General features: G+C 37.5%; 1 long non-coding RNA gene across 2 annotated transcripts; it reads left to right on the top strand.

Moving 5' to 3' along the window:
- Positions 1-16,689: 16,689 nt before the first annotated feature.
- LOC136792217 (uncharacterized) lies at positions 16,690-46,075 on the top strand. Of its 2 annotated transcripts, XR_010835686.1 has the most exons (4): positions 16,690-16,764; positions 17,050-17,195; positions 19,559-19,619; positions 20,345-21,852. It is a non-coding gene; the product is annotated as an uncharacterized lncRNA (long non-coding RNA). The 2 variants fall into 2 exon arrangements; XR_010835685.1 differs by lacking the exons at positions 16,690-16,764; positions 17,050-17,195 and adding an exon at positions 46,054-46,075 and having other exon boundaries at positions 19,561-19,619; positions 20,345-20,375.
- Positions 46,076-72,089: the final 26,014 nt, after the last annotated feature.

A 72,089-nucleotide genomic window follows, 5' to 3' on the forward strand; every position in this document is an offset into this window, starting at 1 on the left:
CTCACATAACCCAGGTTGACAACAATGTTTTTGTTTACCAAACAGTTATTCTGATCCCTTTTCTTTCAACAAATTTTAATGATCAATACATTATTCGTGATTATTTTTAATAATGATTAAATAAATAAAACCAGATTTATCTTATAAAATTTATACTTTAGCCTTTATATTAAAAGGAAAGTAGGAACTAATGATCCCTAAGATCTAGAGGATTAAATGCCTAATTTTAAATTGTGTTTTTCTTTTTTCAGTAAAAGTAATAACATAGCTACAAATATAGTGCCTTAGAACTGTTAATGTTTGATGATCTACTTGGTTTCTTAGTCTGTTAGTCAAAGAGTGCTTATGGCTGCAAAATATGAGCATATGGTTAGATCAACACCATCAATGGATGAAATTAAATCTAAGCCCACCATAATGATTAATTTTATTTAGGGAGTCATTTCTAATTGGAGAGACTGTAATAGAAAACCACCCCTAAATTATATGAATTGGAAATAAAAGGAAAACACCTTAAAGGAATTCTCAGAAATTATATCAAAATTATAATAATGAATTCAGAAAGGACAATCTATCACTTTCCCTCTCCTACCCACCCTATTTCTTAAAGCTCTTGAATAGTTTCCCATTCCTTTTAGAATAAAAATCAGAACTCCTAAACATAGTCAACCAACATTTCTGTGGTTTGGCTCTTACCTACATCTCCAGCTCCATCTTACATCATGCCTCTAAGTTGGTCTTTCTGGAGCAGAAAATCTTTACTTCTCTCATGCTTGGCATGTACTTCCCTACTGTAGGGCCTTTGCACTTGCTTTTTCCTCTGACTGCAGAAACTTGCCCCTTACCTTTGCTTATTAAACTAACACTCATCTTCAGATCTCAGCTCAAAAGTCTCCTCTTCGGGCTTCCCTGGTGGCACAGTGGTTGAGAGTCCGCCTGCCGATGCAGGGTATATGGGTTCGTGTCCCGGTCCAGGAAGATCTTGCATGCCGCAGAGAGGCTGGGCCCGTGAGCCATGGCCGCTGGGCAAAAAAGTTTCCTCTTCAAAGGGGCTTTCTCTAGCCTCCTTGACTAGCTGTCCTGTTGCATCTTCTCACAGAATGTATCCCTTCCCTTTGCAATTCTAATGTCTCCTCCACTAGCTGTAAGGTCCATAACATGGCTGCTTTCGCACAGTAATTTATTCCCAGTGCCTGTCACATAGCACATAGTGGGCACTTTATAAATGTTTGTTGAAAGAATTAATAATGATGCTTAGCATTTATTGATTGCTAACTTTGTGTCAGTCATCTGTGTTATCTTACTGCAAATGAAGATTTTCATTTTAGAAATTATGAAGTAAAGCAAAGGAAAAAAGAAGAAGAAAAACGAAAATAGATGAATTTAATTGTGTCCTTGAGGAAGAATTTTTGATCTTGTAAAGTTTTGCATATTTACTTCTTAGGTTGGTTGAATATGAAAGGTACCCAGGAGTCTAGAATTTGCATCAAAGCTATCTAAACTCTTAAGCTTATAAAAATGAGCAAGGAATCTAATGATGGGATTTTAGACGATATATTTGGCATTTACTGCTTATAATTGGATTAGAATTACAAGCCGATCAAATTTTCTCACACATTTCTTATTCTTACCCTTGATCCTATACTAAATCAGAAAGCCTGAGGTAGCAGGGGGGAAATACATTTTTGAAAAATGTATTGTAATCTAGGCCTTTGTCTTCTGGAAGCTAATGAGAAGTTTGCTTCAGGTTTTGATTTTGAATTTCTCATATTTATTCCACTTTGTAGTGCCTGCTGGATATTCTCCCATCCAGCACTACTTTGAATTTGGAGAGAAGAAAGTGAAGAAATTAAGAATTACAGAAGGGGCTATAGGAATGATCTGTTCAATGCTTCTCATTTTACATATGAAGAAACTGCTCCCTGGAGAGCATACCTGCTGGAACAGTGGTGAGAACCCTGGTTTCTACACTTCCTTCCCAAAGTCCATTCCGAACCATACCTGGCCACAGAAAAAGACAGGGGTTAGACCCAGTGTCAAACCTTGCTTGTATATCAAGACTAGTTTTCTCATTGACTTAGCTTCAAGATAGAATGATTTAAAAAATCATGTCTTGAAAATACATGGATTTTATATAGACACCACAAAAATAACATAAAAGCATTTCCGGGCTTCCCTGGTGGCACAGTGGTTGAGAGTCCGCCTGCCGATGCAGGGGACGCGGGTTCGTGCCCCGGCTGGGCCCGTGAGCCATGGCCGCTGAGCCTGCGCATCCGGAGCCTGTGCTCCGCAACGGGAGAGGCACAACAGTGAGAGGCCGAAAAAAAAAAAAAAACACCACAAACCCAAAAGCATTTCAACTTTCAAGTCTATTTTCCTTAAATATGATTTTTTATATCATATAGAAGTTACCACTTTTGATCCATATGATACCTATAGAGCAGAAAGAGTGCACAGAGCTTTGCCATATCTATGTTCAGTTCCTGGCGCCCTCCACTTATTAGATAACACCTTGGGCAGACTACTTACACTTAGAACCTTGGTGTCTTTATCTGAAACTTTGAAATTTTAGTACCTATTTAATAGACCACCTGAAATATTTTCTTGGTACCATAATATGCAGATAAATATGTATTTAATAATAAAATACTTTACAGATAGTCAGCCCCTGGCATATGAAAGGTGTGTGCTAAATCTTAATTTCCCTTCCTGTTTTAAAATTAGTGGAGCTGCTCAGTTTAAGTCAGCATGGGTGAAATTTTGCTTGTCATCCTACAGAGGCAGGCTATTTGAGATCTCTTAGGGAAATATTTCATGTCAGTGTTACCTGCCATGGAACATGTACTGAGAATTTTTTTTTGTACTGAGTATTTAAGTGGTTTATAAAATGACCCCTATGGTGGTCCCTGCTGTAAATGACAGGAAAATGTGCACGCTCTTGTGATTGAAAATTGTTACTCACCAGCACACCAAACTTTTGTGAATGTGTTGATGGAGAATATTTGCATACAAGGTTTAAAGTTCTGTCAGTTTAATAGATTTGACTGTCAACCAGAAAATAACAGATTTTTAGTACAAACCAGAAAGTCAAATGCAGTCTGCCTCATGAAGCAGATTAAATTCTTCAGAAGGAGGACATTGCTACATGACACTTGAAGAATATACCACTTCAGGGTGAAATCTTGTTTCAGACCTGCAGATCCTGGCTTTTTCTACTTGGAACCCTACAGCCTTGGGGAAAGGTAATAGAATTTAGTGGGATAATTAACACTATCTTCCTCTAGTTCCCAGAGCCATGAAGAAAGAGCTGAATTAGCTTCCAGGTGCCATGTTGCTGTGGAAAAAACATGGAACTAGAAACTCAAACTCTTGGGTTTTCTCCTACCACTATATGGCATTGGTCAAAATCACCTAACCTCTTTCAGTTCTCAATTTTGTCCTAGACCTGAAGTAGACTCTCCATAAAGGAATAAAATTCTGAGTCTGCCTGACTTACTAGAAAGATATTTTCCCAACAGCCATGGGGATCCAGCAATTGGGATACCATTGTCCCATAAGGGAGCCTATAATATGTTTGTATACACCTTATTCTTCTCTCATATAACACACCTTAAAGCTTTCAAGGATAGCATTCTGTACCCCCTCTCCACTCTTGACTTTTCTAGGCCAGATATCCTTATTACTCTACATACTGATGTGGTTTCAAGTTATTTTACCAACCTGGCTGTGACATCTGGATGAGCCCCCACTGCTCATGGTCCCCTCATAGGCTGGATCCCTTGACTTCAACATAATATCCTTTACAGACTGTCTCCAGGGCCGAGGACAGAGGCCAAGGTTTGTTAGCTACAGATCTGTCTCAGCGTTCTCCATCTTGTCTGCAAGAGATTTTAAGACAATGATCTGCTAGTCTGGAGGCTCTTATCAGAGAAGGAAATATATTTTGTTCAAGATAACTCATTTCTTAAAGAATCCATGGGGGGCTTCCAATTATTTCTGTTTCCTTTGCTAATTGCTCATAACTTACCCATTCAATTATCTCTACTAGCATTTTCTCCAGAGGTTGGTGTCAGACTCATTGATTTATAGGCTCAGAAATGTAACTTTTCTCCTTTCTCTTGGATATGAGTACAGCATTTACCCATGTCCATAATCTGGACTTTTACCCATTCATCTGTTTACACTAAGAGGACCAAAAATGGTCTTACCTGTTCATCATCAAAACTAGTGCTTCCAAAAGTCTGAATTTGAATTTGGGTAGGAGATCCACTCTCCAGTCCACCCCAGTCCTCACTAAGCTTTCTATTTTAGCCTAGCATTTTCACACATTTATGCAGCAGGACTGGTTCATGGAATGTTTCGAGTTTGCAGCCCATGTTAGTGTTATCCCTTTCATCTTGAGGATTATTTCCCTTGGTAATGAAGACAGAATTGCAAAAGGAGTTGCTGCCAAAGGTTTCCCTACCTTTGCTCACACTGCGTTCTCTGTCTAGAATCCTCTTCTTCACTTCTCCTGTTTAGAATCTTTCCAGCATTATCTCATATAAGAGCAGCAATAACAACTATTTATTGTGCACCTACTATGACCTGGTGTGCTGTGCAAGGGATATAAAAATGAATGTAATCTGATCCTGGGCTCAGATGCTTGGTCCCATGTGAGGGAGTGATGTGTAAAGCTGCACTTACAAAATGGTATGTATGGTGTGTTTTTGCACGTGGACTCAGGAGACAGACTACCTAGGTTCAAATCCAGGCCCCAACACCTAGTGACCATTTAGCCTGCAAAAAGTTTTTAACTGCTCTGTGCCTCAGTTTCCTCATCTGTGAACTGGGGATAAAAGTAGCATCCCCTTATCCTCCTGTTGTGAAGATTAAAGGAGTTAATGTATATAAAGTATTAGAATAGTACCCAGTACGTTTAAGATCTCAATCAGTGTTTGTTATCATTTCTATCATTCTTAAAGTATAAATGTAATAAGGAAAATATTCTCTGACCCCCTTCCTGCCCCCTGTAATCACTCCCATGTATTACATGTTCCTTCTCTTTGCTGTACCACTCTGTGTACATATTTACAGCAGCCAACGCTGAAATGATATAATGTAATGGTCTCTCTCCAAGGTACTGGTGGTAATATATGGAAATCTTTCCTCTTGTTTGTTATAAAAAGTTGTTACCTCAAGGTTACCTTTCCACCCAGTGTTCCCATTCATGGTCTTCTTGGCAGCGCCATGACCCATCTCTGGTATTCTTTGGACTTCCTTAAAATATAACAATTAAGAAGTTAATTCTTGACATGGAAGGGTCTTTAGGATCTCACGCCAATGCAAGTTTTCATTCTTTCATTCTCATTGGCCAGTGCCCCAGCTATACTGTTGTTAAATATTTTGAATTTCACCCTTGTTTTATCCCTCTGCAAATGAATACACGTCCATGGTTCTTTATCCATGATCCCTAAATTAAGAAAGAACTGAAAACCAAGTTTTCTCCTTCCTTCCCCTTTCTTCCTTTCTTTCTTCCTTCCTTTCTTTTTATTTCTTTCTCTCTTTTCTTTCTTTCTTCCTTTCTCTCTCTCTATCTCTCTCAACTTATACTACAACAAATTTGACCACAAATCTTAACCTGAACTGAGGAATGGAGTTTACAGTTTTTATTTGTTATCCCATTTAGTATTAAAGAAATATGTTTCACTACAACACTATTAATAAAGGTAACATAACCACTGCCTCAGACTATACTGAGGATTTTTTGAAATAAAAGTATATATATTATTTCGGGCTTCCCTGGTGGCGCAGTGGTTGAGAGTCCGCCTGCCGATGCAGGGGACACGGGTTCGTGCCCAGGTCCGGGAGGATCCCACATGCCGCGGAGCGGCTGGGCCCGTGAGCCATGGCCGCTGAGCCTGCGCGTCCGGAGCCTGTGCTCCACAATAGGAGTGGCCACAACAGTGAGAGGCCTGCGTACCACAAAAGAAAAAAAAAAGTATATATATTATTTCATATTTCTGAAGTCCCCCCCAAAATTCTGAATTCTAAAAAATGTCTGGCTCCAGAGGTTTCTGATAAGAGATTTATGTATTTTACAGACTGATCACTTGGATTTAAACCTTGGCCCTTCTGTATAAATTGTGTGATTTAAACAATTTAGTTAACCTTTCTCTGTATCAGAAACCCTCATCTATGGAATGGAAATAATATTAGTGTCTCTCCACAGAGTTGTTAATAGGATTCAATAGCTAATGCATTGAAACTGCTTTAAAAAGTGCCTGTCTCATGGTATGCACTTATTTATTAGTAACTATTACTTTTAAATTCGTTGTTGTTGATTTTATTTGAGGGCAAGGTGTGTGCTTTCCAGCTTCGTGCTTGTACAATACCTGCTACACAGTGGGGACTCTGTAAAAGCTTGTTGGATAACTGCATGTATGAATGACTCCATTTGCCCCAAGTAGTGAGTTGATCCCTTTCCTGTTTTTCTAGAAAAGCTGGTTAAACAAGTTAAAATGCTCATTTCATTTTTTTTACACTTTTCACACACCTCAACTCAGTCTGGCCTTTTTCTTTCTGACAGCATCTTATATATCTTTGCCCTCCTGTGCTTTCCATCCTTGGATATATGCTTTTCTTTCTATCTTTTACATATGACTTTATTCAGTCAAGCACTTTCAAAGTGAATATTGTCAAGCAATACTGCTTTCTTCACATTTTCCTTCTTCATTTTTTTTTTTTTTTGCCAGAGTTGGGGTTCCAAGCATTTCCCATCACCCTTGAGACCTCTTCCCTCTTGTGTCCCTCCTGGTACACACAAAATCCCATCTATATTTCCTTGAAACTTTCTGAAATCTACATAATAGAGTACATATTTCCTTTCTGTGGCTACTACAAACCACAGGAAACAGGGATGTTCTTCCTAGGCTACCATCATTTTAACCCCAAGAAATATTAACTTTGGTCCCTAAGGTCCACTTCTGGTTTCCAGCAAAACACATAATAACATCTCAATACATTTTTGTTTTGAAAGAATTCAGTGTTTCCTCATCGGTCAGAGTGAAGTTCAGGGACTTTGCCCGATGCATTGCTTATTCCATCATCCAAGGTAAAATTGTTGCAGGGATTGACTAGGAGGTGTCAGGTTGTTCCACTGGCAGAGAAGGGGACTTTCTGAACAAGCGGAGATCATTGGAGTTACTCAGCATTGTCATGTCTTTCTTCTGTAGTAAGAAGAAAGAACACCCCAATAGCATTAGTCTTCCTGTTCCTTTTCTCTTTCATTTTTATCCAGGCTCTTTTGATCTGCAGCTCCAGGCAGCTCTCTATGGGTACACCCTCTTTTCTGGCATACTGCATTCTACTCCCACCACTTCCTTTAAGTGTATTAATTCTGAGCAAAATATTCCTTTTCACTGTCATAGTTGTATCGTGATTCCTATCATGTCAAACATCAGAAACACTTCAAGATCATACATACTTGTTTCTTTTGTTGAGTGTCTTATTTCAATTTATTGTCCAAATATTGCTCATTGATATCTATGCATTAGAAGGTACATTTATTACTTGTGACACATTTCCTGTTACTTGAGAACTTATGTATCTCTTACCCACTGTTGACTAGGCATACATAGCTTCTTCTCTATAATTTTGAGCCTTTTTCCTTTCTTCCAAATGCCATTTTATCACCCTTATGATTTAGTTGGAAAGTGCTAAGAACATTCTTCTTGGAACACACTGTTCTTTACCAAGAGTTCTTTATTCAGGAAGTGTTTACCATGTTCCAGAAAGGCAACCCTGTTCCTTGACTCTATATACCTCTTAGGTCTTTAACTTTCCGTTGCCAGTGGCCTGTTTCTTCATTCAGTAGCGGTTATGTACTCTCATGAGCTTGACTGGAACCATGCTTCCTCTGATATCTCAGTTTCAAATATCTCATTTTCAGACTGCAATCTCCCATCCTTCCATCTCATTCACTCAGTCTTCAACCTTGTCAAGACCTACAGTCCATTAACATAACTGATTCTCATTCCTGAGGAGAAAGGAAAGGCTTCTCCTCCCTCCTTCCCAAGACAAGATTCCATAATCCATTGATATAACCATGGTCTAGCAAATGTTTCCAATTCATTTTATCTAATCCCTTTGTTGTTTTTCTTGGCAAAGCCCCAGACTGTTCCCTTCTCAAATTAAATAGTTAAAGTTCATTGGGAAAAAATCAAATATGCATCCAGAATTTTATTTCATTTAAATTCAAGATTATAAACCTCAAGCCTGCCTGACAGCTCTTCTATGTTTATCTGGCAAACTCATATTTCTACCTAACCAATGACAAAGACTCTCTCAATGAATGACCAAACTCTGGAGAAGTTCCTCTAAGCCCTTTTGTGACTAGGCCCTGACCTTGGGGTCTGTCCTTGGCCTGCTTAGTCCAGTTTTAGCAAGAATCCCGCTGAGTCTGTTTAGAAGAATCCACCACCCTTGAAATCTGATTACCCTCTATATCTAATCAAATCTCTCATCCTCCCCCACTCTTGATATCATCCTGGCCTGCCTTCAGCCAGAATCCCGTCAAGTTGGTTTAGCTAGAATCCTCCTTACCCTTGATGTTTCTCTCCTCTTAATAATTTTCCACCCACTGACTCCCACCCTGCTCCTTGGGTATAAATCTCCACCTGTCTTCATTGTACTGTGAGGACTAATTGACTTTCAACCACAATCTGTGCCCTCTCTCACAAACTCATGAGCCACCATCACCCTTGTTCATTTTGCTGCATTCACCCTGGCCTTATCTTCTTCAAACAAGAATGATCTTCCTTTGACTGGAACACTCCTCCGACACAACTGGTATGTGGCAGCTTCATTCTTCAGGTCTTGGATTATAGATGTCGTTCTCAGAGGCACTGTGATTTTCTTTAATACAATATATATTTTATTTGCTTGCTAATTCTTTTTTCCCTCTATCTCCTCCCCAGACTAGAAGCTCCATGAAGGCAAAGATAATGTGTCTTATTTATAAATATACACCCAACATCTACCAAAGTGTCTGGTATGTGACATGTTCAATAAAAATTCGTTCAATGACTGAAGCCAAAATTCTAGCTGGCAAGGTCTTTAGTGCTTCTCTGACTCACATTTTAGCTTCTGTGAAGTTCAGTAGTATGGTTCTGTAGATTGGTGGGAGATTTCTATGTTAATTATTACTTTGTATCTTCTTACACTCGAGTATGCCACTAGGCAGGTTAAGTCAAGGCAATCCCTATTCCTTGATCCTCAAAGACCTTGACTAAAATAACATCCTTTAACCATGTCTACCTACCTTACTATCTTTTAGAATTCTCACCATATAAGTCAACTTATATTTTTCTGTTTCAAAATCCACATTACAGCTATTTTCTCTGATGAAAGTGGGATGAAAAGGAGAAGAAGAAAACTTATTATGGTATGTAATTTTGTCCACACTGAATAAAAATTCAGAAATAGCTAGCCTATTTAGGCTATATGTTCTTTGGATATTAAAAAAAAATGAGATGGAATAAAGTATATATTGTAATAACCATAGGGTAGAGCCCATAGATCTCTAGATCTTATAGAAATTCAAAGGTTTTAATATGAAATATATACAAATATGTCATATTAAATAGCTTAAGTACTTTCATAGAAATGTTCCTTTTTTCTAAAGTGACTTATTTTTATATTTATTGCCATTTCAATAGTTTTGTATAAATAGAACATGTACTTGAGTGGTAATTGACAATGGTGCTATTTTCCTCACAGTCTTAAAAAACATATTCAGAGCTAAAAGTTTACTTGTAAAACATGTATAGCATCGTGACAAGAATTCAATATATTTAATAAGTAGTTAGAGAGCAGACATTTCTCTTAGGATTATAGCAACCTATGACTAGGATTATTCAGGTGCCAACATTATTAAATAATGTGAGAGGTGAAAGAAAAACCAGTGTAACATTTAACATTCATTTAAATGCTCAATTTTAGTAGAAGTACCTAAAACAGTATACAACCAAATTAAGTACTGAGCCCTTAACTTTATTAAGGCTAGAAAGGAATGCGTGAATTTCTTCCCCAGGTTTTTACTGTTTTGCTAAGGACAGTCTAGATTAATTTGAAAATGCAGTGCACTTTTTCTTAACAGAAAAAAAATTGAATCAGCTGAGAGATGAGAAGAATAAACACTGAAATAAAAATTGCAGCCAAAACTAAAGTAACTGAAGTGAAAATGTTTTTCATAATGAACTTTTATGTTTAACAAGCCCAGACACTTGGAACAGTGTAAGGTATATTAAACCCTTTTATGAAAGGATTATGTTTTGTATGATGAGTGTTTTAATATAAGTATGGTACACAGCGTAAAATACAACTACATTTAACTCAAAGTAATTATGAGAACTCAGGCAAAATTATTTTCTCCTGTACTATCACACTGATACAGGAAAAAAAAATTCTTCTGGAACCTTTCACCAACATGTCTCTGTTTCAATTATTTTTGGCAGTATATATATTGCGTCTCTGCTTCAGCTACCTTTTATATCGACAGTTGGTAGCACAAGCCTTTTAACGCACAAAGGGTAGCGGCTCTTCAGCCAATCTGTGATAAAAGGGAAAAAAATGAAATCACTATGGAAACTGCAGGAAGGATCTAAAAGCTCTCTTTATAAAGTAAACGTCTGATGTTTGTGACTGCAGGGGTAAAAAATTCATAAATCTGTGTGATGCTATCATTTCTGATTTGTTATCACTTCAAATGCCAACTCAGAAGCAGCCTGACCTTAGCTTCATTAAGTGTTATCTGGTCAGAGATAGTTACTATTCAACAAGAGGAAGACGCAGAGAGGTCAGGAGTTTAAGGGGATAGTGTGGGACAGAGCGAAGAAACTAATTTGCTTAGAATGTTTCCCTTCTTTTGTCATTTGATTGTCTTTTTCTTTTAAATCACAGTGACTTGATGGAATCAGGCACATCGAATTGTTCTGCTCTGTGTTTTATTTTGGTTCGTTTTTCATTCAGAAATGGAGCAAATCTCAGACCCAAATTCAACTTAGAAAACTATGTCTGTCTTTGCTTTCGAATTGAAAAAAAAAAAAAAAATGCTAACCCTCTGCTTCCAATCAAAAAGCGAATAAATACCAGGGAGAAGCCATTCTCACTTCAGCACTCTGGACCCTCAGGAGGAGAAAAGGAAGGAGATCGTGAGTATACAGCTCTGATGAATTTGATCTGACAACAGACAGCAACAGACACCTGTGTCAAGGAAGAAGTTTCAGAATATCTCATCAGTTCTCAGAAGTTAAATGACTTTTTAAAGAATTGTATGGATATCAAAATAGGGAACTTTTTATTTAATAATAGTTCACCTGTGGAAGAGGGACTATGAGGTCAAGAGGACACTGAAGAATTCTCAAATGTGAAATTCTGCAAATTCGAGAGTAGTCTTAATTCAGAGGAAGATGAATACTCAAGTAAGTAAACCAGTAAACTGAATATGCTAGATGCTTATCTTTTGAATGCTTGCAATTGAATACTGCTTCATTAGTTAGATTTTCAGGCAATAGAAACTGTGGCTTTTTAAAAAAGTTTATGGCAACTTTACTACAGTTGTAATGCATTGAAATGTCAAAGATTGATGTGCATGGTAATTGATTTCATATCGTCATGCTGTACTTAGACAATTATAAACATTGCTAATCTAATGTTTCAAGGTACTTATGAACAATTAGTGACTGCACTAGCATCTCAAACACACTTTTGATGATAAAAATATATTGAGATGAGTTCTATAAATCCTAAAAGGGCTGTTGTGTAAATGATGATTAGAAAAAAATTAGAGTTTTTTTTTTTTCCCCCAGTGAAATGATTAAGGTTTTGAAAATAAAAACAGGAGTATTCTAGTTGTGAGCATGCAAAAATTAAGCACAATTAGCAGGGAGAATACATTGCTTTATAATAATATACTTGTTTAAAATAAAAGAATATGACATCTACCATTCTAACTTTATTGAACTTCTACTATTACTAATGACTAACTTGGCTGTTTGTGCGGCCTTTACAGTTTTCACGGGTGCAATCTCTCATGTTAGAGGGGTGTCGTTAATGGTCAGTGATATAGAATCGAATGGAGGTATGTGTCTGGGTCGCCAAACATAAATACATGCAGACTTTCATTTGAAAATATTTAAATGCCTCATACATACGGACTTCACTGATGCTTTTTGTGCATATAATGAAAACCAATTATCTGTGGAGAAAACTTGACTGGGTGGAAGGAAATTAAATTGGTTTTTAAAGACTTCCTTAAACAGCAGTAGCTAGGGAAAGCTCCAATAACATTTTAGCTCAGGATTGTAATGACTTTGCCATATTAATAAATCATGCTTTATCCTGACTTTTATCAAAAGCCTTGGATGGGGAAGACTGCACATGACATAAGCAGGAGGGAAGAGCACTTCCAGCTGAAGCTACGCATGTATCAGCCACCCTCCCATTTCCTGTGAAGCTCTGGAAACAGCCACTGAAGTCAGGTAAGGTCCTAATTCACTCAAAGAACAGGATACAGGATAATATTAACAAAACTTCCATTAATTTCTTGCAAGAAATATTCATGTTATGGAATATTCTGTGATTTTTAAAATGCTGTACAAAATAAATGCGAGGAAATCTTTACCAACTTTTCTGCCTAATTTCCTCTGGGAGTTTCCCAACTTCTTTAAAATGCTTTTGTGTTGAATATCAGCTCTCATCAATCAGCTCCATGTAAATATTTTTTTTTTCATTGTGCTGTATGTCTGAGACCACTTAAGAGGACATTTATGGAAACATGGAAAACATATTGTTTCATTTACACATGGAACAATGCAAATACTTTCCCTTTGTTACTGTTCAAAATATTAACATTCTGTTCTCTGTATGTATGTTCTCAGAGTTGACTTCCAGCAGCTATTGTAGACTAAGGAAGACAGAATACCATTACCTCAAAATATCTGATTGCTTACTAATTAACGAGTAAAATATTTCACTGATTTTTTCTGAAACCAAATATTTATCTAATTTAAACTCTATATCAGGAAGTTGGTTAGGTAGACTCTATAAAATATGTATTACTGTGCTGCAGTGAGGGGATTGTTAGGGAAAATGTGTACTTTTCCCTCTATTAATTATCAGTTGGACATACTGTTAAATATTGCAGGCATTTGGATGTTGTAAACTTGCCTCTAATATTTTCCGTTAAATTTTCCCTGACTTTTCACAACATTGCTCCTAGAAATAGAGTTTTCACTTAGTGAATTAAATGGAAACATAAAGAGCATTTATTCAATCCTGGGTCTTAAATATTAAGAAAATTTATATATTCCATGATGTGTTTTCTAATCAGTCAGTTGCATGATCAGATTTTTAATGTTGGTTTTGAATAGAGTAATATTTCCACACCCACAGAAATTCCATCTCTCGTGTCTCTTTCTCTCCAACTCTCAAGAAAGTAAAGTTCTGTGGAATAAGTCCCCAGGGAATCTCTTTATGGCACTAAATACGCGGGGGCCTAAAGGTGGTTTCCGAAGGTGCTCATAGTTTTGTATTATTTTCTTCCTATTAGAAATACTTGTACTACTGCCATCAGTTGCCAGCTTGCAGCCGTCAGAAATCTCAATCCCACATGAGCTTTCACTCTGAACCAGAATTTACTCTCTAATCTCAAATCGGCCAGCTGAGATAAGATAAAAACTTTTAATTAGAATTTTAGTATGTAATCCAAGCCATTTATAGATTATGCACAGAGGTGATCTTCTATGTATTCAAATAACTGTGTGGAGAACTTAGACAACATTTAATTTGGTGGAGAGACTATTTTTAACTTTGCTGGAGTCTGGTTACCTGTGACGTTCCCGGAGTGTCTCTTAGAAGTTCTATCAGCGTGAGGTTTATGGTGTGAATGAGTAACTGAATGTGTTTGTAGCAAGCCCTGGGGGGGGAATTAAAAAATTGGAATAGTCTGTAATATAATGAAGATATTCTGTTTTCCTTTCACATTTCTTCCGGTAAGCCTAATTTCATGTCTCTCAGTCCAAGCCATGTGGATGAAAAGAGGAAAATACGAGCAGAGTACCAGGGGAATTAGCCTACCCCTTGCTACTGTTAATGAGTGGTGCCCCTAACCTCATGTGTTTAGTCCTCAAAAACCCAGCACATGAAACAGTTTTTTTTTTCCTTTCCTTTCCTTTCAAGAAACAGTTGGCACTTTATGTTGGACTTCTGCTTGACATGAATTATTTGGCAAATTGGGGACTGAAGTGTGAATTATAAACTTAGGGCTGTGTAATAGGCTTCAGGGGTGTTCTAGGGACAAAGCCATCCTAGTAGGGTTTTCACAAAGAATTTTATTGAGAAAAAAATGATCTTTTCCCCCCCTCATGAAACAACAACAACAAAAATGTGTACCTTGCTCAAATACTGATTCCCATTTATACACACACACACAAATGCGCGCGCGCACACACACACACACACACACACACACACTTTGCCTGAGCGTATCCTCTGTTTTTTATTTCCATGTGCACATGACTCTCATTAATGTTGATAACCCTCTGCACATGCCTCCAGAAAATAATGGACCCCGACTGTGAGAGCTGTCTGTATTCAAACATGTTAAGAGCTGAATATATAAAATCTGTTTGGCACGCCTGGCTTGGGTTTTTGAAGACAACAGAAGTTGGACAGAAAGATCAATAGGGAAAAAAATAACAAAACCGTAAAAGATAATGACATCTGGATGCGGCCTGGGTAATGCTCTAATTAAATGTACTTACACCTAAGTCTTATCACATGCTCAGGAGCAAGGCTTAGATGCCCCTTTTAAACTGCAACATTAGAGGCAGTCGTGGGAGCCTTGTCTGTGAGCTGTCACCTCCCCTGTGATCCAGTTCTGTTCTATATGTATACCTATAATCTACCTTAGTTTCTTTCCCTGAATGGGCTCCTGCTATTTTGCTATTAAGATAGCCATGATAATTTAGGTTATCCCTTAAGCTTACAAAGATATGCATGCTCTTTAAAATGGGTTTGAAAAAAATTGGTTTATCCCACCTAAAGAAAGCAGGCTACAGGATTCTCTTGTTTTGTTGCTGTCTCATAGGTGAAGATGAGCTTAGTAAGAAACCCTGTATACTTTTCTCCCTGTTTGGGTAAAGTCTTTTGACATCCTTTCCCTTCTGAGCATAATAGAAGCTCTCCCTGAGGACGGTACACAAGGTAGACTTCCAGAAGTCACCACGTCAAGCAATTTTAACTTCTAGAAGAGTTCTATATTAATTGCACAGAGTTCTAGGTAAATTAGCATGACTTGAACTGGTTTCAAAATGCTGTCATTTAAGATAAGAGACAGTGTGAAAGGAGGGAACTGTATTTGCTGGGTCATTTTTTCTTTTCTTTAAATAGAGTTTTGAAACATCATGATGTAATCTCTTATTTGGTTCCTAAAAAAATAAATAAAACAACTCTATAGGTATTTAGAAGAAGCCACTGGGCAGCGCATAAACGTATACTGTATGTCTCATTACCATTAAGAGCCATGCATGGTTAAAACTCCCCCTATAGCTTTGTATTGCCCCTCTGGCTTTGTAAAGTGATGCTTGAGTGTGGGTTTTACCAAGGAATTTCATAACCATTTTATAGACTTGGTAGCACACCTACCATATCAGAATATGCACACTGCTCCTTGGGTAAATGTTAACAATCAATGAAATTCATGTTCATTCTGGAAAAAAGTCCAAAGTGCTGGTAGATTAAGGCTTTGTAGGGTGTATACGTCTATCTCTTACTTTAACTCAGTGAGAAGCTACTTCTTTCTTTTGTTTTTTCTATTCCCTGACTTCTAATAGTGCTAAACAATCAAATGCAAGGCATTTTGCCTTCTTTCACTCCTTAGAAGAAAATTATTCAGTTAATACATGAAGATGAAGGTTAGAAACCCACTGTAATCTAGAAAGGTCCAGGAATTTAGATAATCAAATGGATCCGTCAGGGAGATTATAGAATACAAGTTATTTTTCTCTGAGCTTCCTTAATTTTGTTTTACTGCTTTAGGTGTAATTAGAACACTTGTGAGGATCTGAGGAAGGGAGATGTTTGGGGGGTGCTTGAGATGTCTAGTGGGGTCTAGAAAGAGAGAGACCAAAAAGACTCCAACCTCTAGGAAAACAGAGGTCTACTGGGGCAGCTATTTGTGCAGAAGGAATTCTGTGTGCCACACCCCTCTGCACAAATGTTGGGACCCCTTTGGCTCAGGTAACCCCCTTCACATTCTAGGGTGCTTTCCATAGCTCCAGTTGCTGTCTTCCTTTTTCATATTGGCTGTGCTGTTCATCTTGGATGTCAAGGTTTTCTTTTACTCGCTAAGTCTTCCCCGTGTAATCTAATGCTTCATTTCTCCCCAGAAAAATAAGATAGTTGCTTCAAATTCAGCATTTCAGTAATAGTAGTGAAAAGTCCCTCTTTGTACAAGATACAGGATTAGTTCCTGCCATGAGCTCATCTGTATCATCTCCATTTATTTCTCGTGGGTGTTGGGAAGACCTTTGCATTTGACCAAAAAGCACTAGTAAATAAGGAGTTAAAATGAAGGCAGGCTCACTGGTTTGCTGAGATCTGTCAGAGTCTGACTGGCTGGCTACATATCTGTCTCTGGAACAATAGGTACCTGTATTCTGCACGGACTACTGGGCAGCGCTGACACTCTGGAGAAGGTCTGCCTCTGGCTGCGCTTTCCTGGTGAGAATCCCCAATGACAGTTCCACTTTTCAGTGGAGGAGAAAAAAATATCTGTCTATTCTCCTGATGAAGGACAGAGCTTTGATCATTTTTATTCAGGCTCGTCTTGGCCGGAGGTTTCATGTTCTTAGTCTCAAGTCAGCAGTCTCTCCCGTTCCCTCTCTCTCTCTCTCTCTCTCTCTCTCTCTCTCTCACACACACACACACACACACACACACAAGCACACACATCCACTCCCTCCCTCCCTCTCACTCTCTCACTCTCTCTCTCATTTCCCCTCATAGGTTGTATGCAGGCAGATGAGTGCCACAGCTGTAACTGAGGCACAGAGCAATAAACACAGTGCAGCCAATTTCTACAATGGCGAGAGGGGCATCAGAGGTGACAATAATGACAAGGACCCAAGGACCGTCCCTCTGACAAGTTTTAGGTAAGAAAATGTTTATGCCCCGATTCTTGTATTTTTGCATCCTCGTGGCTGAGACATTGAGATAGAAAGCGAGTCTCGATAGGGAAATATTTGCCTCAGAGTATCATCTGCTGTCACTTGCCTGCAAACCTGTGTTCTCAGGGCTTTGTGTTACTAGAATCATCGGAGGTGAGGAGTGAGAGGGGCTGGGCAGCAGGGTGAGTTGCTTTTTATATCTGTCTGGTGACATTTATCATGCTGTTTAAATTCATATCTGGAAAAAATGCTGTTTGATGATAGTTGGCAATGTTTTGGGCAACACAGAGCATATGGCCGTGTAGAATTCAAGTGATGCTCTTTCATTCTTAATTTGTAATTATTTTTACACTCAACTGTACTGAGGTCAGAGAGTTTTAAAAATTAATGAGATTCCCTGTGGAGTTCAAATAGTAATGCCTACGTGAGCTGTCACAAAAAGATAAAGATTATGCTGGTATATTTTTAACATAGATCTGTCTTTTTTGCACGCACTCCATTTGAAATATTTTAATTGTACAATAGTTTATGGAAGCTTAAGTATTTGGGGATATTAGTCTTTAACATTTTTTTGTTAATGACCCGGAGAAATTTTGTCAAAATTAGACTGTAGAAGATGAGTATTTTGTGTGGAGATATTGCTAAAACTTAACAGATATTATTGTTATGGCAATGGAGAATACCTTATACTTTCGAGGAAATGACAAATAATGAATGAGACACATGCTAAGAAAATCTGCAAATTGGTTTCCTCTTAAGTAATATATAAAAATTCAGGAGATATTTAGGGTAAAAAACTGTTGGCAGGAACAAAGAAGCAAGTGTACACATAGATGAGAATTCTTTGTCACAAAAATGAATCCAGGGCATGGATTTAGGAGGTTAAGTGATTTCTACATTCTCGGTGCCCCACAAAATGGGTGAGTCCAGTCATTTAAAAATGTACTGAAAACTTTCATTTCCCACAATTTAAAAACATTGTTTGTGTTTCTGATACAACACATTGTTTAAAAGAGGGGAATTGGAAAGCTGTCTGAGTATACAGTAATCGGGGCTAAAGATGCTTTTTATCCCGAGTTCCCCATTTACAAGACCCATTCTGAGCTTCCTGTGATATATTGTTATGTAAATACTGTGCAGCCAGGGAAAGCAGTACTATGGAGATTCAATTTACTTTGAAAGTTGTTCATTATAGCAGGGATGAATGTTATTTATTTGATGTGATTCAAAGGCTGGAAATGACTTTTTCATTGTGGCGCCTTTTGTAATGGGTGCAGGGTGATCTAATCTTTTTAATTTTGGCTTTCACACCAGTGGAGATGAAAAGAGATCTGAACTCATTTATCGGTTGCTAGGTCCTTCTGGAGACCCAAGTCCTGTTCTTGGTTGCTATGGCCAGTCTGACCTCAATCTCTGTGGTTTGGGGGACTTAAGCAGTCTTTTTTTTTTTTTTTTTTTTTTATTGAGGAGCATGTACCTTGATTTATGTCCAAAATTGTGGATGAACGTCTTTGTCTGCAAGTGATAAATGGCGAACAATTCATCAGTTCTTACAAGTAAACACCGCTGTCCCACTAAAAATATGTTTTGTTCTGAGTTAATGGTATGGAACAAGGCAGCGTCCACATACGGCTATCTTTTATTGTGGAGGGGCCTCTGAAACTTGGAGCAAAGTGCAGGAAATTGGCATTCACTTTCTTGTCCATTAGCATTTCATTTGTGGTTCAGATGATGCGGCTTTAGGTGGATAGAGAACGAGAGGGTAACCCTTCCATTTCCTTCCTTTCTCTTTAGTGGGGGCTGTCTGTGAAACAGGAGCAGGCCTTCTTCAGATGCCTGGATTCTGTTGGGGCAGTAAGAAGTCAGGAGTAGTTTCTGTGATGGGCTTGGCCTCCGCTTTACAACTGCCAAGAGCTGAGGCATAAATAGGCGGGGGTGCTGCGGCTCGGTTGCCCTCAGTCTCCTGCCGGTTCTTTGAGGGAAAGTTGTATCTGTTATTGGTGACTCCCAAGAATGTTCTGCCTGTTTGCTACTTAATGGTCCCCGGACGTCCTTGCATTCTAGAACCTTATTAAAAGGAGCCTTGATGATTAAGAGGCTGTGGAGTATACAGCCATGCTTAGCAGATGAGCCCTCATGCATTTCCCCGTTCCCTTAAAAACTGCTTAACTGATGCTGCAGGGAGCACACACTCTGCTAATAAGACGATGATGACAAAATAGGTATCTGGAAAGGCATTTATTGCTTATAAACGCCATCAGCTTCCATCCAAGAGAGATTGCGGCTTTGTAGTATAGTTTTTTCTTTTAATAGTAATATGCTAATGGTTTTTATTCTAAATCGGCCAGCACTGAGTATCTCCAGGAAAAATGGGCTCCCTAAGAAGTGGCATCCTCCTGGAATTGAAAGGTAAAAATTAAACATTTTTTAAAGTGCAATTTTCAAACCGTTTCATGTACTTATTGCCAGTAGCATTAGAAAACCGCTTTCTGAATGAAACTGTTTAAAATTGAAACTAATGTTCTTAATATAAAAGGTTTAAAGAAGAAACTATCTTAGGGAATTTTATTGTCAGTCATTTGCTAAAGATTGACTAGGTTTTATTAACAAAATAGAATCAGGTACTTTGTATGTTTACTTTCAGCCTTGAAAATAAGCAGACTTTTATATTTTAGAAAAAAATCATTTGGGGGATCAATTAAAATGATCTTTATCTATTTTATGTAGATTTTATTTCTAGAACTGGTTAAAAAAAAAAACAAGATTTGGTGATATGGATGGTCTCTTCCAGCTTAAAAATTCTTCAAAGAGTGCTAGTTTTCTGAAAATACACGTAAGGTTTATTTTAATCCTTTATTAGTATAACTGGACTAATTCAACTAATGTTTAGCTCTTTAGTTGAACAGCAGTTAAAAGTTCTATACTCTGTTGTACAAGTAATAATTGTGGTAAAGGTAATTTCCGGAAAATTGATTTTTGAAGGTATTTTTTTAAACTGCTACTTTAGCGCTTTATTAAGAATGAGGTTTTGCAAAGCTTAATTGTGGCTTCTTAACTTGGGTTTCTTACTTAGATCTTCTTGAAGGTAATACGTTATATGAGTGGTTAATTTCACAAGAAATATTTAATTGCAGGTATGCGAAGACAAGTATTCCCCGGGATGTGGTATGTATGTATGTGTGTATATGGACATATTGTAATATGAAATGTCATAAATTTCACATTGTATTTTGCTTTACTGTTATTTCAAAGGATTTAAGTGAATGTTGGGTAGCACTCAAATTCCTGAAATGATTAAATTCAGTCTCCGAAGAATCTGGGGAAAAGGCCTGTAATGACAATTTGGATGACTTTCATTTTAAGGTGTAATAGAAATTGAGTAAAATATTTTAATAGCTATTCTCTAATATCTCATTGCAAATACAATGTTTTTATTGCTCATTCTAGCTTACAATTTTCTGGTGATAATAATGTGTGGCTGGTAATTGTTTCTTACATAGAAATCATTTTATCCTTATGTAAAAGTATTTTAGAAAAGTCTTCACGAATTTATCTCAGCTGAAGCAATTGTATTGAACTCCTAAGATAAAACTGAGTATTTCCAGATTCCTCCTATTTTAATTTGGTAATTCCTTACAAGATTTACGTGTATCTTAAAGGGAGGAATATTCCATATGATAGTTTGTGGTTTAAAGAGGAAAACAACAGTCATTCATGTAAGTCAGGGAGGGCTGAGAAAACAGAAGGAATAGATACTATTACTATACACTATCACAAAATTGACTTGACTTTTCTTCCAGCTATCATGTATTTTAAAAAATTTTTAAATGGACTAAGAAATAAAAAATATGTGTATAAATGTACAGTTGAATAGGTAGGTGAAGATATATAAACTTAATTTGATTGCAGCTAATGTTACCAGAAACATCTTTACACCTCAATCCTTTCAGGAGATGTAGACACAAGTAAATTTAATCACATAGCTTTTAAAGAATCAAATCTTTTGGGAACTGGAGTTGTGACATATTATATTAATTGTCATGTAAGTCAAAATGAAATCCTTAAATCATTTTTTCTGTGTATGTTACACAAAGCCATTAGCTTCCAAACTGCATTGTTCTAAACGCTAATTAGAAAATTTTTATGCAATTTAGCTAGATTGTAGTGAATATTTAAAGAAAGAATATAATATTATTGCTGAATTAACATGCCACAAGTGCATTTTTTAATAAAAGTAAAATTAAGCTCTAGTATCAGATTATTCTCCTCTCCTAATGTGTTTACTAAAATTTCCCAAGTTTGCTTTCTTCTTGTAATTAATATTCCTTTCCAAATACCAGTGTTGCAGAGTAATTGGTTACTCTTAATTTCTCTCTGCCTCCTATAGTTTTGGTTTTTGTCGTACCATTATTCTTATCTGTCACCTAGAAAGTTGTATTGACTTTGAAGGTAATTGTCTGACCTATTTGTCTGAGTTTGGGGTAAAAAAAAACAAAACCCAAACTTGTTTTATTAGAAATTGTGTATGAAGTGCTGAAAACTTTGAGTTGGCCCTGGGATGTTGTTCAAGTGGTTGATATTAGGATACAGGGTTTTCCCAGTAGTGGCAAGTTACTTGCGTAATTCAATAAAATCTTTCCTTCAGCTATGTTAGTTTATTTTCCACAAAACAGTTTGCCAGGTAGCAAACCTCAAATTACATTGACCATCTTCTAGAAAATTTATTGTAGAGAAAGAAGTGGCAGGGGAGGGGACCTCTTAGATAACTAATGGATTTGCCCTAACTTACTATCCTAGCATGGTGGCAGGGTCACATGGTAAAGTTTTATCTACTGGTGTTTAGTGTTTAATCACCTCCAAGATCCAACAGCAGATTTTAATTTGCATAGCCATCAGTCAAATACTTTTGTTTAAGTGATACCAGAATGAATTAAGAAAATAAAATTTTTCTCAAAAGCTTAACTATATACTCTATCACTCACTAATAATTAATTGAAACATTTAAAATTTGTTCAGATTTTAAAATGTGAAAATTGTTATTTGCTTAATGGTGTCTCTAATTTATTTAATCAAAAGATGGCCTATATAGACTCATAATGACCCAAGTCCTTCTAAAGGTGCTAGACTTTATGATCCTATACTATATAGTAAACAGAACCTTTTTACATTCTTAGTAATATCTCTAAGCCATTATTTATATTCTTAATGTTGTTTGGCATTATTTAAGCACGATGATTCATAAATCCTTGAATTTCCTGTATTTTTCTGACAATTGAGTTCACAGTCCAAAAGCAAAGACTAAAATATACCATAAGGCTAGGAGTGTCCTTAGAGAAAGGAAGACAAGGTAGCTTACCATGGTCAGGAACATATGGTGTATAGTTAATTACCACAATCTCAAGGGTTTTAACATAGTTTACTGCAGGCATCTTTAAACGTATTGGATTTTCAGGAAATCTTTGAAGAAGAATTCAGTTTGCTAGAAATTTGAAACATAGACATCAAATAAATTACAATAATGTCTTCCCATACAGATTTAGAAAATATTCATTTGTTCATTCCACAAACACTTATTCAGTGCCTGCCCTGTGCCAGATACTATTCTTGTAGCTCTTAACTGAATATTCACCATTGATTCCATATTTATTATTTGCCTGATTTTGCAGATTATAGAAGTCTTACCAGATACTCATATATCATCAATCACATCACAATCCATATCATTTTGGAACTTGTATTTCTCTTGCCTATTCTTTAAATGACTTAAAATTTATTCTAGGCATACATACCAATTTAGAGGAATATATTGGCAAAACAATCACAATGAGTTTTAATAAACTGTCTTATTGATATTCAGACCCACGATGCAGCAGGCACTAAGTTGGTTTTACTGCTTTTTACGCTTCCTTCCAAAGCTCCTATACTATTTTAAGGGACCTCTAATTCTAATTATTAATGGCTAACATTTATGTTCTATATGCCAGTCAATGTGCTAAGCCCTCACCTTGATTCTTTCAATTACATTATGTGAAAGGTAGTATCACTGTCCCTCCTTGCAGATGAGGAAACTGAGGCTTTAAGAAGTTAAGTAACTCCCTGGAAGTCACAGAGCTAGTAAGCAGCTGAGATGACTTAAACCCCAGGTCTTTCAGACTCTATTCATTCTTCTAGTCATTCAACAAATATTATTGAGCATTTATGATGGCCTAAGCTGCTCAAAATGTTTAGAGAAAAAGAAGTGGCTCTAACAGGCAAGCCTCTGCCCTTAGAACAGATACTCACAAAGACTTTGATACTTTCATTATGTAATTTTCCTTTGCATCTATGGATTTCCCAGAACCTATTAGATAACATTTTCAAATTTCAAAACTTCTTCAGACTTCTCACCATTTGGCTTCAGTCTTTCTTTTTGATCGCATTATTGCCTATTTCTAAACCAGAATTTTCTACTCTGGAAGGCTGATCTGCTCATTGCCCCCACAAGGTTTGCCTTGCATTTTCTCTGATCATTCCTGCACCTGAAACAGTTTTGCCACAGCTTTCTCAAGGCCTCGTATGCTTCAATGTCTGGGTCAAAGCCCTGTCTTAGAAATGACATCCTAAAATTCTGTTATCTGTGTTGATATGTGACATTTGCAACAACCAAAGTGATTTGTGGGTGGGTAACATTTCACATATTTCTTGTGTACCAGCTGCTTCAATGTTTGTAGATGTACCCAACTGACATGTTGGCAAGAGTTCAGAGAATCAACAGTAAAATAAGAAAGTAAAATATCTAAGACTGGAAGGCTTGGAAGCAGGAGCCCCACTGCTTAGTACAGCGCCTGGCATAGATCATATAGTTAATATACATGTGAGGCTGGGATGAGAGCAAGAGAGGACCCAAGGAGGGAGAGATGGACAACAGACAGAGTTCACAGGGAAAAAGAAAATAATATTCCTAAATTTATAGCCCAGGGCCTTCAGAGACCTTTAAATATTTAATAAGGGTCAAGGATCCTATGAAGGGATGTATAGATATACACAATAATCTTTACTTTCAAATATATTTTTGCTTCTTCTGAGAATAAATTGTCATTCATCAATATTAATACATGAGACATATATGAACTTTCTGGTGTTTCTAAGAGAAAATGCAATTGTGTTCTGTTTGTATATGTTTTCCATTGCTATTCAGGCCCACAATGCAGAAGTTGCTGGCCACTGCTCCCAAAAAAAGAGCCATTCTCTTAACCATCATAAAGTTTTATTAGTTAATACTTCATGTTGGATTTTTTTTTCAATAAAATTCAAATTCAGCATTCAAAATCCTAGTGCAAATCTCCTATATCAACCAGCAGCTCTTCTGGTTAATTTTATTTATGTTTTTACTCAATTATATTAAAAAATGTAGCCTTGAAATCTCAAGGGAAATATATAGGTCTCTATTTTTATGGATTCTCAAAATCGATGCTTAAGGTAGAAAGTTTACTTCATAGGAAAATCCAGGTGGATATTTCTTAAAGCAACTACTACATCTGACCTCTGCTATGGAGCTATTTTATTGACTATAAGAGCCATGACTTATATACATAGATATGACTATAGGGCTTACTTAAAGGAGGTATTACTAATACATAATACATATGTAACATGTAGTAATTTTCCTGGGTGAAGCAAGCTGGAAAGTTTTCACACTGAACCAGTAAACATGATAGGATATGTGTACACTCTGATTTATATGGGGGTCCTCTGCTTAAGCAGCCCCATTCTTTGGGCATACCTAGTTGAGATAAGTGAGGATGAAGCATGGGTAATGAGATGGGTGGGCCCGGGGTGGCGGGTGGGAGGGAGGTCCAAGAGGGAGGGGATATATGTATACAGATAGCTGATTCACTTCGTTGTACAGCAGAAACTAACACAATATTGTAAAGCAATTATACTCCAATAAAAAAAAGAAACAAGGAATATTTCTGCAGTCAGTATTGTAACAGTAGCAGCTGAACAGTCCTTAAGAGTTCCAAAAATGAAACTGTGTTCCAAATGCTTATCTGCTTATTGCATGCTGTGTTGATGGTGGCAAAATGTAGAGGATGAGCTTGTCTCCCCTTTAACCCTAACTTTCTTTGGTCCTTTCATTTTGACACTAATTTCAGGCATGAACCTTGGCACGTAGCTACAGTGTGTAATTGTTGGTGTCTCGCTGCCACCTGGGTGCACAGTGGAGAACAATATTTAGCCCCTGTGATTTACCATAAGAACACACCACATGCAGTTGGAAAGGGAAATGTTTAATCAGCCAGTTTTCTTCTCTACAGTTTCAATCAGTTGAGTGCTTTGAAGACTTTATTTTCTCTGAGTTAACTGGTTGTTTTGTCACCACTCAGGTAAAACCTTTGGATCCCTCTCAAATTTGAACTGTATAAATTTGGGGACATTGCATATCAATTTGAATGTACAAACAAAAAGAAGATATTTTTAAATGTGCTAAGTTAATAACTCATTTTGATCAAAAGATTTGTTTTTTTTTAAGGTTCCTTGAGTCCTCTGTTTTGTTGTTGGCTGCGGACTTAATATGTAAAAGGCTCTAAGTGACGCACGAATAAATACCATTCCATTTTTAGGCGTGTCGTATGATGATGCTGTTGATCTTTAAAAGAAATTCCATTTGGTGACATTTACAAAAATAGTTTCACGTTAGCAGCTTTTAATTTTAATTTTAAAAGAAATAACAAGAATGGTATAACTTGCAAGTGACAAGAAATTCACCCAAGAGGTGTGTATACTTACATAATGGAAATATGAAACATACCTCGCCTCCCATCTGATGTTGTGCTTATATGCAGTCCAGGGAAGTAGTTTTGACAAATAGGAAAATGGTATAAGAATAGAATTATCTGTATAAACGGGCAGCATATCATCTTAAAGATTGAGATCTGTGGATTTTTTGTTTGTTTGTTTGTTTGGGTTTTTTTGTTTATTTCATTTTGTTTTTAGAGCTGGTGCTTTCTAAGTGCTAGAAAGATTTGAATCCAGTTTAGTCTTCATTGTACTTTAACCCTACAAATTCATTGCAATGCCATCCGGTCCAATCCACTTCAGTTCACCCAGTTGCTCATTGAATTTCTAATATTTATAAAAATTTTAACTTCCTCTAGCAAGTTATCTCTTTAGTGGTTTTATTTTATTTTATTTTTTGGTAGGGTTAATACATTAGGAAATGTCAGTATATATGACAAAGAATTTGTGGTTCTTTACTGCAAAACAAACTATTTTATGAAGTTCAGGATTTCTACATGGTTTAGGGCATTTTATTTTTTCCATTCCAAGTTGGGTAAAAGTTGGTACAGTATGTGATCTTTCTAACTAAACTGGTCTCTCTTTTACTCAATAATCATAATTATTGTCATAAATTTGGGAAGAATTCAAATCATTTATTTACTCAATTATTCAATTGGCTTTTTCCCCTTAATTATCTTGTCTGACCATTGTTGCTAAAGGCACTGTGGAGGATTTTATAAAAGGAGAAAATGTGATCTTTCCCTCATCAACTATAGTATAATTGGAGAGAGAAAAAGAACTCTAAAGAACTAATTGGATAATATAATAAAATTACTCTTAGTAATCATGCTTCAGTACTGTGAAGGGAGAAGCTATTTTCTCACAGGTGGAAAACAGTATTAACAATCAAATATAGCTTTGGGGCTCAGAATATTGTTTCAGATTGTTTGTAGTGAGAACATTAATGAGAACATTTAGAATAAAAGCTACTTCTTGAAAATAGATTTTACAATTTTCAATTGATTTCATCAGCAAAAAAGTTTCATTTCATGAGGATTAAAAAAAAATTAACTGTGTTGCATGGTTAGTTAGTCATTAATTCAACTGTCCAAAACTTAAAAATGCCTTACTTTAATTGATGCTTTTTAAGAAAATATGTGTGTGGGGAGGTGGAGTTTACCATTACCTTAATTATAGTTTGCAATATTCTTCCAAAATTTGGACACAAATGTAAATTGAAATATTTTTGGAAATACTTCAACTTTCTTGCTATCTTGAGAAGACAGGCTAACATATTCTATGAAATGGAAAACTTTTCAAAGCTGCCTTTAACAACATCCCTGTACGTATAAAGCCCTGCCCATAGCTTTGCTCTTTTGACAGAACTATTACACCACTCACCCACGTAGATAAAAACTCTATTCCAAATAAAGTCTAACATTAAGCAAAGAGCTTTGGGATTGGTTCAATTTTTAGTTTCTATCTCAAATATGAATTTTCAGGATTTTAAGGAAAAACAAGACTTCGTTTGCATGTTGATTATCATCTTCCAAAGCCAAAGATTGGTCAGCCAACATTTTTTAAAACTTTGCTTAACAAGCCTTGAAGTGTTTACCCTTAGTTACATTGAGAACTGTGTTGAAAAGCCCAGTGATAACTTAATTATTTCTCTTCTTTTATCATGAGGAGTTTGTATTTTGTAGACATAGAGAGAAGAGCCTTGACCATTTTTGTTTTCTCTGCTCAGGAATTCGGTAGAAAAAGGCACACCCCAATCCCACCAGATACTTCCTATGGACAGTGTATGGCAGCCACTAAGCAGGGAAGACAAATGTCCTGTTTTAAGGGGCTGGGTGAGGGGGCAGCAACGAACTGATTCTCCTTCGTATCCTAGCGTGTGAACGGACGTATAACAGACACATCATGGGGAAGATGACACAGAAGGATACTTGGAGACTAGATAGGAGCATCCTCTCTAGAATGTAGCCGTTCTCGATTCTTGGTGTCTTTGGGAAGCAGGGTTCACCATCTACCTGTCTAAACAGGTGATGAGAGCAGAGACAAGACACACCTCCCTGTGACTTGTGAAAGACTTCACTGTCCCCAAATAAGGAATTCCTCTCACTGCTGTCTGCCCTGAGCTGCATTTCATTTTGATAGCTGTTTGCAATAGGCACTTTTGAACTCAACGCAATGTAAAAAGTTATGGTTGAAAAATTCCGCAGTAGGATTTCTCTCTGCCTCCCCAGTAGGATTGAGAACATGAAGATCAGAGATTTAGAGACAGCCTATCTAGCCTAAAACTACACATTTAGCCTCATACCATTTGAAGAAAAATGAAACAGATAAAAAGGAAAACTTGAGAAGGCCAAAGAATTCTACATCAGGGAATATGGAAAATGGTTAAATTTGTGAACCAGAAGAAATAAAAGAAAGCATTTAGGAAAAAAGAGATCAAGTTTTTGTTGAGTTAGAGATTCAACGATTCTCAATTTCATTTTCACTTGCTGGATCATGATGTCCACTGTCTTCTCCAAATGTAATTTCAGCATCACACATCTAAAAGTAAATAAGTTTGAGTGTGGGCATCCTCGCCTTGTTCATTGTTTGAGCGGATGGCATACCTCTTCAGTCCATCTATGGCATATGCTCACTCTTCATTTAACTTTGGCATAACTTGCTCGTTGTCATACTGTTCTTTCCTCCAGTAATAGCCGAAGTATTTTGATGAATGATACTTCTAATGGCAAATATAACTTTTTATGCTTCATCTGGAAATATTTAAAGGTGAAATTGGCATGAGAGTGCTGCATCTATGTCCAGGAGCACAGAGCCTTTTTCTTGCACCTATGGTGAATCCACATCTTGTCAGTAATCTACGATTGTCAGATTTTTCAGGTTTATGTTCATTTTTTAGGCTATATTGACTAGTCATGGCTTTAGTCCTTTTCACATTTGAGATTAGTACTATGTAATTTGAGGACCTTGAATGGTTTTTGAAAGTCCAGTATTGTACCATTTGAATACACACTTTTGGAAGAAAGGTTTATTAGAATACACGCATCCTAGAATGATTATTGGGGTGGAATTTGGAGAATCTTCTCAGCTGATGTCTCCTTTTCTTGTTCACTTTGAGACTCTAAGTTAAGCAGCAGCCTTTGAGGCAGGAAGTGTAGAGTCTTAGAATCAAACCAAATTAGATTCAAATCCCAGACCTGGTATTATCTTGGACCAGTTGTTTAGCATCTTTGAAATACAGTTTCTTTCTCTGAAAAATAAGGATTGCAACACCCACCTTACTAACATTCCTTGACCATTTCCCACATGCCAGGCATCATACCCACATGGCTATAAGGGAAGTACTGTTATTATCCACAGCTTACAAATTACCACACTGAGGCTTGAAGAGGTAAAATAAACCCACTTAAGCATACGTAGTTGTTAGGTATTAGGTCCTCTTGTTGTTTCTTTTATTTCTGTAGAATTTGTTTTTAGGCAAGGACTTGCAGGGTCAAAAGACAGGTACAAAATAAATGTAGTTAATTTTCAAAATGTCATTTAGTTTCATTAGCTTGACTATGAGAAGCAATGTTAAAGCTGTAATTTATATTTCACCACGTTGCCGTGTTGCGGATTGATGCTATTTGAGAGTGTACTCTGTAAGCGGCCGTGGAGGGCTAGATGCTATGAGAGCTGCTTTATGCTTTTCTTCTGGAAGATGATGATGATGCCTCTCATTCTGATGAGCACAACTCCTTTTCAGTAAATAGTCTAGATAAATGGCCATGGCATGGAATTGAATGCTCACCTACAAGGCAATTGTTACATCTTAGATTAAGAGTGGATGCCATCATATATACAATGGAATATTACTCGGCCATGAAAAGAAACGAAATTGAGTTATCTGTTGTGAGGTGGATGGACCTAGAGACTGTCATACAGAGTTAAGTAAGTCGGAAAGAGAAAAACAAATACTGTATGCTAACACATATTTATGGAATCTAAAAAAAAAAAAGCTTCTGAAGAACCTAAGGGCAGGACAGGAATAAAGATGCAGACATAGAGAATGGACTTGAGGACGTGGGGAGGGGGAAGGGTAAGCTGGGACGAAGTGAGAGAGTGGCATGGACATAAATACACTACCAAATGTAAAATAGATAGCTGGTGGGAAGCAGCCGCATAGCACAGGGAGGTCAGCTTGGTGCTTTGTGACCACCTAGAGGGGTGGGATAGGGAGGATGTGGGGGAGACACAAGAGGGAGGGGATATGGGGATATATGTATACATATAGCTGATTCACTTTGTTATACAGCAGAAACTAACACACCACTGTAAAGCAATTACACTCCAATAAAGATGAATGCCATTTCCAGAAGAGCTTGACATTCTCAGGGAAGAGTTTTCTACCTTGAAGAATTTATATGTGTGATTTGTATGATCCTGGACAAAGAAAAAAAAAGAGAGAATTGTTTACTGGATAGTTAAAACTTTCATTCTGTTGCGGCTTCATCTGCTGCCCATTCCCCATTTGCAAGACACTGCTAACTTCAGCTTTTTCTCCTACTTCATCTGCAGGCTCTTGAAGTCTGTGGGATGCCCAAGTGTGTATAGAAACACGGAAATAGCACAGTCCCTTTGGTTAAGAATAACATGTCAGTTTTCTTTCCCTGCTTTTGTGTGCTCTCTGGAGCTCACCCATGCATGATGTTCCAGTTGACTTCAAAGACAAGTCTGCGGTTGGATTAGCTCCACAGAACTGGGAGCAAGGTGAGAAACAGGCTTAGTGCTTTCAGAACCCACTGGGGAGCTGCTAGAGCCAAGCTGTGTAGTTACCAAGACCACGTAGCTTGTGGTTCATTATGTCCTCCCGGAAGAACAGGAAAATTTGCATAATACTTTCTGTATTATTGTCACTATTAAAATTATTTTTTAAATGATGATTGGACAGTACCCAGAAAAGGTGGACTTATAGTTATATAATTCCTGCATTTGGGGAGCTTGGTGTCTAATAAAGGAGATACAGATGTAATAAATTTGGAGTGAGAAAATACCACTGAAGTCATGAAGGTATAAAACATGCAAATCCTAGGGTAATTTTAGGTATTTAAAAAAGGGATGGCGTAGCTAGTGGTGTGTGCTTGAGAAATTACAACTAAGGTATGTTTGCTTTCTAGACATTGCCAGCAAAGGTAGATTTCTTACAGAAGGCTAAAGCCAGGCATTGCTGAGGGAAGGAAGGGAGAAGACTGGATGAGTTGAAGACATCATCACAAACTCAGGACACACTTTGGGAGAAGGCTTAGTAATGAAAGAGGAATGGCTGAATGATTTGGGCTTCGAGATGACTTGCTGGAGAAGAATATGGCCGACCGGAGAGGGTTAAGAGACAGAGCATATAGGGCAGGGTGAAGTGCCCCTGTGGACTGTGAAGCTGGGAGAGCCTACAGAATAATGTGTCAACATGAAACTTTCTTCTGTGGAGGAAGTAGAAGTGATGAGGTCCAGGGAAAATAGGGAAGCAGCCCTAGCAGTTCTGTTGTGTATTGACCACAGGCTTATTCTTGAAGTCTGAAAACCATGTAAAGGCAGATGAAGAGTTTTAATTTTCACACATCAGGGGACCAGATAGAAGAGGCCATAATAATTCAGGCGAGTGACTGCCAGGTCCTGGACTGGGCCTGTCGATGTGACGTGAAATAAAAAGGAGGGATGTTTCGTAGGCGTGAAGGAAATGAGCATACAGAGTAGCAACATTAACAAAACCCAGCACCACAGAAACAGTAAAGGAGAGAAAGGAAATAGAACTTGTTCAAAGGTTTTGCATATTTGATGGGGGAATTACAAGTAGAGCAAGACTGAGTGGGGGTATATAATAAATTCCAGAAAGAGGGCCAAACATACTTCCTGCATGTTTTTCTCTCTAACTCTGGAATGAAGAAGAAAGAGAATTAAGGCTATTTCTTTGCACTTGGATTTATTCCATTTTAAATCCAGGATCACAAAGTATTAACATATACTAACATGTTGAAGTTATACAGAGCTAAAAGCATTTTTTAATTTCCTAGTTCCCACACAGCATAGTTCTTTGAGGTCATTTCATTCGGCATTGTCTAGGGAGACACTGCAGAGGGAAACTGCTGTCTGTGTGGTAACCAAAGGCATAGACTTTGTATTACTGAACCTCACATTGAATCTCAACTGTGGTTATGTTCTAGTGAATAGAGTTGAAACAGAAATGAATCATTTGTCTCCAGAAATTGTCATTCTGACTTTGCTTTTGGAGACACTCGCATGTGTATTGTGGCTGGAACAATCCTGCTTTGATTCATCAAACACTTGATATTGGACTTTGAAAGTGAAGAAAAATATTGTGTGATTCAAATGAGCTTTTCATTTGAAAAAAGAAAAGACTGTGTATAAACTATCTTTTCTAATTATTTCCAGTAGGTATTTCTCTCCCATGATATATGCCATAATTTTATGACCTTGTAACTGTTTAATATTTGCTTCAGAACATATTTGATGTCATTTCCTAAATCTTAGAAAATACAACAGTAGTTTTTCTCATAGTTTTCTTTTACCTGGAAATTCTGGATGAGGAAACCATCAGGTGGAAGCATCTTATTACATAGTTGAAATGAAGGCTGAACTTGGAGGAAGGACTTGAATAGGTCACAGGGGCTAGGTGGTGAAAAAGCCAGGAGAATCTCAATTCCATTTATGTCCAGATGAGCCTCTACTTATGCTCCCAGTGTAGGAGATTCTAAACTGAAGAAAACTAACTGCACATATATTTGCCATCGACCAATAAATCAGATCTTATGTTCAATGTCTCATAATGTGTCTATACATCTATCACAAAGGCATTATTATAAAGTAAAGTATAAGCACTCTAGTAATGACTGACAGGGCTTAAATAGGAGTTGAGGAAGAGATTTTTTTTAAGACAGTAATTATTTAAGAAAAAAAATCTTTTCTCTGATTTCCTCAGGAGATGTCATAAGAAAATTATGAATCTGCCTATCTCATTTCGTGTTTGCTTGCTAAAGAACCTGTCATCCTAGGACTAGGGCTAATTGACCAGAAAGTTTCTCAAATGCCAATGTAGTAGAAGAACAGAAAGGACTGATGGAAGAGGAAAGGGAAGTGGGTGGAACAGCCACTGACAGAGCCATAGCTGAGTTTGCTCTGGTCTCGGTTGTCACTCAGGCATCTGAGATGACTCGGGTCATCTGTTCAAGTGTGTCCCTGTGTTTTCCCTGTCCTAAAAGTCCTCTCCCTTGTTCTGGTCCTGGTCCATCTTCATTTCGATCTCTCTACTCCCCATCTCACTCAAACCTCTTGAAAATGTGATCTATATGTGCTTTGCACATTGTTTTTGTCTCCACTTTACAATTCCCAGCATCTGATACCTGCTTTCACTTCACAATGGAACTAATGACTCTTGGATTGCTAAATCCACTGACTTTGGGGGTCTCTCCTGGCTCTCTCTGAACTTTTGGCCCCATTAATCACTCCGTGTTCCTTAAAGTTCCCTGCTCTCTTGGCTTCCACAGCACCATACCTGCCAGATCATCCTTTAACTGTTCCTTCTCTGTCTCTTTCATGGCCTTCTTTTCTTCCTCTTCCCCAAGGTTCAGCCTCAGCCCATTGCTTTGCCCACTCCCCACACTTTCCTTTTGTCCTCTCATTCACTGTCATGATTTACAATTACTCAGACATTTTAAATGTACTGTAGTTCGGATCTCTTTCCTGCAATTCAGACTCGAATACCCAACTGCCTGCCCTGTCCATTGGGTACCCTTCAGCCCAGCATGTGCAAACAAACCTCCCCATCGTTCCTGGAACCTGGTTTCTCCATCAGTGCTCTCTGCGTAGTTTTGTAGAACTGCTGTCTACTCATTCACCCATACTACAAACCCCAGGGTCATTTTTGGCTTCTCATTCCCCACTTGTGTTGTTTTTCACATCAAACCCATTACCAGGACCTGCTAATCTTCCATCCGAAATACTTCTTGAATCTGACCGTACTAACCATCGTTACTACCACTGTTGTAGCCCAGACCTACTGCCACTTGCTGTGGTTTATCTCTTGCTTGGGCATCTGCACCATTTAGATGGCTTTTCTTCCACCAACCTTGTCACCATCAAATCCATCTTACATACAACCCAAGGTCAACCTGCCACTTGCAAGCTTAGAACCCTCTTGTGTTTTCCTGCCCTGCTGGATAAAGCCCCAAATAGTCCCATCTTAAATTCTACCCCTAAATATGCTACTTCCTGCCTCTTTCTAGTCTTATCTCTCACAATTTCCTGTTTTAAACTTTGCTCTCCAGCAGCACACAATAGCTGGGAATTCTAGGTATAAGCCATATCATCTCTTTGCTTTTACAGACTCCTTCGCCTCTAAGTCACTTTTCACTCCTCTTCCTTGGCCCACTCACTCCTAATCTTTCTTCAGTCAACACAAGTGTGTCTCCTCCTCCAAGAGTCTTTCCTTTATATGTCTTGTCACCCTCTATCCCAATTATTCTTATCAGTACCCTTTGCATATGCCAGTCATTAAATGAACTGTCATTTTCTAATTTGTATTTCTGTGAGCTGCATAGTCCACCAGTAGCTGTTAACAACTTGTTAGCTACTTATTTCCTTCAACTAAATTCATACATCTTTGGATAAGAATTCAGTACAGAAACAGTTGGTTCCACTGCTGACAACTGAGTCAGGAAGTTGATCATTTAAATATATATATATATATATATATATATATATATATATATCTTTTTATATACATTGTGTCTTTAATTTTACCTTTCCTTCTGAACAGTAACTGAGTCACAAATATACAAGTATCTTTAACCTCTCTCCCAACATCCATAGTTTACCTATATTTTACTCCCCCCAAAAGCTTCAATTCAAGAAAGACTAAATTATTGGGGCTTCCCTGGCAGCACAGTGGTTGAGAGTCCACCTGCCGATGCAGGGGACACGAGTTTGTGCCCCGGTCCGGGAAGATCCCACATGCCGCGGAGCGGCTGGGCCCGTGAGCCATGGCCGCTGAGCCTGCGCATCCGGAGCCTGTGCTCCGCAACGGGAGAGGCCGCAACAGTGAGAGGCCCGCGTACCGCAAAAAAAAAAAAAAAAAAAAAAAAAAATGACTAAGTTATTGGCTTGCACAGAACACCACAATTCATTTAGAAGTGTCACAAGAGTCTATTTTCTCAATTTCCAGATCAGTCCTCTTACTTTTATGACATTGCTTCTCTGTGATCTTTTCCCACATTTAAAGGAATATTTTATGTGACCTTTATTCAGTCACATGCTTAAAACATGGATTTTCCGGGGTGGTCAGTTACCATGTTGGAGAAAAGATTTTAAAGCTTTATTTATGCACATTTCAGACATATTATTTTTTGTACCAAGAAGTATCACACTGAGCTTTGCTGTCCCCCAAAATATGACAAATGCTATTTTCTCAGGCAGAAGAGTGAAGTTTATTTTTTGCTAATGAAATGCCAGACAAGCCCAGCCAACTTGCCGGGCATAATTAAACTGGAGCGGCTTTGGCAGTTAGCTACGTAGCTCCATCCATGCAAAGTTTTGCAAAAATTTATCTTAAGCAATTTTTTTTGCCAGTTTCTTTTCAGGATAAAGTTGGGACATTCAGGAATTGGGGCAGTTCTCACAACATTATAAACATTTCTAAGGACTGGTTAAATAAACACCATTATTGTCCTAATTATTCAACTCCAGTCTTTCTTCTTAGCCCCACCACAGGCACCAAAACTTCAGCACTTGACCCATTTGGGTGTGAATGAAGTGGCAAAGTCGAGATTTAAAAGCATCACTTGTAAAGTCCCTTCATTTCTAATTTATGTTCCCCCTACCTATGTCTTACAATACTACTTATTCACCATCTTTTTTTGGTTCTTCCTCGTATCAGAGAGGGAACAAACACACATTCCTTAAGAAGTCACTCTTAGAATATCCTGCAGAAATAGATTCCCAAAAAGAACACACCAAAGTGGAAAATAGACAAATAGGTACCTTCCATTTTTTAAGCACACCATCCAATTTTAATGAACATATTCTCTGTTGTATCTATTCACCTCTTCTGTTGTAGCTCAAAAGCAGCCATAGGTAATATATAAACAGATGAGCGTGAGTGTGGTCCAGTGAAACTTTATTTACACAAACAGGGGGGCAGGCTGGATTTGGCCCACTGGTCCTAGTTTGCCAACTCGCCATTCAACTCACTACCTCTGTTAGTTAACTCTTTTATTTTAATTTGTAAAGCTGTGGACATAGATATTAATGCTCACTTCTATAATGAATAAAATTTTAGGTTATATCAGAAATAAACACATGAATTTTTCAAAGGTGAGAGAAGATTAATTTTTAGGATCTTTTCTATATTTGAAGTTATCGCCTGTACAATTGTAAGTTTCTTGAGGAGAGTAAATAGATGATAATTCATCTTATGCTCTCGCCTTGACCAAAGTGCCTGGGCCATGGTACAGGCATATTTTTGAACAAATAATGATTAGGGCCAACTCATAAGTCAGGTTGATCATATTGTAGACAAAATATCAGACCGAGTTTTTAAGACTCTCAATTCTTTGTGCTCCGTTATTTCAAAGGATCCCAGCTTAGCTGCACTGATAATGGGATAAAGAATGGTGCCCTTGGCAGTGGGGAAGCAGTATGTGCTTCCACCTGAGCTCATGTTCTGAAGCTTGTGGGGATTTTCTATGGTAAGTAGGTATGGATAGGTTTGTAGTAAGTAGGATACGACTTTTTCTCTAGTGCTTTAAATCTGTCCCATTACAAACAAGAAGGAAAACCCTTTTAGCTGTGAATGTGGGCTGATAAGCATGATGGATTTACTAGTATTTTTGACTCCTTAGATTTGAGATTGTCATGGGCATAGCATCCTGGGAGCAGCTTTGGAAGTACTTGTGATGGGTAAATGGCCATATGCTGGAGAAGGTGCTACTTATATCAGTTAGAAATAGCTCTTCTACAGAACTCGGTGACCACCATGGAGCAGTAGGCTCAATTACAAATAACCTGTAATATGTATATTAATCATCCCATGCTAGCTGATGTAAATCTCCTTCATTCTGTTTATGAAAGTACTGCCCATTATAAAACCACTGTATACTTTCTCCCCTCCCCATGTAAGCACTGTGCTGTGCTTGCAGCAGTATTCAGAGATGCTTGCGTTAATTAATTAAAGAGATGAAAACAGTCCTTCCCGTGGTGGGGAAATGAATATCTACTTTTATTCATCTAGTTTTACTTTTAACTGGCTTACGGATGATTGTTGATAGCTGTGTGCCAAACGTGCCCTTGGCTCTCACTGTGGCGTATTTGTGTGTTTATAATTATACAATTATAAGGGCCCGTGCCTGCAAACACACACACATGCACATAATGCAGATTTATTAATTTCAAGGAGACAATTCAGATGGCCAAGCTCAGAGTAGAGATCATTATGACATCTATCTGCCTTTTGTGACAATGGCATCCTAACAGATACAGTTTGCAGATATTGAGCCTCAGAATATTCTACCATCCTATAATAATTGCTACATGCTTTTAGCCATATTAAAAAAGAGCCTCTTTAACCTTCTATAAAAGAAACCTTTATACCTTAGTATTCCCAGGCAGCTATTTTTAAAATTTCCAAATTCACTTGCGGCTCTGTTCTCTGCAAGATCTTCCCGTCTATTCCGACTGTGTCAAACTATACCCCAAACAGAAGGAAGCAAGAAGAGACTATACACGTCACTCATGTTGGCCGAGAGATAAGCTGAGAAAAAGAATTGGATGATGGAGGAAGAAACATACCATCATTTGAAAAAGAGCTCTTCTCGTTCAAGCTATATATAACTTATCCATTGCAAATTGAGTGAGACTATTAATAGTAATAATTATAATAACAATTTACCTTACATTTGTCTATTCCACTAACTTACAAAGTCTTCCTCCAACTTGAATTCATTTCATCCTTTTGACAGTCCCGTCAATTAGCCAGGAAAGAGCTTATTATTTCCTCCCTGTTTCCCACCTCTGTGATTACTTCTGCTGCTCTTTCCAAGCCTGACGCACCACATTCAGAGAAGTAGAGCTCCCGCCTTAAACACCGCCTAGGAGTCATTATGTGTGGGCAGCGTGCTTGTTGACGTGTTAGAGTGTGGACACTTCTTCTGTGGTTAGTATCCCCTTAGAGAGAACACAAATCACTAAAAAGCTCAGGTCAGATAACTTAGAATTACTGAGGTGATGCTACTTTTTTGAAATAGAGACATATGACAATATTAAAAATGGATCGCATGACTTAATTTCTAAAATTTATTCTCAGTTATATCATAGAGTCATTTCAATTCCCTCCATTTCTCCAGTAATTTAGCCACTGATAATCATAATTATAACCCTTAGGTGTGCTAAGACAACGAAATGCCTCCCGAATTATTAAAAAGTGTTCATTTATGTCTACTCTGTAGGTCGTTTAGAGTATTTTACTGCATTATCATTTTTTGAATATTGGTCACCTGTATATATGACATACACATAAGATTAAATTTTAACAATGGTAATAGTTTTTAGAAGAAAACCCTATTCCTAGTGTTGAATAAACATGATTATATTTTATGTGACTTTTCCCCCTAGATTTCTGTTTGGTGTCCATGATTTATTTGCTCATAGGCCTAGGTTGGTATTTGAGAAAAAATAATCCTGAGCATTTGTATGATGCTTTATTAGGAACCAGTGTTTTCATTGTTATATACACTGTCCAATTTATTATATAAGCTTCAAGAAGTATTATTACCAGCATTTTATAAAGTAAGCCTCAGAGAGTATAAGTGGTTTGCTCAAAGCCACGTGGCTAGTAAGTGGTAGAGAAGAAACCCAATTCCATCTGTCCAAGTCAAGATTTTATTCCATCAAACCACAGCCGTCTCAGGAACTCATCTCCCAGAACTGTGTAAGGAGGTTTCAGCTAGAATGGGCCTCTCTCCTTGTAAACCCATCTGGCAGAGTTTTTTTCTTAGAGCTCGTCAGAGGAGCTAATATCAACCAACAAATCCAAGACTCGGAAAATATGGTGTAATTATCAGTGAAAAGGGATAATGTCCCCAATATTAGATTGCATTCCATCCACCTAGAGAGGTGCACAGAATGCATCATTTTGCCGAGAGATGACTTTATTTATCCAACAATACAACCAAGACCGTGTTAAAGTGGGACCCTTTGTAATAGCTTTTTACCATATATGAGAATAGTAAGCTTTGAAAGGAACTATAGATGTGGGCATTCTCCATTTACCTTGGATACAAAACAGATTTTCTGCCTTTGATGAAAAGAACAGGAGGTGCCCATTCTAAGGAGAGAGTGTGAAATAAGAGAGAGCTCTGAACGCAAGGTTTTATCATCACCTCCTGGTTTTACATTTTCCATTCTAATCAGAAACCTGCTTTGAAACAAGCTGCCCTGATATTAAAAAGTGACATAGAAAAGTCACTCCCTTGAACTTGCTCGTATGAAAAGTGGCACAAGAAAGCGAGGGACACCTCAGAGGAAGAACTGCCTTCGCCATTAATAATTATCTGTAAGGAACAAACAGTGCCTGGGAGGTGGGGCTGGATTCGGAGAAATAGAAATCTGAAACATTAGGGCATCTGCTTTTTCATAAGATAACGGCTGACGCTGAATGCAAATTTCCAACTAAAATAAAGCTGATAACAAAGCTTTCCTATATTCATTCATCCTGGGATAGTAAAGAGAAATGTCTCCTGTATTTATTAAGCTACTTCTAATTACTTCTGATGTGTCAAATATACTGGGATAGAGAGAAGAGACGAAGATTGGGGGGAATCTTTTTTAATATGATGTCAGTCTTCAAAGAATTGAACGAGTAGCCCCAGAAATGATTATTTCTGTAAGTCTGACACTGCCACTTCATAAACCAACAGAGAAAATATTGAAAGGAATCCTTTCAACATTCTGGGACTAGTGTAATTTTGAACAATCAGGCATAATGGCAAGATCAAGCTTGATGCCATGCTGTACGACTTGTAATTCTGTGCATTTATAAGACTTGTGAATGAAAGGGAGGGAGAAATATGTAACCATGGAATGGAGGTAAGGATACGGAAAACCTGAGAGTCCACTTCTGTCGCATCCAACCTTACTGACATGCAGATTGTTCCACTGGGACAAAATAGCAGAGGTGAAACAATCAAGGTTTCCGAAGAAAAGAATTTCCAGTTTCACCACAGAAAAAGATAAGTTTTGCATTTGGAACATCTGAGAAGTGTTGTCTCATTAAAATTTATGATCAGAATTAATTCACATTCATTCTGCTAAGAACCAAATCACCTGGGTTGAATCTGTGTGGGGAATCATACAAAAAGGATAATGAGAAATGACAGCAGGTCTGCAGAGTGGTCAGTGAGGACCACTCGGCAGATCTGGTTTTGCTCTTTTCCTTTTTTTTTAACTTCCCATTTGGTGTTTGGAGATTATCTGGTGTTGGAAAATCAATGTCATTTGTATATGATACGAAATAGGTAGCATCCTTTTAAAAGTCGCTCAAGTTAGAGGATTTAAATGGCCTTAAATGAGACCCTCATATGTGGCAATAAGAAAAAAATGACACTGCTACATGCGACTGAGAATTTTATTTGTTAAGGAGAATTTCGTGCCTGGCACAGTGTTCCGTTGACCGAATGATGCTCGCAGATAGAAAGCCTGAGTATAGGATAACTTTCCCATGGAATTGCTGAGACGGTCCATTTCCTTTGCTCCGGATGGCTCAGCATCTCAAGTAAGAAACCAGATTATGCTCTTTGACTCCTCATCGCCCCTGTTCTCCACATCCTGTTGGTCACAGAATGCCAAGTACAGCATCTCCTCCTCATGCCTCTGTCATTCGTGTAGATAATTCCCAGCTGAGGCTGCTGACCTCTCTTGCCTGTAGAAGACATTTGTTTCCCAGCCTTTCCATTTTCTTTGGAATAACAGTTGCTGTCAGGAAATTTACTTCTTCTCTAATACTTCAGCCACCTTCTTCTATCTCCATGAGTTCTAATCCTAGACTTGCCCCTCACTTAATGATCCTTTAGGCTGGTGACCTTCTGGGACACACCCTCCTTATCTGGAGAACTGGAACCTGATTACTGCTAAAATCTCATTTCAGAACGAAAGTCCGCTCGTCTCTGTGTTGATAGGTCTGAGCCTTCTGAAGATGGACGGTAGTGAGCTTTCACAGGTGCAAGTGTAGGATTAAAATGAACACCTTCTGTGTTTGTCTCACCATTCCTTTTTCTGTCTACTCTCTTTGTATCAAATGAGGCTACACACTGACCCCTTTATTCAAAATTTTAATTCTTGATTAGGGTACTACTTTATACATGAGTATTTTCTTCCCCTCAGGATTGTCAAAGAGTACCCCATGTCTGAGGCACTGGGAAATGAGGGAAATGTTCCCCTGCTCACTGCTAGCCCCCTGGGGACCAGCAAGTGGTTCCCAAGTCCCATGGCACCTAGACCACAAAAATGCAATTCAGCGTCCTAGGAACATCCAGGCAAAAGTGTGAGCTTTACCTAGAATAGCTTCTCCGTAGTTCTCTTTTGGGGCCTCCAGGCTTCTTGCTTTCTCTCTCTGGTGACTGTGTCTGTTTTAGAACTGAAAGGAAAAAAGGTTTCAATCTGTTCCGTTTTCTTTGTATAACATTTACCGAAGAGCTCATTGCTAGTGGGCATTCAGCGAGTCATCTTCTTCTAGTACTTATATTACTCTCTCTTTGATGGAAATTTCTATTTCAGGTTCCTAAGCAGCCATTTCTAAATCTCCCTTGTGGCCTCAAAGAGTTGGGACTTAAGCATAAGCCTAAGCTTTTAGAATGTAGAGAAAGGAAGGGAGCAAAGAAAGAAAAGACAAGCTGGGTGTGTAGACAGTTTTCCTGCTGCTGAATTGCACAGTCGTTAAAATTGCATCTCTGCTGCCCGGGTCAATGTCTCTTCAGTAACTCTGTGCAGAAATCTGGATTATGATATAGAAAACAAACAATTAAGCAAGTAATCCTTTTATGTTACTTAAAACGTAACCATATAGAAATAACTACTTCTGGCTCTTGAGGCGGGTGTCTGACAGCATTGTAAGCTCTGATGATTTTTTTAGGTAGTTGTGTCATCTTCTGTAACTTGCCTGTGCTCTCACCAAATAGAGGGGAATGAAATTATTTGTGGAGCTATGTCATGGTGAATTTTTAAAGCCAGATTGTCCCTGGGCTGAAAGAATTTCCTGCGACCACATCCAATTTTCCCAAAATCTGTATTAATGCTTTTACACTGAAATGGCAAAACTTTTTGATTGTTAGTGCTTAGTTGCAGCTCAAGTCTAATCTATACAAACTAAATCTAATAATAAAATAACAATAGTGTACATTGATTGAGTGCTTGCTACGTGCCGTGCAGTAAGTTAAGCATTTTACAGGGCTTAGTTTATTTAATCCTCAAAACCCTCAGCGGTAGTACCATTTTTATTCCCATTTTATAGGTGAGGAAATTAGGTCATAGAGACATAAATAACTTGTGCAACTTGCGAAAGGTGGTGTCAGGATTTGACCTCAGGAGGCCCAACTCAGTTAGGCTGCAATTAGGTACCTACTCTACTAAAGGCCCTACTTAATCACTTTTATTCTTACAGTTCTTTTCTGACTTATTTTCACATTCAGTGAGCATCTTCCAGGATTTAAGTTTACAGGGAGTAAATGGTATCCCGAAACAATGATTAGTGAGAATCAGTTTTGCTTCTGAGTGCATCGAACTTATTCTGAAAGAAGGAGATGCTGGCTCAATATAGAAGAAAATGCCTGAGGAAAAAGCAGATAAACAAGCCCAGGGCCCTGAACAGTTCATAGGGTAAAGCTTTAGATCCAGGCATATTAATTCCACTCATAAAGGAAAGGAAGAGCCCATGTATAGAAACCATGTTTTGATATAAATCTCTATGCATAATGACAGGGGTTTGGAGACCGTGGCAGGGCAAAGAGAAGGGAAGCAATGTAAAAGGACTCTGGGACCAGACTGCCTGGATTCAAATCCTAGCCCTACCACTTCCTGCCCAGGTGATCTGGGGCAAGTTCCTTGCTGCCCCTGTGACTCCGTTTCCTTATCTGTAAAAGAGAGATAATAGTACCTACCTTACAGAGTTGTCATGGGGGTTAAATGAGTTCATGTCTATAACGCATTTAGAACAGTGCCAGACACATCGTAAGTACCATAAGGGTGTTTGCTCTGCCGTTGTCATCATCATCATCATCATCACGAGTTGCTCAAACAGGGTGAGGCAAAGATATCAACAGTGGTTTTATATTTAGACGTTCTTAGGGCTTTCACATAGGAAAAGAAGATACTAGATTCAATTTATCTTAGATAGACTTGGCTATGTAAAGCAGTTCTTAGATCACCTAGATTTATTTTGGTTTTAGAATTTGAGTGGTAATTTATAAGTTAGCCAACAAGTGTGTTTCCATGACTCAGTCTGAAGCTAGGAGTTTGCTCCCAGACAAAGGGGCTTTAGCATCTAAATTGAATGATTATTAAACAGAGAGACTAACCCCCTGTCCTCAAAAATTTGAAGATGGGAGTAGCAGAAAAAAAATGGGAGGTAATTCTACCTGCATTAGGGAAACTGGGGTTTGGAGTTTACATAGCATAAACACAGCTAATTTATTTCGGGGCAATGTAAAGTGACGCTCGAGGAGCACAGTTTTGATAAATTCCCACACATTCCTCCTTTCTTCAAAGGGTTGGAATGGATGCTCCCTAACACCCTTTGAGGGCACCCATGGGCGTGAGAGAGGCTTTATTCCTTCAGGACAATTTGGCCCAACTCTGCCTGCTCACCGATGGGGGAATCCTGGCAAAATTCCAAATGTGATTAGTGTTGTATCTATTATTTTACAGGGTGGAGTGTGTTTGGGTGGATGGAGGGGGAAGCCTATAATTTCAGAGCTGGTAGAAGAACATTTCTGCTAAACCCCTTTTTATTCTAAAAATTGATGAAAGGATCTCCATGTTCAAGATGATCTGAGGGCATTGTACTGTCCCCAGAATAGAATGCACCCCAGTTGTTACTAAATTTTGGCGGTGCAAGTTGGAAGAGTGTAAATATTTCCTCCAAAACATCAATTACCATTTCGACCCATTTTTTCTGTGAGATTGAACTAATCTTTTTAATTATTTGAACTCTGAAGATTGTTCTCCATAAATATAAAATCAGAGCTATAAGCTTAATCTAGACCAGTTTAAAAAAAGCATTGCATTTTAAAATCATGCCACCATTGTCTTGTTTAGGAAGAATATGATTGGGTTAAACCAAATGTTGAGTTATCGGGTATTTCAATACCCACATTCATCGTTGCCTGTGATGTGTAAGCATTCTTATTATAGGTTCTTTGAATTACATTCTAAATGACTACCATGTAAATACATTAGAACAGCACGGGTCATTGTCATCAGATGCTCAGGAATCTCATTGCTGTTATGTAATTAGGTGAAGAAGCCCCACCCGAGCCTCCATGGGTCAGCTATGTGGACTCTAGCTGCCAAAGGCGCTTCTCCCTCTGAACCGAGCGCTTTGCTCAGCCAGTGTAGACATGGCCTGATAAACAATGGAACGTCTCCCTTGAGAACTGGAGTTTGGATTGATCTAATTCTTTAACTCAAAAATGTGCACAGGTCTGATGAGCGGTTAAAATACCTGCATTTTAGTAAAACGGGAGCTTAAGTTGACAGTAATGTGAAGAATAGCATAATTTATAATGAACTTGAAAGACAGTAGCACTCACTGTTGCGCAAAAGCTAATAAAGCGACTATCAAGTCAAAGTTTGAACATGAGCTTAAATATCTGTGGCAGGGAGGTTGTTCTTGCAGGTTTATATCTGTCAGGTCTTAACACTAGACCTGTCAGAGTGCAACATGGCTATGTCACTTTTAACCAAGACGTCACATGTCACATATACAGTGAGAAACAACCTGCTTTGTGTTTTCTTCTCTAGAACTTTACAAGAAAAAGCAAAGGTAAAAGGAATTTTTTTTTTAACACTGCATTTTTAATTTGCAGATTCTCAGGCTGATGGAGTGAGTGATGGAGTGGGGCTGCGGGGAATGTATTAAGATATGCCCATGGGCTTCCCTGGTGGCACAGTGGTTGAGGGTCTGCCCGCTGATGCGGGGGACACGGGTTCGTGCCCCGGTCCGGGAGGATCCCACATGCTGCGGAGCGGCTGGGCGCGTGAGCCGTGGCTGCTGAGCCTGTGCGTCTGGTGCCTGTGCTCCGCAATGGGAGAGGCCACGGTGGTGAGAGGCCCGCATACCACACACAAAAAAAGATATGCCCAAAGAAGTGTGCCCAGGCTGAAACAAGTACGTTTAAGGTTTAAATCAGGTGTGTGAAGAATGCTGGAAACAAGACTTCTGGGTTTTGATTTTGGTTTTGTATTTATGTTTCTCAAGGAAAGTGATGGCACTTTGCCTGTTCTCCCAACTCTTTAAAAAAAAAAAAAAATGCTGTAAAACACACCCAAAAGTTTAACCCACCCTCTCTCCTAGGATTTGATATGCTCTACTCCACTGCCTGGAAGGGTCTTCTGTTTTATCAAAACTTTTGATTTTCAAGACATGATTGTGGTTTCTCATATTTAAAAAGGGTTTTGATTTTGGAGATATTTTTAAATTGGGAATTGAAGTTTGATAGGCTTTACCATTGTCTATTTTCTTAGAAAAATAAGTACTATTTGTAATATATGAGTTAGCTGCAACATACTTAAGAAAATTTCGTTCAAACTATCTTTTAAAATATATGAAGAAAATGTCGTTCAAACTATCTTTTAAAATATATGTTCATGTTATCCCTAGAAAGTTGTTAAGTGGCTCAGAAAAATCAAGCGAAGGTAACTTTTTTTTAGAAAATGTAAACCACATTTCCTTGTAGGATGAAGTTGTGCTTAATAGCCTCTGTTTAATTTATTCAGAAACTACACGACTTTTGTTGCTATATTTTGTTAGAAAGGAAGGAGAGGCCGTTTCTACAGGTGTCATAGAAAAAGCGATACTGAGCCACGGATTATTGGATCCCATAGAGCCACAGAGACTTGGCAGTGAAATTCTTCCAAAGGTGAGTAAGGGCATTGATTTTTTTTCTCATGCCTGAAGATATATGACACAAGGAACAGAGGCTAAATTTAGACTAGAAACAAGTCTGATTTGAAGCTATGCCTTTACAAAACTGGTGACATTTTTTGCAAAAAAATTAATCGAGGCAGTCAAATGAGAATTTGAGCATATACCTTTTTCTCATATATTTTTCTTAGATTCACTTCTTTTCTTTATTCCTTTGGGTGCTTTTGAAAAAAATTGACTCTTTGACCAACGTTTTATCTGTAATTCAGATCCAGTGATTTCCTTGTGGAATACTTGTGTTGTACAATACAAAACAATCTCTCTCATAAACCTGTAACCAAGAAGGCAATAGTCCTTCAGCTTCTAAGAAAAAGCATATTATTCACACAAACTTAAAAATATGAGCCCATCACTTGAAACTATGAGCCCCGATCTTCCTTATTTAAACTGTGTATTCGTCCAGCAAATTTGTGCCATGATTTTATAGACACATACTTGCTTATTTGTGAACTTATTTTACAGTTTCTTCTAGATTTCACAAAGTTGAAAAGCTATACATAATGCGTCGGTCGTTTGACCGCGTTGCTTAGCATTCCTTCCATGCAGGCGGGCGGTGTTCCTAGGTTTGGAAGCATAAATCCCAGGGGAAGTGAGCTGGAGAACATCTTACGCATCACTCATCCTATCATGAGCCCTGCTCCATCTCTCTACAAGGTAAGCGATATATTGTGAATTGGCTTCCGGCAGTTGAAAATGACGTGTGCTCATGGCTCTTGCTTCCAAGTGTGTGTTTTTGGAGCTCCTAATGGGGAGTATAGAAATTGTGTTATAAGCAAAAGAATAACTGGAACATTCTAAGTTACTCACACACGCTTTAGCTTGCTCATCTGTCCCCAGGTAGCATTTGGTTGTTCTACCCTGGGACCCACATTCTGTAGAATTGTCTTCCTCGTGTGAAGCGAGATGGTAAATTGGTCATTTTTATAATGAATTTGAGCACAGCAGATGATCAAGGAAGATAATTCAGGCCTCCAAGTAGAAAATTGCCACATTACCACCACTTTGCTATGTCTGGGGGTAGATAAAATTTGAGTTTTAATACTTTGTGGGATCAAAAACTGATATATAAGGAAGTTAAAATATAAGGAAGTTAAAATATGAAATGCTAGCACGTTCGTGGTAATATATAGAATTACCTTAATATTTTTTTCTTTTTGGTATCCAGTGGAAAATTCTTAACACTTGTTTTATTATCTTGAACTTTCAGACTGGCTGAAACAATAGAAACAACAAAAATTGTTTATAATTTGTATTCTATTTTGGATCATCTGGTTAATACCCTGACTCTGATTACCCAGAAGAACAATGTTCTATAAGAAAGACTATTAGAAGTTTGCTGCAGCATTATTAGTAAAATAACATGGAGAGTGCAACATCCTAGATGTCCCATCTAATGAGGTAAGGTTTTGTCATGTCCCATACATTGAGGTTACATTTAATTTTATTTATTATTATCCCAGCCCAAAGAAAGTTTTGGATTTCAATTTGACACAGGAACCCATAATATAAAGCTTTATATGCATTGTCTCAACTGTGACCAATTTGAGGCATTTAAAGCGAGGCTATTTCATATATTTTATTTATGCATAAATTACATTCTTTTTATTGTTTTTCCATGCTTTCGAGCTTAGTAAATTATAATTCAGTGTATCATGCATATTTAAATAAAATAAATTAAGTACATTATAATTCTTATTGTGGGGGAAAGGCATACGATTCTCTAACATTTGATGAAGTTTAACTTTTGGTGTGTGAATTCTTAAATGTGATCAAACCAAAGACAATGGAATACTTTGAAGTATTCTAAAAGTAAAATGGAAACTAAAGATTTCATGGTAAGTGACAGCCTTGCATGTACTGTTATAATAATATAATGTCTGCATGGGAAGAAAAAAAGTACAAAAGACAACAGAGAGGTGATGGAGGAGCCAGACATATGGAAAGTTCCAGGTGCCTGTAGATACAATGTGAGAATTCTCAAATATCTAGTCCCCTTTATTTGGTACAGATACTGTCTTCCATCAAAAAAGAGCTCATGGGCTCTTTTTGTAGTCTAAAAATATTAGTGTTTTCAACATCACTACCCTTTATGTTTATACCAAAATCTCCCACAATATGTAAAATGTATCTTATCCATGTCTGAGCACCATGGCAGTAGCCATTCTCTCTTTGGGTTAAGCACATCCTGTGACTTTTCCTGAAGCGTTGCAGTGAGGAATTTCCACTAGATAATTTGTAGTTTGTAAAGCATGAGGTTTTGAGGGGAAAAGTGGCAATTAATTGAAGCATAATTATCTTTAGTGTGGAAATAGTCTGGGATGCCAACTTTGGTGAGCGGTGTCTTTGACTCATTAGCATTTTCTTTGCGTGCTTTGTTCATCCTTCGGGTTCTTTTTGGATCCATCTCTCTTTTGTTTCCCTTTGACTCCTCTATTGTATTCCAGTTGGCAGTTAAAGAACAGAAACAGAGCAATAAGACTGCATGGCTACATTTTCCCAGTGCCACCAACTGGGAATTAAGCTGACTAACATTTTGAAAGCTCAGCCCACTTGGTTCACAGCAGGCATGACAGGTAAAAGCATTTCTGTATTAAAGTACACACTTTGTTTCTTCAGGTTCTTGGTCTAATCTCTCTTGTTTGCCAGTTGTGGGGAGAAACAAAAGTAGGTTGGGGACCAAATGCCTGGGGTATTTAATCAAATGCCCAGCAACTCTTGATCATAGGATGCAGAAATTTCACTTTCGAGGATTAACTCTGGTGCATTTTGTCAATCCAGATGGGTATCCCCTTCTACTCAGCATGTTATTGAGCTACTTCCTACCACTGACTAAATAAGATGTAGTGGAGGAATCCCAAGTAGTTTTAATAATAACTCCTGGGTTAGCAGAAACTAAACGTGCAGGGTGAAAACTCCCATTAAATACAGGTATTTGTGAAGGTCCTAAAACAGTACATATTACATGTTATTGTTTGCTTCTATTAGAACAAGAAATTGAGAAGTCTCTGTGTTCTATTCATTTGATTAGTATTTCCTAAGTGGTAAGTATAAACCTCTTTAAATATTTTATGGAGCTCACTTAATCAAGTAAATACCATAACACATATCGCTGTATTGATCCTTGACCTTTTGACCTGTCGCTCTGCCACGTTGGATGCCTTTTCTCACGTGCTTGCAGAGGAGAGCCTAGGAAGCAGAAGGCGTGAGGAAAGGCCTTAGTCCTTCTCCCCGAGCATCAGTGGGCTGTTCAGTTGTCTCCTCGGAGCGGATTTCCTTGTAAGGGTGAAACTGGCATGAACAATACAATTTCACGTCTATACTGAATATATATTTTAAGGACGCTTAAGAGCACTGTGTAAGGGTCATCTAGGAGGGCTAAATGTAATATGCACTTAAGGTGGGAAGACTAGCACTGTTGAGATACATGCAAATATTGTGATAATATCATAGCAGATCTTATGAATAAATCAAAATATTCCTCAGCTGGTGCCCACATGCCATATATTGAAACAAATTTTACAAACCCTCTTCTTTCACTAGAGTTAGAGCCTGTACATGTATCTTCTTACCATGAAGTATAACCCTAGTTTGTTTTGTTTTATCAGACTGGATCAAAAGTTAACAGAGGGTGCAATGGAAACATAACATTTAAAATGTTAACAGTAGGGCTTCCCTGGTGGCACAGTGGTTGAGAGTCCGCCTGCCGACGCAGGGGACACGGGTTGGTGCCCCGGTCCGGGAAGATCCCACATGCCACGGAGCGGCTGGGCCCGTGAGCCATGGCCGCTGAGCCTGCGCGTCCGGAGCCTGTGCTCTGCGATGGGAGAGGCCACGGCAGTGAGAGGCCCGCGTACCACAATAAATAAATAAATAAATAAAGTGTTAACAGTATATAAATATATTGTTTTCATATATATATATGTGTGTGTGTGTGCATATATGTATGCACACACATTTATTTGAATGATTAAAGGCCAATGGATGTCCACACCATGACTATACTTGGAATATTTTCAGAAGTGTGAAGTCCCTTCTATTTTAGCCATTAGACAAATTCTTTAGCCAATTTGGCCTCAAGTTGACAAAGATTTTCTATTTATAAATGTCGACTGGGGTCCATGAAGAATCTCTGATACTCATTTATCTTCTAAAGAAAGGTTCAGGATCAATAAGTTCAAAATATTTCAAAGTCACCATGCAATTCTTTGCTTGACTAAAGCAACATTGTCATGAATATAGCCAAAGTCTTTGGGACACTCGACATGGCTACCCTCCATTGTACTTTAGTGGATGAAGTGACCTCCTGGTTGTCTAGTAGCATGAGCTCTCACTCACATTTGTTTAGTTAGTGCTTTCTGGTTTTCAAAACCCTTACGCAGGATAGTCGTGATCAGGGGCAAGGGGTAGAAGTGTGGGGAATAAGGATGAATTTTTTGTGTTTCTTTACCTTTTCTCTTTTTTTTCTTACTGGGTTTCTTTTTCTAACTTGTTAAATGAAAAGATAAAATGGCTTTTTATTCTGGAAGATAAAATGTCTTTTTTTGTTGTTTTTGGATCAAATAGGTGCATGAAATGTGAATCACAATATAATTGTCATGGTGACAGAGAGGGGAAGAAACGGTTACCCTTCAACTAGTATGGTTCTTAGGGGCCACTGTGCTATTAATGAGCGAAGAGGAAGGATGCACCATTTCTCTCTAACGTAACATAAAGATAACAGTTCCCTTAAACAAATTCAGTTTTAAATATAAAGGTCAGTGTTCCACGACCCAGGTTAAATATATGCACACACATATTCATATGTATATACTTGCCCGAACTTTTCAGCCAAGTAATAAAAATGGTGGAGGGGAGAGAACAGGGTCTCTCTAAGGAGTCCCTGGGGAATGGGGGTGCAGCCCTAAACAGGTGCCAAAAGAAGTCCATTTTTAATTTGCAGCTTTGGGTTTTAGCTTAGAAATTCACTTACATTTTATATTCTATCCCATTATGTATTGTGATTGTTTTATTATATAAGAAAGTTTTAATTTGCTTATCTCTGAATAAAACTGATATTTGAGATGAGTGCCATGTCTACCCTTTCATGACTCATTCAGAGAACGATTACTGAGCTTCTCCTATGTGCCAAGCACTCTTCTACCCCCTTCCCCAACACTCTCACATGTCTTGGATATTCCTATTCAAGTTGGAAAAAGCACAGAATAGAGATATACAAGATTGTGAGACAGATGAATTGGCAATTGATAGGTGAATCGTAAACTACCACAATTACTAATACTGTGCACATTTTTCTACCCAGGGATTTTAGACGTGCATTGTCAGAATTTAGCAGAAAGCCCCGTCAAATCTGTAGGTTTTCGTTGAACTTAAAGCAGTTCCTTCACACTTTAAAAGTTTACATTTTCAGTGTTTGTTTTTCAGAGTTGCAGAAAATTCTACTTCGTTTTCCATTTCTACTTTGACAAATGTTCCACACTTAAAAGTTTTATGTCCTTCCACTTTCACTCTTTCCCTCATTGTTTCCCAACTTTTCTGAAGATGAACTGCTGCATTCTTTTCCTTCTTAATCCATTTTTTGTGTACTTGGTACATATTGAACCAGGAGATTAAAAGTGCAATGGGTACAGGGCTCTGGCCTCTTTGCTACAGGGTCTAGAATATTAATGTGCGTGTGTGTGTGTGTGTGTGTGTGTGTGTGTGTGTGTGTGTGTTATGATGAAATCACTGCAGCTTAAGTTTAGTGCACAAAGGTAGAGGTTAAACTGAAATTGGATTGACTGGTTTAAATTCTTGCTCTACCACTTACTAGCTGTATAAACAGTTTCTAAATTTGCTTCTTCAGCTATAAAATGAGGAAAGCAATCATACCCACCCCCATTTGGTTGCTGTAAAGATTAAATGGAATAATGAGTGTAAAGTACAAGCCTTGGTAGATGGTAAGAGGTCAATAAATACCAGCAATGATCTTTAGTATTACTATTATTTATTGCATGTCAGTGCAGATACACACATACCCTGTATATGCAGTTTTCTAAATGATGCATTATTCAAAGAATGATGGCTAATCTTAGGCAAAGTTGTGAAAAGTCAATATCCACCTTCAGCATTGCCAGCTTTTATTGGGAAGGTTTATTCTCTCCTTACTCCATTTGAATGCCTGGTGCTTGCCTCTCTTCTTGCCTTTCAGAGTAAAACCTCCTTTCAAGTAAGGACCTGAAATTTATCCCCACAAAGGTCTAGATGATGGAGAACACTTGAGCTGTTACCCTTGTAAAGGTCACTGACCTCTTATCAAAGATCAAATACAGAGCTGATGAGATTGCAGGCATCTGGCAGCAGCTGGAGAAATTTGACGATGTGATCCCTCCCTTGCCTTCTGGAAGTCTCCCCAGCATGGGAATGGTTAACTGGGCCAAGGGGTAAGGTTGTTCTGGGGGTTGTCTAACATCCTCAAAGGCTGCCTCTCTCTAAGCCTGGGGTCGTTTAGGAATGTCTGTCAGCTTTTCTGTTTTTTTGTTTTCCATTTGTATCTGTGGGTTTTGAATCTAGTTATGCCTTAGACCACAAGTGGTAGTCCTTTGAACATTTTTTCCTAATACTCTTCTTTATTTGGGGATATACAACCATTTTCTTCTACCCACAACCCATCCACATATTCGTTCTTGGTTATCCATTGTATTTCTTTCACAGAGACCTGTATTCATGATTTAAAGTTTTTCACACATCGAACTATTATTCTGAGACATGCTCCTGAAATCGTCTTCTTCGTTTCTGTAACTACTTTACCTGTATTTTCTGTGCACAGGTTTGAGGATTTGAAGGACTGGGTTCATGTTTCAGGTATGCCTACATGGGCAATGTATGTTTGGAAAACCCTTTCATTTCTTAGCTTTAGTTGGTCAATGAAGGGGGAAGAGAGGGCTCTGCCTTGGTGTTGTATGAATCAACTGAAGTGTTTTGTAAACTCAAAAGTGGAGTAGAGGGCTTCCCTGGTGGTGCAGTGGTTGAGAATCCGCCTGCCGATGCAGGGGACACGGGTTCGTGCCCCGGTCTGGGAGGATCCCACATGCCGCGGAGCGGCCGGGCCCATGAGCCATGGCCGCTGAGCCTGTGCGTCCGGAGCCTGTGCTCTGCGATGGGAGAGGCCACAACAGTGAGAGGCCCGCGTATTGCAAAAAAAAAAAAAAAAAAAAAGTGGAGTAGAAGCTTTTTTGGTCTTCTTTTCACCCATTATGACTACCTCCTCAAGCGGCCTTTTTAAGGGAGGACATGAACAGCCACATTGTGTTTAGTAATTTGTGAAAGAGGAGATAGGATTCTCTCCCTTTGACACTTTCCCTTATTACCTGAAATAGCTATTCTGGGTATTCTTATGGTATTGCTGTCAGTTGCCTTTTGCCAGCGTTGTATCATTTAATGCAGAGACATCCCAGAGAGAAATTCTCAGAAGAAACTCTAAGAGGAGAAATGTTTACCATTAAACAGAAGGGGCCTGTATGGTTGGGCTAGATCCACAAACTCTTTCTCAGAGGATCCAGGTCGTTCTTTAGAGCATCCGTATGCAGCATGGTCAGTCTGAGACGCTCCCAGGTCACTCAGAAGTTTGGACTGAACCCATACACAAGTGAGAAAAGAAAAAAGCTAATATTTATCAAGTACCTACTATGTGAGAAAAACACTTTCAATAATAATAACTGATAACTTTGGGGTTTTGGTGGATGCCAAAAGGCACTGAGCTACAGACATTACCCAGTTATCTAATCCTTACAGCAACTTTGTGACACTGGTATTATTATGCTCCTTTTACAGTTGAGGAAACTGAGGGCTGTCTGATATCAGAGCCAGTGCTTTTGGATTTTCCCACAGATCCTGGGATATAAACAGCATGATGTGCCTCTTGCAGATGAGGCTGTTGAGACACAGTGGGTTGAAACAGCTTGTCCCCATGGCTCTGTGTGGAGGCACTGGAATCTCATCCAGGTTGGCTTGACCCTGCCCACTAGGCATCCCTGCCATTCCGAGTGTACTCATTCTCAAAAAGGACCTTTTGGCCCGTCTTAATTTACAATCTGATGTGGATCAATACTTTCATAAAATAGGATGGAATTGAATTACTGGAAGGATAAAATTAGAAAAGACATATAAAACACAATTTTTTATTATTAGATTCAGCAAACATAAAATTACTCTCACATGGCTATAGGCACTTCTAAATATTTGCTCACAATTTCTGTCTTATCTCATGGTGGACCAATAACAAAACTGCTTGTATCAGCACCAATGCATGGACAGTGCTTTGAGGAGTGCTGCTTTAGGCCTTTGCAATATGAAGATAAGGCAGTGTCCTCACTCATTAACAAAAATCTTGTAGCCATAGATTTAATTTCAATATTTACCCATGAGGCCTTGAATAATACCCATGTTGGAAATATACTAAAACACAGTTAAAAGTTAAAAGTCAGGGGCCCTATTTTTTGTGTTTTTTATCTAACTGAAGTTAAATAGAACGTCTTTTAACAATGTACCCACAGGAACTAAATTAATTTTGTATAGAATATGGCTATTATGTGAAGGCCTATCCTCTTGTAACCTACATAACTGAGAAATGTAGACCACTGTAAATTAGCCTATTTGATATAATAGAGATAACACTGTATTGCAGGTATATCACTTTCTCTCCAGAGGACAGGTTCATTGTTGCATTCATTAATTAATATTCTCTCTCACTGTATTCAAGTAGGTAAAAGAAATTAAAAGAAGTATGATAACAAGGCCAGCAAAGCAAACATTTCTGGTTAGTTCCCACAGTGACGAGAGAAATGCTTGTCACCTGCTTCTTGCTGGGCAGAGCAAGTTAGCTTAGCAGCGGTCCCTTTTTTGGCATTCCTGAAAGCAAGTCTTAAAATAGAATGGCCATGAAAAACAGTGAACACATGTTTCCCAGGGGAGAACGGGGTCTGCAGCAGGTGCCTGTCTCCACAGCCATCTGTAGAAGTATCTGCAGGAAATAGATGAGGGGAAAAGGCTTAATAAACAGAAAATGTCAGTGTCGCTATTTTTGATGTTTATTTAGCATCATCATATCCCGAATTTCAAGGCAAAGCTTAGCTTTTGTCTGATTCCTGTCCCACCCCTCCGACCATATGACTGATGTTTGGAATGCTGTGTTTACATGGTATTAGTGCCGGTTATGGTTAATCTTAATTGGGCTTTAACTTCTCAGAAGAGGTGCTAGATTCGAGGATCTGTTTGGATCAATCATTGTGGTAAATTGCGTCACCAACTCTCTGCCATCAGTAGAGGTAAAAATAATAGCAGAATATACAGAGGATCTTTATTTGTCCTTATAATGGCGCCCTTTGCTGACCATGGCATTGGCGACCTTAGTACCCTGAAATTCAAATGAAGCTCCATTCTTGTCCTTAAGCAGTGCCCTACCTTGATATCTAATCTGTTATTCAGATTTGCTGCAAACATTCATACACTGATCATTCATTTATGGAGTACCTACCATGTGCCAGGTCCTATGGGAGATACATTTATGAAGACTTGGTTCCACCTTCAAAGAATTTCCAGCCTGGTTGGGGATACACAGGGATGCAGAGATAGATTTAGAGCATTGTAGCACTTGCTATAATAAATAGGGATTGACTGGCCTATGAATTTAGGAGAAGTGACAAACTCGAGCTGTGGAATCAGAAAGTGCTTCAAAAAATGAGTGACATGCAGCCTAGATACGGAAAAATCAAGTAGAGTTTTTTTTGTTCGTTTGTTTTGTTTTGTTTTTTGCATTACGCGGGCCTCTCACTGTTGTGGCCTTTCCTGTTGCGGAGCGCAGGCTCCTGACGCGCAGGCTCAGCAGCCATGGCTCACGCGCCCAGCCGCTCCGCGGCATGTGGGATCTTCCCGGACCGGGGCACGAACCTGCATCCTCTTAATCGGCAGGCGGACTCTCAACCACTGCGCCACCAGGGAAGCCCAAGAAGAGTTTTAAATTTAATAATGGTAAACACTTATATCAATATTTTTGTGCAGTGTGACTTTCCTTGGGTTTTCATTCATGACATGTTTTCTTAGGACTCTTATTAATAAGTCTCCCAGTGGAACTACTGTTTTTATGGAGCATTTGATGTTGTTTCTCTGCTTCTCCACATCATACTCCTTGTGTCTGGACAATAGCTGAAAGTTAGAGTGGCTAAAAGCAACATTTTATTTATGCTTTCAATATCTCCCTACTGATTGTCTTTGCCATATTGATTGCCAGCAGCTTTCTTCTAGTTTCAAAAACTCACCATCTGCTGATGATTTTTATTTCCTTCTTCCCCTATGATAAAATTCATTAGTAGTTAATGAGTTCCTAACTGTTAAATAGGACTTTAGCCTTGCCTCAAAGATCTACAAGACAAAGCATACCTAAGATAACATTTAATGTAAAAAAAAAAAAAAAAAAGCTTATACTTAATCAGTTTTAGTTATGGGAACCTTGACCAAACAGAGGCTTTTGTTTTAAAGAAAAGAAAATGAGTAAACCCATAGGGAGATTAGAGAATGTTTTAAAACATCACCCTCACCCCTTTTTTTTTTTTTTTTGAGAATTCCAGGGAAAAAGTGTGATGCTTTTAAAAAAGTAAATAATCACTTTTAAGAATAAAGGCTGTCACCATGCATTGCTAACTGGCAATTTAGACAAAGCCAACAAAGAAAAAAGATTATATTAAACAACAGGAAAATTTGCCCAAGTGAGCCAAATAGGCTGCCTCAGAATGCTTGGCTACACACTAGACACTGGGTGAGGCCACACAGACTTTAAGGGTCATTGATAAGGGGTTCCACTACTACGGTATATGTCGGCTACAGTCTGAAGGTAGCACGTCCTTATACGTGTCAAGAAAGTGGCCAGAGGAAATCCCAGTATCCTATTTCTGAACAGACACATACGGTATTCCCATCCAGAATCCTGCTGTTCTGACATGAATAAAGACATCTGAATATCTGAAGAAGTTGGTAGAAAATGCAATAAATGTCAGTCGCTGTTCATTTATTAAGTTAGACTGATATAATTAAAACACTATTTTCAAACACAAACCGAAAACTTGGCACCAGGCCTTTACATGTGCCAGACACAGTTCTTCTAGGGATTAGAGACATGGTGGTGAATGAGAAACACTACTTCCTATCCTGTAGCACTTAAGGTCCAGACAGGGAGACATATGCTCATCCAGTGTTAAGCATGTGACAGCAAGGTAGGTAGAGGGTATAATGGGTCTAACTAGTGAGGAAATATATCCAAGTCTTGGGGTATCTGAGAAAGTTTCCTCGGGAAGTGAGGTTTTAGTTTGGAGCTGAAATAGCAATTGAAGCTAGCCCGTTGTGAATAGAGGCTAAGATTGGGTGAAATGTGGAGTCCAGGGGTAGGATGTAGTGGGGAAAAAATGTTGAGCAAATATGAGAGATGGGAGTGGGTTTCATAATAGGGTAGATTCTGTAAATCCCAGAATATATGAATTGGAATATACCCCTGGGAGCTTGGAGGAGTGGGAAGACCAATTACTAGAAGATGAAAGATCTAAGACCTAATGTCAACTCGGACACTTACCAAGGGTCGGCTTAGGTATGTCTCTTGGTTTCTCACAACTTCTTTTCTCTCATCTGCAAAATGGTGGATGTGATCGATACTTTGCCTAGCTTATGGGATGACTGTGTGTATCATGTTAATATATGAAAATTCTTTATAAGCAGTGAATATATATGATGACAGACGTTGTTGATTAGTACTTTACGTGGCAAGAGAAACTATTTGGGAAAAATGGTTTCAAAACATAAATCCATTTTGTAAGATCTAGATCTAAGATTTGTGAACTCAAATGAGCCACCCCTTCACATTAATACTGAAGGGAGCTCAGTCAGGGCAATGGTATAGAATAGTGGGAACTGCAGCAAAATGGAAAAGGCATGCCCTGTCTGAAAACCAAGACAATGTATTGTTATATAAAAATACAGCAATGCCAGGTCTTTCAATTTTAACTTCTAAATTTTTAAAGATCTTCTGATTATAAAGTTGGAAATTCATATGTTTATGTGAAGCTAGTTGGTAACTAGTTCAAATATTCAACAATGGCCCCCTGTGTGTCAATGTGAAACAACCCTCCCTCCCCCTCCAACACACACACACACACACACACACACACACACACACACACACACGAGCTGTGAATTCTGACCTGGGGACTGTGACATCAGATTTAAATGAATAATGGAGAGTAAATACATCCCTAATCATCTGGAATTAATGTCAATGTCATATAAGTTAGCTGTATTCTTTGGTGCCCAAAGAAAGAATACTACGCTAGAATACTGAATGATATAAATGGTAGTCTTTATGTTCCTTGTCACTAGACTGCTAAGACAATTTGCTTACTCTTTCATCTTTTTTCCCTTCTGTAAAACCCATTGCAGCCTTCAGAATCATATTTCCTGACTTCTGTATTGAATATGTCACTCTCTTGCTCAAGATCTTCAGGTAGTTCCATCACATACATCAAACTCAAAATCTACTTTCTCTTGTTTTGTCTTCTCCTTCACTCATCGCACCTGATCCCTTCTTTCTGTTCTACTCTTTATTCTTTACATCTAAGAGCCAGCTCTGCCTTTTTCCATGTACATTGAGCCTTCTGAACCCATTTTATTAACTATCAGCTCTCAGTGTTCTTTATAACCACAAATATGCAATTGCACAGCTTGTAGTTATTTTTAATGGACTTTCAGAAATTTTCTTAAGCTGAGCAAGAAATGTGGATCTTGTTAATCATTTATCAGTATAGCCCTGTCTTATTAAACTATATTAAATCTCAAGCCCAATGAAAGTAGATGTAAATATCTGATTAAGAAGGCACAGACACATACACTTTAATGATTAGGTTTAGTCCAAATTTCAAAGACTACATTTCCTAAAATATACTTCTTATTTTATGTTAGCATTTTCATTATAATATTAAAATATTGCCCTAAAAGTATTATTAGCACAATAATCTTCATGTGTAATGGGTGTGATATCATATACCCCCAGCTTTTATCTGTGGCTTTTGTATTCCCAAAAAAAGACTCTGAGTATTGTATGTCATTTTAGAAACATGAAGAAAAAGTCCTTAGACAAAATTACATTTGTTAAAAGTGGTCACTTATATTTACTTTTATATTTATTTTCACCGTATCTTGGATATCCTCATACATATGGTTTCAGATTTCAATTTGTTTTGTATCCAGGATATGAGGATAGGGAAAATAAGTGCCTTCTTTTCACTTACTGCTATACTGAGTTCTACCCTTTGGAAACATGGCAAATGACCCTTGGACTTACTTGCTAAGATTAGAGAAGGAAATGGTAAAGGAAGTAATATAAGAAGGATTACCTTCCTGGAAACCTTGGTCACCCCTGTTTGAGAGCATCTCATTTTAATCTTCATGTTATGTTCATTTTTATTTCTCTTTGCTGTTGATGCCTTATGAAAGATTTTAATTGGAAAATATTAGGTTCTCATTTTCTCTCTGGGATTTATACTTTGAAATAGGTGAAATTTGGTTGTCAGATTGTACAACTTATTTAGAGGTGTCTAAGGCAAAAATCAATGTAATGGTTTTCCTTAAGGTACTCAACAGTCAGGAAAATATTAATACTTAACTCCTATTATTATGCTTATAGAATCATAGGTTAGTGTAGAAACAGTTCTGAGTTAAGAATGCCTAGGTAATCAGTGATGAATACATATCTTCTAAATGAATGACTGCTTGCAAAGAATTCGGGTTTTGTCAAAAGTTTAAAGAAAAATTGACAGCTGCATAGGACTGTGCTTGGATTTCTTCTGTAATACAGCAAATGCTTGGATATGACAACAAAAACTGAAAAGGTTTACAGTGGAAACTGAGAGTAACACTTGTCTTCTGCAGTAATGAATATTTCAAGCTTCTTACTGTGGTTCCTTTCATGAAAACCAAAAGTATATATGGTGACAATGCCATGTATTACTAACCCTGTCATTCTTCTGACCCATCAGCTAACAAAATGTACATTGATAATGGGTGGATAATACACAGGTGGCTCCCATTTTACTAAGATTACTTATTTTTATTCTTCTAGAGATTTCAATATAATACAAAGAAAAATTTCAGAATTGGATTTAAGTTTTGATATTACTGCCATGACAGAATTTTTGAAATGAATTTAAGAATAATTCTACCTATATAGATCTTATTGCCAAAAAAAGTTAAAAGTTTGATTTGTAAATTTTCTGATAGGACAGAAAGAAAATACTATACGATCTAGGTACCTGGAAAGCAGTTTATTTTCTTATACATCATCAAGAGGATAAATACACAATAAATTTAATACATTAAGGTGTAAACCATTTAAAATATTTATTGACTTCTGTATATATGAAGTCATTTTATTACTAAAAATAGAAAATAGTCAGCCAATGTATATGATTGCATTTTTGTTTTTTAAACAGGCTTGTGATTTGAAATGCTTAGTTGTTATTATTACTATTATATTTAAGATAGTTAACTCCGCCAACTGTGGAAAAATACATATACTGGCTAAAACGATAAACAAGAGGGAAAGATAAGGAAGATTTTATCATTTTCTAGATGCCCAAATAATAAAGAGCTGATTTTAAGCATAATGATGAAACGAAGTAAAAAGGCTAGATACAATAAACATTTCTGAGTTAGTACTGATAAGTTAGTAACCAATTGAATGTGATGGGACAGAGAGAGGGAACCTTTAAGGGTAGCACTGAATATTCTGGTTTAGAAGACTATAATGGATGATAATGTCATTACGGTTGATACTGGAAGAGAAAAATTTACTGGGGATGGGGAGAGAAATAAATATTAAATTGGAAATACTTGAAAATAATCCTAGTATAGATCTCCAGAGATTAGTAATGTGGGTATGGAACTCAAAAGAGCTGTGACTGTTTCATTCTTATTTGTACCTTTTGAGGCAGGCGAGTGTTTGTAGTATTTATGTAACAAACGAGTACCTTTCCCCCAAACCCCCAGTCTAGAGGAAGGGACGAAAGCATGGAAGAGTACCACAGCTGGAAACTTAGCAAACTGGCTCACATTTAAAGGATGAGTAGAATGGAAGAGTCTGTCAAAGGAGACAGAATGAAGCCAGGGAAGACTTAGGGAAGAATGGATTTTGATCAGAAGGGAATCCTACCGGTGCCACATTTCACTAAGCTGCCAAGTAGTATGGAGATTAAGCATCAGCCTTTGGTTAGGAATAAGGAAGTTTATGGTCATCTCAGAAAGATTGAATTAGTGGGAATGTAAGCCATATTATAAGGGGTGGAATAATAAATATGATTTGAGGAAGTTGAGCCAGTAACGGCAAGCAGCCTACATTTTCTACACATTTGGTGTTGAAGGAAAGGAGGGAGATAGAATGGTAGCTACAAGTACTGGTAGAATCAAAGGAAGACTCTTGAGAAAGTAAGGGATTTGAGAACATTTGTAATGAGAGATGTTTGTAATGAAAAAGGAACAGATTACCTAATGGAGCAACTCCTGGTGGAGATGCAAGAGGATACAATCCACCTGGAAGAGGGACCTTGGAAAGGAAAATGCATACATCTCTCCTCCCAGAGAGAAGGAAAGAAGCTCAAGACAATTGGCAAATGGTAAAATTAAGAGGTTTCTACCTTTTGCCTCTTTTATTCTTTAGGAAGTGAAGCAAGGTAGTCAGCTGACAGTTGACAAGAAGAGTAGTAAAGGTTTTTAACAGCTGCCTGGAGGACTAGGACAGAGAGGTGAGTAGGTGTAATGAAGGGGTTTCTGAAGTCATCCCTTTGTAGTGGCATCAATCTGCCCAGTGCTGTAATTTTTTTTGAGCATCATTGACTAGCTTTGGAGCAGGAATAGAAAAAGGGCTATTAGTTAAATTACCCCAAGTTAGAAATTGATCCAGGGTTATGACAGAAGAACAGTAGGGCAAAATGTAGAAGTCTGAAGGTGGTCATGTAGTTATGTAGGGTGGGAGAGACTAAATAATCAAGATTTGTAACATTGCTTCTATTTTTACCACAATCTTGGAGGTTTAGGCAGAAAGACTTAATTTATTCAACTCAGCTTTAAAAGAAGAGAAATATTTAGACAGGAATCAGCTTGTCTTCTTTACTAGATTCATCATTGTGTAAGGTGGCATAAGTGGAGGAAACCTAGACTCATTGGCTTAATTTTCTTGAGCTTTTGTAGTAAAATGAGTTCTCAGAAAGTTCATCCTTTGAATAGGATTTTAACCAGGAGACCATCATTACTTTGTCTCAACAGGTATCTTTGAAATTCCTTGAATTCTCACTTGCATTCTAGTTAGTAAGGGATAATAAAGATACACCTTTGAGAAAGGATAATTATAAATTTATTTAGGAAGATTCCACTGTAGGCATACAGCTGATACTAGAGTTCCTCTCTTCTGTTGGCATCTTAAGTCAAACCTTCAATTTACTGTCACAGAAATTTGTTGAAGTCTGCCTTCAAATAGAAAAAGCTCTTTCATTAATACATTCTCTGCGGTGTGACAAAGTGGACTATATACCGAACTTGCTGGTCTGATTCTGCTCTCAACCACTTAAATCCAAATATGTTACTTCATATCTTAGGGCCACAATGTAATCAGCATAAAAAGAACTGCTTTCCTCCAAGGTTCAGGCTGAGAGCCTGAAATTTAGGAGAAATCATCTTATAATAAAATCCTCTTAGATGGACAATTAAGATAGTTTTACCTTCTCTCACTACCTTTCCCTTCCTCCTCCCCCCCTTACTAAATGAGGATAGAATATTACAGAAGCAAATATAAGTTGAATCAAGCATCTCATCCTTATCCATCACTCCAGTCCCCAGCACAAGTGCCCTAGCTTGACATAGGTGACTCTCCTCTTTGTTCCTGTGCAACCTGATTCATTCACATGTTCCTGTAATCAGCAAATATCTACTGAGTGCCTACTGTGTGATAGTCACATTTCTGGGTACCGGTGACATCTGTGAACTTAAATGATTCTCTGTAATGCTATATTTACCCCGCCGTGTTGAAAGTTTACGCTCATGTTTATGTCCTACCCACTAGACTGTACCCACCTGAGGGAAAGGGATTATGCCTTATTTCTTCAAATCCCCATAATCTAGTGCAGTGTTTGACACAGAGTGGGTGACCAGAGATTTGCTGAGTAAATTAATTATTGCGAATAGCTCAGCTAATATGAGCACATTTACACTCTGAGACTTATAATGGAGGAGACATATTTACAGAAGACTTGGATTAACTGTCTCTTAAGATCTAGTGATCTGCCATGTGGGAATCAAAGAAATACATTTAATTAACTTGATTTGTTTGGTGACCTCAGAAATAAAGCAACTTTGTAATTTTGGTGAAAGTTACAATTGAACTATGAGAAACATTTTCTGAGAGTGCCAACAACAGATGTGGAGGCATTAAAAAAATTCTATTCATGAAAACCAGAGAGAGGCAGGTTAAAGCCATAGAGGAAATAAAACCTTTGGTTTTCATCATTGCCATCTAATAAGTGATTTCTATGAGTCACTTATTTAACTTTGTAATTGAACAAGTCATAAAAATGAATTGAGTATCCACAAATCTGTTGGAAATGAAGATGAAACCATCATGTGCTTTTATTTTCTAAGAAACTGAATTTTCACGGCTTGGTACATTGTATGGTCGTAACGCCATTATTCAAACCAATGATCATCCAGTTTGTCTCAGTAGAATCTTAGCCTATTTAAGGGGTATATTTTTCACTAAATTGGAATTGTTTGAATTCATTGGTCAAAACTGCCTTGATCTTTTATTACATAGGGAGTTACTTCCAGAAACCCAGTAAGTGATGGAAATATTTGTCATGCGTGTTGTGACACCCACCAAAATGGTCAAATTTTTTTAAAAAATTCAATTTATCACTCGTCTATTTTGGCCTACTCCCACCACACAAGTAGATGTGGTGAAATTTTTTTTATGCACAATTTTTAAAAGTTAAATTTAACAGTTGATTTGTGATTGTGCAAACAATTTATTCACATGGAGTCCATGATTGGGATCTTATTTCTCCTCTTGTAAACTTTTTTATTTTTTCCAGCTTCTTCAGTCATAAAGAATGAAAATTCAAAATTTGACATAAATTTCAAATTTGAAGTTTCTTTTATTATTTTGATTTCTAATTGAAACTCTAGAGCAGAGAAGTAGAATTGTTTTCTACTGAGAACTTATAATAAACTCTTTGGGAAACATACTTCTCCTCATTATCAGGAATATACAAATTATTCTAGAGGGTCTCTCTTTAGAAATTCATTGCCATTTTTTCCCTTTCACATTATCTTTCAATTTTCCAAAGAAGGAGAGCATGGAATAGTGAAAAACATATAGGATTTAGTCCTGAGGTACCTGAATTTGAATCCTGACCCCAGAATTTACTTATGGTGTGAACCAGGGCAAATTGCTTTAGTTGTCTCATGTAGGAAATGATGAGTGTCATTTTGAAGAGCAAATGTAATAACTAATTATAGCAGGATTAAAAATGGAATAAAGTAACCTATATAAAGATGTCCACTTTGTAGTTGAAAACTATGGGGTGTGACAATGACAAAATGGCTTTGAATCCACTGATTCATAGGCTAACCAGAGCCATTGCTTTACAGTCATCTTTTGTTCATGTATATGCATTTGGATATCATTTTAGCTATTGCAAGATGTGATCAAAACCAAGACAATACTCAGCAGATACAAAGCTCTATGTTTAGATTTTTAAAAATCTGTTTCATGAGTACAGAATGGAGAGGACCTGGCTTGTCAACAGTGCAAGTAAGGAAAGATGTAGCAGCTTTAAATGGCTGCTTTGTTCACAACATTCATTTACCAAATATTTATTGAGTGCATACTGTGTGCTCAGTGCTGAGGATGGAGCAGTAAACAAAACAGACAAGATGTCCTGCTTTCGTAGAACTTCTCTTCTAATTGATCATGAACTCAACCCAAAACAAATCCAATGAAGCTACTGTGAGAGAGAAGGAAGGAGGGAATTTGCTTTTATACTGCAGTTTCCAACTATACTAAACAGGGTTCTAAAGTATTTTATGCTTGTTGGACATACTTGTTTTATACTTGAAATAAACATACTTAATTTTTGGTGATACAAATTAAAAGGGATATTGATAAATTGGAGTGACTTGGGAAGACAATGCCATGAATTTTCTGAAACCATGTGTATGGTAAATGGTGTGCTAGGAGAAATAGGTGAAGCAACTAGATAGGTTATGTCCAGAGACGAAAAGGGTCGGAAGAAGTGACAGCTGACATTAAGCGTTTAAGGGGTGGATTCAAAGGAAAGGCAAAGACTGACTTTACATTTTTCCAAATATAGGACTATAAACAAAGAGTGGCAGTTTTTTAAAAAGTAGATTTTAGCTCAAGACAGCGAATTTTCTATTTAGAAGAGTTATTCTGTTGACAAGTGGTGGTCAAGGGTCAAGCTTCCTCTTTGCTGAAGGCCAGTCAGCAGAAGTTGGCAGATCAGGGTCAGGGGTCCTCTCTGAGTGGAAGACTGGCAAGATGTACTTCTGATTCCCCAACTCTGCAACACTGTTTTTGCTCCATAGTTAACCACTGCAATAATTTTAAAGAGCAATAAAAATTGTGAATCACAACATTGTGCACCTGTAACTTACATAATCTTGTATATCAACTATACTTCAATTAACACAAAAAATTTTTTTAAACCCCAGAGCCAGTGTATTTCTAATGAGAATATCTCTATAGGTTTCTTGCCTTTAAGGTTTCTTACAGTTTTACAACTCTGAAAGTATCTCTTTACCTGGTAAATTTTATAGGAAAAGAGAATGAAGCCTTTCTTAGTTATAAGCCATGTTCAAGAAATGTTTTCTTGGTGTATGATTTCACTTTTGTTTTTTAACGTGGCGACCCCTTGGAGATTCACCTGTCTAAATCCATTTTCTCGTCAGGATTGGAGATGACAGGTTATTCTTTTACCTAAATATTAATTTCTATGGCATATCTATGTATTTCATTGGCTAATCTTCTGTGAATTTTCCAGATTTCGATTAGCTTGTCCTAAACTCCTGGCAAGCTAAATTTCTCTAACAGTCTTCAATTCACTGCATTAAATGCCTGCTCAGCCTTGGAAGATACATTGATTTTTTTTCTCAGCAAAGTGACAAATACCATTTTCATGACTATAATAGAGATTGATTACATTTTATGGCACATAGAGAGAATGCTGATCTTAGTGAGACAACCGTGGGGCTTACAAAAATGAAAAAAATCATTTGAATTAATAATGAAGTTAATGAATTCATCTGTTGCTGATGAAGTAGAAGTATTTTGAGAAAAAATGAAAAGTTCTGCAGCTACACAAACACTAAGAAGAATTAAGACCAATTTCATTACTTTGGAGGTGCTGGTTTTGTGAAACCTTTTAAAAAGTTAATAGTACTTGTTCTTAAACCCAAAGCTATGGCATTAACCCCCAGCACACCTGGGCAGGTTGTTTCTGATATGACTTATGTAGCCTAAATTTAAAATCGAACCGGTTTCCTTTTTATCCTAAGCTTCTTAATGGTTAGGCTTAAACTAGGACACGTGTTAATTTTTTTATTATTCTGCCTTGCTGTATATAACCTAAAAGGTATTTAGAAAACAAACAAACAAAAAAACCTGCACACATGTCATAAGCTTAATGCATGTAAAGGGTACAACTATGTTTTTTGAGAGCTAATAGAAATAAAAAACAAAGGTGAGTATTTTAAGGTGTTGAAATAAGCTATGGTGGACCTGGCAAACATTGCTAAAAAAAGATTATAGAATTACTTTCTCTGAAAAAAAAACTTTAAAACAAGGACACCAGCTCATGTCTGTTTAGGAACCGTATCCATTTATTCATCTTCTGTCCCCCTCAGCAAGCATTGTACCAAGCATCCTATCTGGCACATAGGAGGAGCAGTATTTGTTAAATGAATGAGCAAGTTTCCCTGATAGCAGAAAGAAATAAAAATCATCATAGCAAACAATGTTTGTCGAGCTACCAATACGTGCCATGGAACTTTACCTATCTTATTCTCAATTTTTGCAGTTCTTACATGACTGCAGGGTGTTAAGTCCCAGGGCAGCAGTTGGGCCACTAGCATTGATAAAGCTGAAGAATATTTATGCATATTCTGAAATATGTGTTTATATGTTTGTTTTAGTTATGAGGAGAAAGGACCAAACCTGAGGACTTGGGAAACACCAGAGAAATTACGGTGAATATTTTTGTGGCCCCTTCTTTTATTCTGTGATTGTACTACACATAGTAACACTGTTATTTAAAAAATATTTTCTAATTGTTTCATAGCTATATGCTTTGTCTCTTCTATAAGCTTTTTGTTGATAAATAATTTTTGGTCCGTCCTAGATGTCCTTTGTATCAAACTGACTGTAACCTTGGATTCAAAAAGTACTAAAAGTCTTAGGTCAGTGAAAAGATGAAATCTCATGTTTTAACATATTTATGCCCAAATGATGCAGAAGCTACTCAAACAATAGTCAATCATATAGCTAGAGAAAACCTTTTGTATAATTTTATTTTATTGAACTTTCCAGTTTTACATTTATAGAAAGAATACTTTTGTTCAAGAACTCAGTGTGTGCTTAAGTATTCTCAGTTTGTAAAACATGACTTTAAAAGTAATTTAAATAAAATAAAAGCTATATGACTTACTAATTGCCATCAAACTCTATGAAAACTCTGCAGTCAACAGTTTTCTTCTTATTATTTCCTATCTGAATAGGCTTGGTAAAGCTGTTCCTTTCACTGTAACATAACAGCCAGCAAAGGATACGTGTGTACCATTGGTACTATTAAATATATAAAAATATGATTTACTTTACATCATAACTATTTTATATTTTACTTTTCCCCTCATGTTTCTTTAAATTAGCTAGAATTAAGATTAAAACCAATTGCTGAAAAATTGGAAAATTAAACCTGGGAAATACATAAATCTACCTAACTATATAGAATTTCATGATGAAATTATGTGGGTTTTTTCCCTATAATGTTTGAGAGTTCAAAGATATTTCCTGACTTTAAAAGATACATAAATTAGTTAATTTTTAAAAAATTGCCATGTTGGTGTAGGGAAAAAACACCTCTTGAACGTAGTATGAAGTTAGTGATTTAACTAGCATCTCTTGGATGAAATTATGAGAACAAATTGCTATTACACTTAAATGTAAAATAAATGTTCATATTCAGCATTCTCATATAAGTTAGAATATTTTATGGGAGCTAAGCACCTAATAGTATTAAATTGGAGAATGAGTGAAGGTGGTCTTATGAAAGGTATCTAATGAATGATTAAGTAGCATGATTACATAATTTAGTCTATGAGCTCTAATATTATGGGTATGTATTTATTTCATACTCTTTAAAAATGTAAATATACAGTTTCCTCCATCAAGTAGAAAGTTTGATAGATTAATTAAAATGGAAAGGTTTTTGTAAAGTAGAAGTCAGTATGTACATCTGTAACTTTTCTGGATGATTTTAAAAGCCTGCAGTTCCATTAAATTTTGAGAATTAATTAATCAAAGTGAAAGGAAGCCAGTTTCCCCTCCACACCACCTTCAAAAGTGACACTATTTTCACAAGTTATTTAAAATCCTTGACAATCATTTAATAGATTGTAAATACTGTATTTTTAATCTACTTCAAAGTTAAATTTTTAAGTTTATTTTTTAAGTTACAAAAGTGTATTTTCTCACTGATAAAAAAAATCTAAGTGATACAGACATGTGTAAATTAAAAAGTGAAAGCCCTACCCTTCACTTCTTGTTCCATTCTCCAATTCCGCCACAACTGAGCTTTTTCTGCAAGCAAAGAAATGTATGAATACACATTTCTTTTTTCATTAAAAACTGAATTATTATATATATTTTTCTACAGTTTATATTTAAAATTATGCATCTTGAATATTATTCTACAATAACATAGATTTTCAGAATTTATAGCTATAACTGCATAGCTTTCTGTAATACTTATGTAACCTGATGTAACTATTCCCTTATTAATGTTCATGTAAATTTTCTCCCCCTTTTTTTCTGAATATTAATGATTATGTGAGCATCTGTGTGTGTGCACGTGCGTGTGGTTTATCTATCCTCATGCGTCTCTGTAGTTGCTTTTTCTAAGCTAGACTACTAGAAGCACTTTCTCTTTTGCTAAAGAGTATGGGCATTTAAAATTTTGTTAGGTTTTACCTATTGCCCCTTGAAATGGTGTGTCGATTTAAACTCTCAGATAGTAATAGTCCTCTTATTATTTATTCTCTTAATTTTTAAACTATGATAGTATTTATAGATGGCTTTCTAATTTCTCTAAGGATTAACCAAACTAATGTTTACCTGAAGCATTAAGATTGAGTGAGACCTTCCGAAAATGGGCACCAAAAACAGAATTATCAGAGGTAGAATAGTGTACTTTAAAAAGTTTTTTTTTTTTTAAGGGAATAGTAATGTCTTTCCAAAATCAGTTGATCTTCAAAGTCAGTCTTTAAAACATATTGGAATACTGATATGTAGGAATTTCTGATAAGATTGTGGACTAAGGCCTTTTGAGAGAAATGAAAATATCGATGTTTATTTGGAGCAAAGGTGATTAATATCACCACACATCTAGGTTAAAATAAGAAATTCTGTTTTGGACTTCTTGCCCAGACTTTCTTCTTGTCTCCCGATTTTCCCTTCCTTAAGTCCTTCTAACATATCCTTCAGTTCACTTCTCCCCAAACACTTTAAATGTTCCCTGTTGCTTCAAACTTGTTCAAAAATCCAGTTTCTCAGTTCTTATCCCTGAAGATTCTGATTCACAAAGTCTGGAGTGGGTCAGATCATCTGGGTTTTCAATAGGAATGCCAGATGATTCTCCAGACTGTATCTTGAGAAAGACTGGAGGAAACTAGTTTAGTACCAACAAAGACTTCTAATAATTACCTTTTAAACCTTTTCAACCTCACACTTAATGTCTCTCTAGCCAATTGAATGACATGCTCTCTCTCAAACTGGATTCTGGGTTCTTCTATCTCTGTGCTTGTATCTCCTTCCTCCTGGAAAACCAATTCCCTCCTCCCCACCTCTATCTTTACCTTATCCCTCATGTCCTAACCTAATCCCACCTCTAAAACGAAGACTTCTATTTTCTCATCCCATAATGGCCACTTCCACAGCATTTATCCACATCGTGCATTTGGTGCTACGGTGTAGTATTGTTACTTACGGTTCATGTGTAATTCTCTGTATCTCTTATCGTGCCTTACACATAACCAATACTAAAAATGTGTTGCTTGGCTGGTTGAGTGAGTGAGTGATAATGTAATTAGACTAATAGGGAGCAGGTCAGAGAATGTACTTCAACCCCATGAAGCCACTTCTTGACATTTTGCAACTTGTTCAACTCCTTAGAGACTCCCTTGCTCTCATTTCAAATTGGATTGCTTGTTTTGGTGAATAAAACAAAAGCGAATGCTTACCATTTATTTGGCTCTGTTAATTACATATTTAAATCACCCTACATGCAGTGCTTGAGAACATTAATCCATAGCAGAGGCAGAGTTTTAAAATTATATGTGACATCTACTGATGCAACTCCACACAATTTTTATCTCAGCAGGTCTAGGTTGCTAAAGGCCTAGATGTCTTAACTTTCTTAAAGTAGGTTAGCTTTCTTAAAAGAAAATTATTTTTGTGTTCAGAATGGTTTCTTATCAGTAGCTACAACATAATATTGTGGTGAGGTCTTTAGAATAAATATAACATTTGTCACAAGTACAGCACTTGAAGTGCATTTGGTTTCTGTGCTCTATTCTTGCTATTTAGAACCAAATTATACAATTTAGCATAGGTATGAGTATAACCCAGCACTGTGTTCATAAAAAAATGGGATATAATTCATGCTACTAAAAAACGATAATTTCCTGAAAATGCAAAATGGAACTAGCATATATTTACCAGTGTTATCTAAAATTGTCTCAAGAAAAACACTGTTCATTTGAAAAAAAACTTAATCGCAAGGTAGGCATCTTCCTAATACTGTTTCATGACATAGGAAAATTTGCACTATTTTTTCTCAGTTTTGAAAAGCAAACACTTGGTAAGTCACCTTGGAAAAATGGAGTTGATTTATTAATTTGTCATTTTCCGGGACTGAAAATATCTTGACAAATAAAAAGATGTCCATCGGACATATATTCCTTTCTCTTCAAACTAGCAATTTAGAACATAAGTGGAACGTCTTTGGCCAGTCTGGTCTCCTGTAGGTTTGACTGTGGAGGAGCAGGTGTGTACTTCCAAAGTGTCCTTACAAGTGTCTCAGTGGGGCTTCTCTCCCACGCCTCCGCAGGAGACAGCTCATCTGTTTAATCCTTATGTTTTAGTCAACCTTTCTTATTATGCAGACAGGGCTCTGAGGCTCAGCTGGATTTTGACTCTCTGAATGAATTGATGGGACTCTTTGATCTTAACTGTGTATTGCATCTGTTTCATTTTTCGTCTTCACACGTAGTCTTCCAAACTCCGATTCTAACTGGTGCTCTTAAAATAAATGGATAATTGTACAAACAAATAAAAATTGCCATTTAAAACTCAGCTACAAACTCCACTTTTCACGTTGGACATTTTTGTTGTCGTAGTAAACTTTCTTGAAAAAAATCCCCAAAGCAATTTAATGATGTTACTCTGTAAGGGACCACGAGACGTAAGAGTATTTCACTGTGTGTGTATGAGTGTGTATGTGTTTCGTGGG

Source organism: Kogia breviceps, chromosome 12, assembly GCF_026419965.1.
Source record: "Kogia breviceps isolate mKogBre1 chromosome 12, mKogBre1 haplotype 1, whole genome shotgun sequence".
Classification (NCBI taxonomy): domain Eukaryota; kingdom Metazoa; phylum Chordata; class Mammalia; order Artiodactyla; family Physeteridae; genus Kogia; species Kogia breviceps.